The 71,254-nt window shown below is 34.7% G+C and overlaps 7 protein-coding genes and 1 non-coding gene across 11 annotated transcripts; 4 read left to right on the forward strand and 4 right to left on the reverse strand.

Annotated features, from left to right (window-relative positions):
- Positions 1 to 9,587: 9,587 nt before the first annotated feature.
- LOC120088218 (extensin-like) lies at positions 9,588 to 10,289 on the reverse strand. The gene has a single exon (XM_039045359.1). It carries the CDS (start codon positions 10,287 to 10,289, stop codon positions 9,588 to 9,590), a length of 702 nt encoding a protein of 233 aa, XP_038901287.1.
- A 2,795-nt stretch (positions 10,290 to 13,084) lies between these two features.
- LOC120089618 lies at positions 13,085 to 13,188 on the forward strand. Its single transcript, XR_005485291.1, has one exon. It is a non-coding gene; the product is annotated as a small nucleolar RNA R71 (small nucleolar RNA).
- An 8,607-nt stretch (positions 13,189 to 21,795) lies between these two features.
- Positions 21,796 to 23,314, forward strand: LOC120087831 (heavy metal-associated isoprenylated plant protein 3-like). The gene is made up of 5 exons (XM_039044761.1): positions 21,796 to 21,952; positions 22,047 to 22,149; positions 22,228 to 22,439; positions 22,597 to 22,684; positions 22,782 to 23,314. Exons 1-5 carry the CDS (start codon positions 21,944 to 21,946, stop codon positions 23,171 to 23,173), a joined length of 804 nt encoding a protein of 267 aa, XP_038900689.1. The 5' UTR covers positions 21,796 to 21,943; the 3' UTR covers positions 23,174 to 23,314.
- Positions 23,315 to 25,488: 2,174 nt separating this feature from the next.
- LOC120088052 lies at positions 25,489 to 29,152 on the reverse strand. Of its 3 annotated transcripts, XM_039045080.1 has the most exons (4): positions 28,882 to 29,152; positions 28,315 to 28,459; positions 27,028 to 27,146; positions 25,489 to 26,414 (listed from the first exon to the last, which is right to left on the reverse strand). In XM_039045080.1, exon 4 carries the CDS (start codon positions 26,367 to 26,369, stop codon positions 25,983 to 25,985), a length of 387 nt encoding a protein of 128 aa, XP_038901008.1. In that variant the 5' UTR covers positions 26,370 to 26,414; positions 27,028 to 27,146; positions 28,315 to 28,459; positions 28,882 to 29,152; the 3' UTR covers positions 25,489 to 25,982. The 3 variants fall into 3 exon arrangements, with proteins under 3 accessions (XP_038901008.1, XP_038901007.1, XP_038901009.1); XM_039045079.1 differs by lacking the exon at positions 27,028 to 27,146; XM_039045081.1 differs by lacking the exons at positions 27,028 to 27,146; positions 28,315 to 28,459.
- A 177-nt stretch (positions 29,153 to 29,329) lies between these two features.
- On the forward strand, positions 29,330 to 32,908 carry LOC120088051 (ABC transporter F family member 1). The gene is made up of 6 exons (XM_039045078.1): positions 29,330 to 29,511; positions 29,622 to 29,850; positions 30,351 to 30,424; positions 30,513 to 30,723; positions 30,800 to 31,034; positions 31,415 to 32,908. Exons 2-6 carry the CDS (start codon positions 29,629 to 29,631, stop codon positions 32,470 to 32,472), a joined length of 1,800 nt encoding a protein of 599 aa, XP_038901006.1. The 5' UTR covers positions 29,330 to 29,511; positions 29,622 to 29,628; the 3' UTR covers positions 32,473 to 32,908.
- Positions 32,909 to 42,422: 9,514 nt separating this feature from the next.
- LOC120089406 (auxin-responsive protein SAUR50-like) lies at positions 42,423 to 43,102 on the reverse strand. The gene has a single exon (XM_039046860.1). It carries the CDS (start codon positions 43,072 to 43,074, stop codon positions 42,667 to 42,669), a length of 408 nt encoding a protein of 135 aa, XP_038902788.1. The 5' UTR covers positions 43,075 to 43,102; the 3' UTR covers positions 42,423 to 42,666.
- A 17,168-nt stretch (positions 43,103 to 60,270) lies between these two features.
- LOC120088881 (UDP-glycosyltransferase 86A2-like) lies at positions 60,271 to 62,598 on the forward strand. Its single transcript, XM_039046321.1, has 2 exons — positions 60,271 to 60,744; positions 61,502 to 62,598. Exons 1-2 carry the CDS (start codon positions 60,390 to 60,392, stop codon positions 62,440 to 62,442), a joined length of 1,296 nt encoding a protein of 431 aa, XP_038902249.1. The 5' UTR covers positions 60,271 to 60,389; the 3' UTR covers positions 62,443 to 62,598.
- Positions 62,599 to 67,218: 4,620 nt separating this feature from the next.
- On the reverse strand, positions 67,219 to 70,900 carry LOC120089516 (SNF1-related protein kinase regulatory subunit beta-3). Of its 2 annotated transcripts, XM_039047015.1 has the most exons (4): positions 70,757 to 70,900; positions 70,448 to 70,550; positions 67,924 to 68,018; positions 67,219 to 67,840 (listed from the first exon to the last, which is right to left on the reverse strand). In XM_039047015.1, the coding sequence occupies exons 3-4, from the start codon at positions 67,948 to 67,950 to the stop codon at positions 67,514 to 67,516; spliced, it is 354 nt and encodes a 117-aa protein (XP_038902943.1). In that variant the 5' UTR covers positions 67,951 to 68,018; positions 70,448 to 70,550; positions 70,757 to 70,900; the 3' UTR covers positions 67,219 to 67,513. The 2 variants fall into 2 exon arrangements, with proteins under 2 accessions (XP_038902943.1, XP_038902942.1); XM_039047014.1 differs by lacking the exon at positions 70,757 to 70,900 and having other exon boundaries at positions 70,448 to 70,691.
- Between the last annotated feature and the right edge of the window lie 354 nt (positions 70,901 to 71,254).

Here is a 71,254-nt window from a genome sequence, read left to right on the forward strand (position 1 = left end):
TGCAATAACTTCTGATACTTTCTCTGGATGATTATTAAGAAAGCTTCTTGGGAGAAATTCTGCCGAAGTTGTCGGCCGTCGGAATTGAGGGAAGTCTTTTTCTTCTTTCTTAGCAGGCTTAGGCTTCTGTGTCATCTTTTTGCCTTTCTTTTTATGAGTCTTGTTTCTTCTTCTATAGCTTCGATAGGAACGCGACTCTTTTTGGGTGGAGTTTGGTTGTCTTCTCTTTCAATGAGTCACTACTATCCACACTTCGTTGTCATCTTCAACAAGCTCATCTTTCTTTTCGAAATTTGCTGTTTGAATCTCTTGTTGGAACCGAACAACTATAGGCTCGAATTCTCCAAACTGGAGCGGATTTTATCTTTGAGCATGGGACACATATAGTATTGGAACATTTGAAGTCACTGCTACTGTAGCGTGATTTTTCTGAGCTACTTCATCCAAATCTAGCTCAATCTTCTTTTCACAAGCCAACTTCATAATTCGTTCTTTCAACACAAAGCACCTTTCAACTAGGTGACTAATGACCTGATGATACTTGCAGTAGTTAGGATCATCTATTTTTCCTTCTTGTTCCGGCCGCTTGCATTCCGGTAGCTGAATAAGTTGCTTCTCTAGTAGTTGCTCCAACATATTTGCCACATCAGAGTCAGGGAATGGATAAACCTTCTCTTGTCGTTCTTTAAGAGTTGAACGACGCTTCTTGCCCTCATTGTGCCTTCTTTCAAATTTTGTTTATTTTCCTTTGGAAGAAAATTTCAGCGGGGTCACATGAACAACCATAAATTATTTTGTGGCACTACTCATGATCTTTTCAGTGCCCTTGGCATCATTTTTGTATTTTCTCCCTTCAGAGACTAGGAAATATTTAGTTCTCCTATTGGAGATGCTCAGCTCCATATCATGAGCGCGTGTTGCCAGCTCCTCAAACGTACGAGGTTTTATCCCTTGTAGGATGTAGAGAAGCTCCCAGTGCATGCCTTGAATGCACATCTCCACTGCAAATAATTCAGTAAATCTATCTTTGCAATCCAGACTTAAAGCTTTCCATCGGTTGATGTAATCGATGATTGTCTCTCCCTTCCACTATTTGGTGTTTGTCAGCTCCATCAAGCTAACAATACGCCTTGTACTGTAGAAGCGGTTCAGGAACTCCCATTCTAGTTGTTCTCAACTGTCAATCGCTTTTGGCTCCAAATCAGTATAACAATCGAAAGAATTTCCTTTCAAGGTACGGACGAACTGCTTGACTAGCTGGTCTCCTCTAGTTCCTGCATTTTCACAGGTTTCAATGAAGTGTGCAACATGTTGCTTTGAATTGCCCTTTCCATCAACTGCTGGAACTTGGGAGGTTGATACCCAGCTGGCATTCTCAGGTTGTCGATTCTCTTGGTGTATGGCTTGGAGTACATAAAGGAGCTTTGCAATGATCCTTCGTACTGAGCTCTTATGGAGTTTATGATCATGTCCTGAAGCTATTGAATTGACAGAGAGGCAACAGATGTGGATTGTAGTGGCTGACTTTTCTGCAAGACAGTCTTTCCTTTGTCATTGGCTTTTGTAGTTGGGGATTGACTTGATTCAGCAGTATCTCGAGCCTGTATCTGATCTCTTAAAGCAGCGATTTCATGATCTCGCTCCTCTATAGCCTTCATTAAGAGATTTATCTTTACCTCCATCTCTGCCATGATCGACTTAATTGTTACGTCAGTCATCATGACAGACACTACATCAAAATGTAATTCTTTCTCTGATAGATCAGTAACAGAAGGATAGTTTTCAAACAAGGGATTTTCTCTGTTGACGATCCCGCCTTTAGGAAATTCCATCAGCTGGCCCCAGATTTTCTCCGTGATGACAGAGCTTATGTAAGTGTTACTTGCAATGGTAGCTTTGGATGCAACTTTCTTTAGTGCCATTTGTAGATTTGTTGACTCGGATGACAAGAGAAAGATGAAAGGTAGAGAGGTCCCACTGAGCGTGCCCATTTGTTCGCATGAGGTTTCTAGAGAAACTTGTTTCATGGAGTTGAACTTGAGTTGGTGTAGATGTTGAAGTTGATTTGATGCGATGTGGTTCGATCTCTAATACTTGATCCTTTGATTCTCTCTCAGTTGGGTGAATATGCTTAACTTGGAAAAGGAAAGCACCTAACGTTCTTGAAGTATAAGTCTTGGAAGCTTGGAATAGAAGTATTGGAAGAGTATTTGTGTCTTCAAAGGTCTTCTGCCTTATAGAAGTGCAGCTTCAGGAGTCTTGGAAGCTTGAAGTAGAAGTCTTGGAAAAGTATTTGTGTCTTCAAAGGTCTTATACCTTATAGGAGTGCAGCTTCAAGAGTCTTGGAAGCTTGAAGTAGAAGTCTTGGAAGAGTCTTTGTGTCTTCAAAGGTCTTCTGCCTTATAGAAGTGCAGCTTCATGAGTCTTGGAAGCTTGAAGTAGAAGTCTTGGAAGAGTATTTGTGTCTTCAAAGGTTTTCTGCCTTATAGGAGTGCAACTTCAGGAGTCTTAGAAGCTTGAAGTAGGAGTCCTAAAAGAGTATTTGTGTCTTCAAAGGTCTTCTACCTTATTGGAGTGCAGCTTCAGGAGTCTTGGAAGCTTGAAGTAGAAGTGTTGGAAGAGTATTTGTGTCTTCAAAGCTCTTCTGCCTTATAGGAGTGCAGCTTCAGGAGTCTTGGAAGCTTAAAGTAGAAGTCTTGGAAGAGTATTTGTGTCTTCAAAGGTCTTCTGTATTATAGGAGTGCAGCTTCAGGAGTCTTGGAAGCTTGAAGTAGAAGTCTTGGAAAAGTATTTGTGTCTTCAAAGGTCTTCTATCTTATAGGAGTGTAGCTTCAGGAGTCTTGGAAGCTTGAAGTAGAAGTCTTAGAAGAGTATTTATGTCTTCAAAGGTCTTCTGCCTTATAGGAGTGCAGCTTCAGGAATCTTGGAAGCTTGAAGTAGAAGTCTTGGAAGAGTATTTGTGTCTTCAAAGGNTCTTGGAAGCTTGAAGTAGAAGTCTTGGAAGAGTATTTGTGTCTTCAAAGGTCTTCTGCCTTATAAGAGTGCAACTTCAGGAGTCTTGGAAGCTTGAAGTAGAAGTCTTGGAAGAGTATTTGTATCTTCAAAGGTCTTCTGCCTTATAGGAGTGCAGCTTCAGGAGTCTTGGGAGTCCTCTGCTTGTTAGTGAATTCTCTCTGGGTCTTTTGAGCCCTTACAAATGAAGAGAATTTCTCTATTTATAGAGTTTTTAGGTGGGCTTCGTGGGCTTGGTTGGTCCATGGGCCTGACCTTTGGGCCCAATTAGTTGGTTTTGGGCCTGATCTGAAATTTGGGTTCAATTTAACTTTGTTTTGTAGTTTGGACTTTAAGCCCAAATAGTAATATCAAATTGGACCAATTTAATCTCATCTGATTCATCATCGAAACTTGTTTTCAATTCAATTTGGGACATGTGTCAACTTCTAATTGAACCCAAAGTCAATGATTTAGAAATTCGCCGTTAATTTAGCAAACGACGTGGTGACTTGTGATTGGTCCAAAATTTCTCATTCAACACCCTACTCTCCCCTCATTCTCCGCCTAAACTGGGAATGAAAAAATTGAACATCTCTATTCATGATTTAAGAAAAACCTTCTTATGTAATAATGTATATGTGTTTCAAGTTGTAATATTCGAAAATTTAAAACTAAACTTAAATCAAACTTTCATTTGGTATCTTTTTTTCTTTTTAATTCTGTTTATTTTCTCACGATTTCTTAATCACAATTTTCATAATTCCTAAATGCATATTTTAATTCGAGATATAAAACTACTTATTTTAGATATAAAATTATAAGCTTTAATATTTATTTGACATTTTTAAAATTTTAAAGATTTATTAGATATATTTTAAAGCCAAAAGATGAAATAGATATCATTTATAAAATGATGGAGTATATAAGAAATGAAAGAGCCTATGATAAATCGATTATAACTTAACTGATATACGAACGTATTAATAATAGTAAGGTTTGTGATCCGAATCCCATATTTTATTGTAAAATAAGAAATATTGTGGGCGAGTGTAAGGTAAATAAATAATGTTAATATTAATATTTACCCATTGAGAATTCCGAATGGTCAAGCACGCACTTAGCCGGCCACCGACTAACACCATGGAAGCTTCTCAGCAGCCTCTCTCTCTTAGTAATTTATTTAATTTATTTATTTTTAGGAAATTTGTTTGGTATTTTTTTTTTAATAATTAATTGAACCACACATGACCCACTACCCAAGTAAACCTTGACTTCACATTTTAAGTAAACCCCTTCTTCAAAAATTAATATCAATAAACCATATTCATTTATTTATTAATCTTACATCAACTCAACATGATGTTGATGAGTCCACCTTCTTTAAGTTTAGTTATATAATCTGGTTTTTTTTTAAAAAAAAAATATGCATCTAGAACTATAAAATAATAACTTCATCTAAATCAATTGACTTCATTTTCAATTTTCTTAACAAAATAAAAATGGTAAATGATATTCGTTTAATTGCTAACATGATGGGCCCATCATCTTTAATTTATTTTCGATGTGAATGTTCTAATATATAATTTAATTAAATAAATATATAAACCGAACCATGAAATAATAATTTCATCCCAAACTTTGTAGTTGCACCTTTAAATTAATTGTATATAATAAGTCAATTGGCTTCATATTTTAGTCAATGTGAACAATAAAAAAGAAAAGAAGACTTAGTTTTTCAAGTCATTGTAAAGTAAAGAAACAAAAAGGGGCCTCATTTTGTAGTCAAGTTGAATAAATCCTTACATTGGAAGAAAATAGTGCATTACCAGTTAAAGTGTGAAGTTGTCGTTGGAAGAGGTATACAACGGGATGGTAAATGATAGTAGTCAAAAGGTAAACGACAACGTCAACAAGTAGACGATAGTATCAACGATAGCATTTAAAAGGAGGTAGACGATAGCATCAAGTGATAGACGATAGCATTTAGAGGATGTAAACGTGTTCGTTACTATCGTGATTCGCACTAGGAGTGTATTGTATAAACTAAATTGGAAGAATAAGTTCTAAGTGTAAGTGATGCATTTATGCTTTGATGCGTTTAAGTAAATGTAACGTGTTGGGGCGTCAGATATATGCAACAGAACACACACAACTCCTTCTAATGACATTTAAGTTTTTCTAAACTAGACCCAAGTATAAATCTAATTTAGGTTTCTGGTAAGTCCAGGGTCGAACTCAGAGATTTAGTTAACCAAACACAGACCTTGCGTTATATCTACTGTAGGGGTTTTCCTAAATAAATGTGAGAAATGTGTTATTTACACTAAATTGTTGTGCATGTGCAAGAGATGCAAAAGAGTTGAGTAGTTAGTGATGGATCATGTGAGAAAGGATTTTAATGTAAGTGGACGTGTCGGTCTAAGATGAATGTACACAAACCAGGATGTGATGTGGATGAGATGGAGTGATTTGCTTATCTTTTGTTCATGCGTAAGACTTCATTCAACATTTCTCAATGCGAATAACATACAAAACCTATCTCTAGGATGCATACGTCTAAAACAGAATGCAATAGACACTAGTAAGTCTATCTCTAGCTATACTAGGAGTCCTACTTGATGTAGTTTAGTTATTCTTTCGAACAATCTAAGTTAAATATGCTTTTTACCAATTTGTCAAGTTGGCTTAAGCATTGGAATGAAGTTTGACATAAAGTATTAATGCGTTCAACATAAACAAGAAATAAACAATGGCAAGCATGATGGATCAAATATATGAATTTTATAAAGAAACAGAGAGCCTTTACAAAAGAAATATTTAATCAAATGAAATGAAAGCGATAAATGAGATGAAGGAAACTGAGTCAAGCCAAAGAATACAATCTCTTGTATTTCTTTGGCTCAATCTGTACAATCACTTGTATAGGAATTGGATGAAGTGTCTTTCTCAAAAGTGGCTTCCTCCGCTCCCTAATCGGCGGTGGTGGTGGTTCTCAACTCTTCTGATCGTCTGGCACCACAGCACAGCTTCTAAAAACTAAAATTATGACTACGATATACAGAGAGTAAGGATCTTGATAATTTCCGAACTTCTAGACTCTAGAGGGACTTTATCTATTTATAGGCGTTGGTCACGTCCATTTAGTGAATGGGCAGCATTAAAGTCCATACCTGGTCAGCATTAAAGTCCATGCCCTGATTAGCCGCCTGACTTTCGGAAGCTTTTCAGACGCCGCCTGTTACGTGGAAGCTTTTCAGACGTCGCCTGCTATAGGTGCCCATACTTGCAAGTGGTGATGTGACACAATCAGCCTGAAGCAATGAATCTTCTCTGCGTTGAACTCCCTCCGACGCATGGCTCATGCGTTAGAGCTTTTCCTGTGGCACTTGTCTAATGCGTTAGCGTTAATCCTTGCGTTGAAATCCTGCAATACAATGCGCTAGTGTCGCGATATTTAGTAATAAAACTTCTTTTGCATGAGTTTGCTAATGTTTGAATAAATCCATGCGTTTCTTCTAAAAATGAGGAGAATCTATCATTAAAAATCTTAGTTGTTTCAACTTAAGAGCAAAAATAACTTGTATTTCTACAAGTTATCACACCCCCAAATTTGAACAATGCTTGTCCTCAAGCATTCCAAAATAATTCTTTGTTATCTCCTTTGTCTTAAGTGTGCAGAGTTCGCCTCTCATCATATTCAGTCATAAGCTTGAGATAAGAGTTTGGAAAATATAACTCAGATTGACTCTTTTCTAAAAGGACTAATGTTTAGTTTCAGGTGCAACAGGCCTTTTATCACAACTTCTTTCATTTCTCAAAATATTCTCGTTTTTTTTTTCTAAACCAACAATGCGTTAGATGCCTTTTTTTTTTTTTAAAAAAAATGCCAGATAAAAAGAAAAAAAATTATGAACTCACTTACCCATGCATTGTTCCAGGTATCCCACTTTTATTTTGGCTTCCCCCCACGAGTGTCATGCGAGCATCCAACTACGAGTGAGAACCCTTCACAACTAAACTCATATCTAATATTCATGTGTTTCAAAATATAATTTCTTCAGACTAGATAGATGAGTTATATGGGACGCGTTGGTCTAGAAGACTTAACTTCGTTTTAGCTTGCCCCCACGGGTGTCATACGAGTATCCAACTACGGCTAAGTGCCTGTTCCAACTTAACTCATGCCATTTTAAGGTTTTTCTTTTGAAGTAATGACAGAGGAGTTGCATTTAAAACATTTTTCTTATTTTGTTCCCTTTTATTTGTGATGTACTGTTTGATACGTCTTAACTCGGATTTCCCTCATCCCCAAATTTGGAGATGAGCTATACTCATCCCAAATTTGGAGACGAGCTAAATCCTCATTGCTAAAAGAGAAACAAAATTTCAAAAAGGCTTTGAGAGTCTGAAAGGAGTTTAAGACTTAAAGCTTGCACGCGTTAGAAGGTAAACATAACCTTATTAGAGAAGTTCAGGCCTTGTTGATTTTCCTAACGCCTACTCTATACTTATAGATTTCATATAGTTGATATCATTGAGGTCAGGCAAAGCACAAGACTTAGAAAATATTTAAAGAACAAAAATCAAGTATGCCAAGGTCAAACGCAAGGAACAAAATGATAGGAATTTCTCATTCATTTTCATAAATTCACATGAAGTAAACAAACAAGTCAAGCAGATACAAAAGAATAATTAAATCAAAATACAAAAATAATCGAACACCCCAAAACTCTATTGTGCTGGTGCATCATCTCTACGTTCTTCCTCAGGGTCTTCATCCATAAAACGTAGAGGGTTTCTAAGATGGGCAGGCAGTGGAGGCAGAGCAAACATTCCAACCAAGACCTGATTGATGTATTGTGTTATGTAAACAAATTAGTCTTGCATCCGTCTTGTTTGCTGCCTTAGATAATCCCTTAGATCCCAATTCTGTTGCTGAAGACCTTCGATAGATGTGGCCAGTGGTCTGAGCTGATCACTGATAAAAGTTTTCAACTCTTCTAAGTCTGCGTTGTGTTGAGGTGGTGTTGGTTCTTCATTTCTTCCAACTGGGTCTTCAAAATTTGCTGCGTTGTTTGACCCTAATCCAGTTGGTTCAAAAATTATTGGAGGAGACACAAAGTTGGGAATTGGAATTGGTGAGGGCGAAGAAAGGGAATAAGGGATGTCATGATCTATATGAGTTGGTTCTTGATGCGTTGATCAGGACTCCCTTCTGGCGGGGCCAATGGTGAGTCATGGAAAGTAAGATTGAGGGTTGGTTGCGCTTCTTCGGCTAGAAGTTCAAGGTCAGCTTCATGTTCTTCGTGCTCTGAAGCTTCATCGTTGTGTTCAACAATCTGGGCACGTCTTCTTTTGGGGGGCGCGTTTGGATGATCGAGGCTTGGTTGCCACTTCCTTGGCAGGTAAGGCAGGTTGATGCGGCGAACTGTGAAGTAGACGCCTTACTAACTTTATGTCTATCAAGCCATCGATATCTTCATGATCATCCCCTAGAGGGATGCCCCCGCGTTCGTATAGTGCACAGATAGGCCATGGAAAGTAAAGTTGCCCTCATGGCTTAGTCTTGATGGCCTTGATCTGATCCCTTATAATTCTTCCAACGTCCAAAGGGATGCACTGCATGACGCAATAGGTAGCCAGGACGCATTTTTTTGATAATGTCTCATCATGTGTTATAGGCATGATACTCCGTTTGATTAAGTAATACCACAAATTCGCGTCTAGAGTTAAATTCCTGGAAGCTAACATTTTTCCCCGTTTCTCGATGTTTGCCATTTGCTTCCAGGTTTGGCTACCATCCTTAACGCATCTTCTAATTGGCTTGGCGTTGGCTGTTCTAAGATGCGATTAACTTCCGCGTCTGGATTACTGTCAATGTTGAACACTTCGTTTATTTTGTCAGCTAAGAAGCGCATAACACCCCCATCAACAAAAGCTGTGTTCTTCTCCATATCAAACTCACTATTGTAGAACATGCAGACAAGGTTGAGCCAAATACGCGTGTGCCCAACACAGAACTGATTCCAACCCAATGCGTTTATTGTTTCTGTGATGTATATTGACAGTGGGTGGCGCTCAGGAAAGAAACCCTTTTCTACGAGTATGTCATTAAACCCTGTCGCGTGCTCTTTGGCTTCCCTTGCCAGCTCTCTTAGTTCATTCTCCGATTCCCTTTAGAGAGTCGTCTTCCTTCGCCTTTGCCTTGCGGGCTAATAGTCTTTCAACTCCTGCTCTAGTGCATCGTGCCTTGAGCTATTTCCATGCATTGCATCCTCAGGGCCGGATGCAGATTGCTCATCTTCTTCTTCCTCCAATATTAACCTTCTTTTCCTTGTTACTCTTTTTGATTTTAAGGGCCCTTCATTCGCATCGGATGGGAGTGATTGCGATGAGTCAGGGCCAATTCTCCCTTCTTCTTTATCTTTTTCTTCCCCTTCTTCTCTTTATTCTTCTTCTAGTTCCTCTTCAAGCATCATAGCATAGTGCTTCGCTTCGTCTAATTCAAGTGATGTGTTAGGTGGGTCTGAACACATCACCTGCTCTTCCTCTTGGCTTTGATTGAGAGACGCCAAGATCGCACCAAAAACCTCTTACTTGTCCAGTCGAGCCAATTCTACCAACTCTTGAAGATTGCGCTCTGACACAAGACTGTCAGAGGGTGGTATGGGTGGAGTAAATGGAGGGGTGCCCACTGGGGTATGAGGCGTCCCAGGGGAGGATATGATGATGGCAAAATGAGGTGATTGGCTCGACGCGTCGAATTCCACTGGATAAATGTTGGCTAAGGGTTGGATCGAAAGTAGAAGTGGTGGACACATGGCTGGTGATGGTACGTTGTGGAGGTAGGCTGGGAGTGGGTCATGTGTTGCACCCACCATAGTGATGTTCGGAATGACTGGTGGTGGGGCAGGCTTGGTGTAGGGTTTGAAGGCAGCCATAGATGACGGATACATCCTTGGTTTTGCAGGTGTTTTGGCCCTTGGCTTGGGGGTAGTTTTGGGTTTTGGTTGAGGGGTTTTAGGTTTAGGTTGAGGGGTCTTAGCTGGAGGGGTAACGATGGCTTTGGAGGCTTTGAAAGGGAGTTTTATAGGTACTGTGGAAGGTTTCGAAACAGACGGCCGCTGGGAAGAGGTAGCTCCGCCGTGTGTGGGTTTGGTTTGGGCAAGGGTTTTGGTGGTTTTTCTAGGGCTCGGGGGAGGTGAAATCGAAACAGAGGACGAGGAATAGAAGCTTACCGGTGAGTCGTTCCCAAAGCTCACAGTCTGGTTCTGGCTATTTGAGGCGGACGACATTGTGGCTGGAGAAGCTCGAGCGAATCGGAAGCGAGGGAGACGGAGAGGTTAGGTTTTTTTTTCTTTTTTTGTTTCAAAGAACTCGAGAGTGAAAATGAAGAAGAAGAAGGCTTCGAATCGTTGGGTCCTTTCATAGGCTGAGAGAGAATTAATGGCTGACGTCAGACAACGCCTGACGTCTGTAATAAATGTAAAGCTGAAGAGACGTCTCGGATTTCTAAATACTCGAGTGTTTTTTTGTTCTCAAGACGCGTCCCTTCAACTGGGCCATGCGTAAGACTTGCGTCTAACGCGTTCGTTATTCCCAACTCAATTATACACAACTTTTAAAGAAAAACAAACAAGTTAAGTTTCCAACTTTTATAAAATCAAAAACAAAGAACAATCTTAAATCAACCAAACAATTAAATCAACAAACTCAAACGCATCGTAAAATACAGAATGCAAAAAGATAAGGATAGAGGAAGCGTCCCTGGAATATATGGCGATGCAAATGCAGGGATACTTCAACGCGAGCCTCAATTGGCTTCACGTAGTGCAAGAGATGTCTTTTGGCGTTCCAGTCCATCTTCAAAGTAAGGCTTCACTCTCTAACCGTTTACTTTGAATGCATTGGTGGCATCTTCTCGTGTTATTTCCACAGCTCCATATGGAAAGATTGTCTTAATGATAAAGGGTCCTAACCACCTGGATTTTAGTTTTCCTGGAAATAAACGCAGACGTGAATTGAACAATAGAAACTTTTGGCCAACAACAAGTTCTTTCTTACTGATGCGTTGGTCATGCCAACGCTTTGTCTTTTCTTTGTACAGCTTGTTGTTCTCATACGCATTCAATCGCCACTCCTCGAGCTCATTGAGCTGAAGTTTGCATTGAGTGCCTGCGGCATCCAAGTTCATGATTAGTTTCTTAACTGCCCAAAATGCCTTGTGCTCCAACTCTAAAGGTAAGTGACAAGCTTTTCCAAATACAAGAGAGTATGGAGACATACCTATAGGAGTTTCGTAAGCAGTTCTGTAGGCCCAGAGCGCTTCATCCAGCCTCTATGCCCAATCCTTCCGCATTGCATTGACGACTTTCTCCAGGATAGACTTGATTTCTCAATTTGATATTTTTGCTTGACTGTTTGTTTGTGGGTGATAGGCAGTGGCGATATTGTGCCTGACATTATATTTTGCAAGTAATTTGGAAATTATGCGATTAATAAAGTGCATACCTTTGTCACTTATCAAGGATTTTGGCATTCCATAGCGTGTAAAGATGTTCCTGGTAAGAAACTTAGATACAATGGACGCATCATTCCTAGCATAGGCTACTACTTCTATCCATTTAGATACATAAGCTACTGCAAGCAGGATGTATTATTGGCCATAGGACAGCAGAAAAGGTCCCATAAAATTTATGTCCCAAACATCAAATAGCTCAACTTCGAGAATATTATTCAAGGGCATTGCGTCCCTTGAAGAAATATTTCCAGTGCGTTGATAGGGTTCACATTTTTTAACAAACTCCCTCGCATCTTTAAAGAGGGTGGGCCAAAAGTATCCGCTTTGAAGGACCTTCGCTGTGGTTCTTTGCCTACCGAAATGCCCTCCGTAAGGAGAGTCATGACACTCAGCTAAGATGCATTGTGTCTTTTCCTCCAGAACGCATCGAAACATTACGAAGTCAGGGCTTTGTTTATATAGAAACGGTTCATCCCAAAAATAAAACTTGCTGTCATGAATTAACCGCTTCTTTTGCTGAGAGTTGAAGTTCCCAGGGCATTGCTTGGTGGTTAAATAATTGACTATGTCCACGTACCAAGGTTCCCTGCCTTCAACTCTAAACAGGCTTTCATCAGGAAATGTGTCCTTGATTTCATCTTCTTGGGCTTTCATTTCTTGATTCTCTAGCCTGGACAGGTGGTCAGCAACCTGATTTTCTGTTCCATTTCTGTCCTAGATATCAATATCAAACTCCTATAGCAGCAACACCCATCTTATCAACCTTGGTTTCGCGTCTTTTTCGCTCATCAAGAATTTTATGGCTGAGTGGTCAGTGTATATGGTGGCTGATGCACCAACTAAGTAAGATCGAAACTTTTCAACGCCAAACACTACAGCCAACATTTCTTTTTCAGTAGTGGTGTAGTGTTCCTGAGAGTCATTTAATGTTTTGGATGTGTAGAAAATGGGATGTATCAAATTACCCTTTTTCTGCCCTAACATTGTTCCTACTGCCACATCACTCGCATCGCACATGAGAATAAAACGCTGCGTCCAGTCTGGTGCTATCAGTACTGGAGCTGTCGTCAACGTATACTTTAAGGTTTCAAACACGTCAGTGCAATCTTCATTAAAGTCATAGGGTCGGTTCGCCTCTAGTAATGCGCTCAAAGGTCGCGCAATCTGAGAGAATCCTCTAACAAACCGTCTATAGAAGCCGGCATGCCCTAGAAAACTTTGCAAAGTTTTAACACTTGATGGTGGTGGAAGTTTTGCTATGACATATATTTTAGCTTCATCTACTTCCAAGCCAGCCTTAGATACTTTGTGACATAAGATAATTCCATCAGTCACTATGAAGTGACATTTCTCCCAATTCAGCACTAAGTTTGTTTCTTTACATCGAGCGAGGATGGCCTCCAAATTATCTAGGCATGACTGGAATGAGTCTCCAAAGACTGAAAAATCGTCCATGAAGACTTCAACGGTCTTTTCTAGGAAGTCAAAGAAGATAGCTAGAGGTAGTTAGAGGTAGTCCATGGTCTATTCAGTCCTCCATAAAACGTCTCTATTTGGATAGTTAGAGGTATTCCATGGTTTGGGCAATTCTTGACCAAGCCCTTAAAACGCTCTCATGCGGCGCTTAAGGTCTCAGCATCTTCTTGTTCAAAGTTCATAATCTCTCGATGCCTCCTCGCGTTGGTGGTAGGTGGGAAGTATTTTTGCATAAATTTTTCCACCAACTTTTCCCAGGTGGTGATTTCACCAGGCTCTAGTGAGCTCACTCATTATTTTGCGTCATCACGCAAAGAATAGAGAAACAAGGATAGCCTGATCGCCTCTGGGTTGATTCCAAGAATCACAAATGAATTACACGTGTCCAGAAACATTTCATATGGGCGTGAGGATCTTCACCACGACCATCCCCAAATTGTCCAACAAACTGGAGCATTTGGAGCATAACAGATTTCATCTGGAACCTGGTTCCATCTGGCGTTGGGTATTTGATTCTTGGAGAGAAATCATACAGTACAGGGAACGTGTACTCCCTCATGGAACACGTGCTGCTATTCACCATCAGGATTGGATTCTGTGCAGCATGAGTTAGTTGTTGATTTGCCTGTTCTTCCGCCATTGCTCGTTGCCTGTTCTGTTGTCTGAGAAATTGCTGCCTCAACCTTCGACGACGGTTGGATCGGTTCCTACGCTGGAAGGTCCTTTCAATCTCGAGGTCGTATCTGAGTTCAGGAGTACTCTCCCTGCTCATAAATATTCACAAGCTTAGGCTTAACTTGTAATACTCCCTCGATCGAAGTGTTCCTACAACAGATACAAACAAAATTTCTGGTTAGTTTTGTTTCTAAATCCCCGGCAACGGTGCCAAAAACTTGTTCGTTGCTATCGTGATTCGTTCTAGAAGTGTATTGTATAAACTAAATTGGAATAATAAGTTCTAAGTGTAAGAGATGCGTTTATGCTTTGATGCGTTTAAGTAAATGTAACGCGTTGGGGTGTCAGATATATGCAACAGAACGCACACAACTCCTTCTAATGACGTTTAACTTTTCCTAAACCAGACCCAAGTATAATTTAGGCTCCTGGTAAGTCCAGGGTCGAACTCAGGGATTCAGTTAACCAAACGCAGACCTTTGCGTTGTATCTACTATAGGGGTTTTCCTAAATAAATGTGAGAAATATGTTATTTACACTAAATTGTTGTGCCTGTGCAAGAGATGCAAAAGAATTGAGTAGTTAGTGATGGATCATGTGAGAATGGAGTTAATGTAAGTGGACGAGTCGGTTTAAGATGAATGTACACAAACCAAGATGTGATGTGAATGAGATGGAGTGATTTGCTTATCTTTTATTCATGCGTTAGACTTCATTCAACATTTCTCAATGTGAATAACATACAAAACCTATCTCTAGGATGCATACGTCTAACACAGAATGCAATAGACATCAGTAAGTCTATCTCTAGCTATACTAGGCGTCCTACTTGATGTAACTTAGTTATTCTTTCGAACAATCTAAGTTAAAGATGCTTTTTACCAATTTGTCAAGTTGGCTTGAGCGTTGGAATGAAGTTTGGCATAAAGTTAATGCATTCAACATAAACAAGAAATAAACAATGGCAAGTATGATGGATCAAATATATGAATTTTATAAAGAAACAGAGAGTCTTTATAAAAGCAATATTTAATCAAATGAAATGAAAGCGATAAATGAGATGAAGGAAACTGAGTCAAGCCAAAGAATACAATCTCTTGTATTTCTTTGGCTCAATCTCATTGTGTACAATCACTTGTATAGGAATTGGATGAAGTGTCTTTCTCAATAGTGGCTTCCTCCGCTCCCTGATCGGCGGTGGTGGTGGTTCTCAACCCTTCTGATCGTTTGGCATCACACCACAGCTTCTAAGAACTAAAACTATGACTACGATATACAGAGAGTAAGGATCTTGATAATTTCTAAACTTCACGACTCTGGAGGGACTTCATCTATTTATAGGCTTTGGTCACGTCCACTTGGTGAATGGGCAGCATTAAAGTCCATGCCCTAATTAGCCGCCTGACTCTCGGAAGCTTTTCAGATGCCACCTGCTGCATGTAAGCTTTTCAGACGCCCCCTGCTGTAGATGCCCATACTTGCAAGTGGTGATGTGATACAATCAGCCTGGAGCAATGAATCTTCTCTACGTTGAACTCCTTCCGACGCATGGCTCATGCGTTAGAGCTTTTCCTGCGGCACTTTTCTAATGCATTAGCATTAATCCTTGATTTGAAATCCTGCAATACAATGCGTTAATGCCGCGATATTTAGTAATAAAACTTCTTTTGCATGAATTTGCTAATGTTTGAATAAATCCATGCGTTTCTTCTAAAAATGAGGAGAATCTATCATTAAAAACCTTAGTTGTTCCGACTTAAGAGCAAAAATAACTTGTGTATCTACAAGTTATCAAAACAACAACGTCTGAAGGAGGTAGACGATAGCATCAGGAGATAGACAATGTCGTGTAGACGATAACGTCAAGAGGAAGACGATAGCGTCAAGCGATAGACGATGTCGTGTAGACGATAACGTCAAGAGGTAGACTATAGTATTTGGAGGTAGACGATAGTTTCAGGTGATAGACGATGCCGTGTAGACGATAGTGTCAAGAGGTAGATGATAGTATTTAAACAAAGGTAAATGATAGTTTTAGCTTGGTAGATGATAAAGCAGAGGGTACAAGACAGTGGCACGCCAACCTTTTCTTTATATTTTCTTGTATATTGAAATGTACAGGAGTTGTATTTATACAATATGGAATCCCTAATTTGGGAATGCAAGAATAACTCAACAAAAAAATGGTTTGTAACCATCCTATCCTTTTGGTAAAACCTATTCAATTGGTAAATAGGTAAGACTGTAATTTATGAAGTCTTGCACTGCTGACGGGGCTGCTGAGTGGATTTTCCTTTGGTGACTGGCTTGTTGTGTTGGCATCCTTAACATCCCCCCTCAAATGAGTGGGTAGTTCTACTACACCGAATTTGGATCGAAGGTGGAAGAACTGTGAGTGTGTTAAGGTCTTGGTGAGGCAGTCCGCGATTTGGTCGGAGCAAGGGACATAACGAACATCAAGCTGACCACTGAGGACTTGATCACGAACGAAGTGAATGTCGATCTCAATGTGCTTGGTCCGCGCATGAAACACTAGATTGATGGCTAAAGCACCGGCGCTGAGGTTGTCACACCACAGGACTAGAGTCGACTTTTGTTTGACACCGATCTTAAACAGTAGTTGTTGCACCCAGATGATTTTTACAAAGGCACGAGCAAGCACTTTATATTCAAACTCTATGCTGGACCGGGTTACAACAGATTGTTTCTTTGAGGACTAGGAGACAAGATTACCTCCAAGAAAGATGCAATAAGCGGTAACTGATTTTCGATCGTCTATGTTGGCTGCCCAATCGGCATCGGAGAAGGCCGAAACAGACAGGTCAGACCCATGTTGAATGTAGAGGCCAAAATGTCGAATGCCACTCACATATCTTAGTACTCTCTTCACCGCTTGTCAGTGAACGTCCGTAGGTAGCTTTAAGTATTGACTTAGATGATTAATCGCATATGTAATGTTAGGTCTCGTGGTGGTTAAGTATTGTAGGGCGTCAATCGTACTTCGATAGATATAGGGATTGTCAAGAGAAGTGCCATTGGAGATGGAGAGTTGCTTATTTATAACATTCGGAAAGGGTGCCGGTTTGAGATCTCTAAGGTCCAGGCGGTGGAGTAGGTCCTCGACATATTTTTCTTGATTCAGTATAACTCCATTGGCGATAGTGTGTAGTTAGACTCCAAGGAAGTAATGGAGTTGGCCAAGATCCTTTAGAGCAAACTTGGAGTCCAAGGCTGTTATAAGCTTGATGATTATCTGCGGTTCAGTGCTAGTGATGATTACATCATCAACAAATACCAGTAAGAGTATCAAGGCAGAAGTGCTCTGATATATGGAGAGAGATGTATTAGACTTAGCATTTTGAATGCCCCAGCTACATAGTGTTGTCTTCAGTGTATTGTTACAGGCCTTTGGCGCTTGTTTGAAACCGTATATGGCCTTGTGTAAGCGACAAACATGATTCGGTAGTTGAGGATGAATAAAGCCTTGCGGTTGGCACATGTAAACTTCTTCATCGAGGACCCCATTAAAGAAGGCATTATTGAAATCTAACTGTCTCAGTTGCCACCCTTTGGATACAGTAAGGCTAATGACGATTCAGAGGGTGGACGCCTTTACCACCGGACTAAATGTCTTGAAGAAATCGATGCCCGGGTTTTGATGGAAGCCTTTTGCTACGAGTCGTGCCTTGTAGCATAGAATGGAGCCATTAGGACTCCATTTGATTCGGAATACCCACTTATTCCCAACAATGTTCATCGACGATGACGGAGGAACTAAAGTCCAGGTCTAATTTTTCATCAGTGCTTGAAATTCATCACTCATCGCGATGTTCCACTGCTTGGTTTTGAGCGCATCAGTGACTCGTGTAAGTTCAGTTAGGGACTCATCTTTGTGGGTTTGGAAGGACAGTATTTTGGGTTTGAAGATGCCTGCCTTTCTAGGGGTAATCATGGGATGAGTGTTTACGGGTAAGGGAAGGTAAACAATCAGTAGTCGATGGTGAGTCAGGAGGTAAACGATCGGAGGGTAAATAATTGGGTTGTAAACAATCGGTGAGTAAACGATCGGTGGGTAAGCGGGTGGTGGGTAAATAATCACTGGGTAAACGATCGCTGGGTAAACGATCATTGGGTAAACTAGTGGTGGGTAGACGATCGGTGGGCTGGACATTAAACGATTGGTAGGTGAACGATCATTGGGTAAACGATCGTAGGGTAAGCAACTAGTGGGAAGACGATCAGTGGGCTGGATACTAGACGACGGGGGTAGGTAAACAATTAGTGGGTAGACGATCAGAAGAGGGAGGTGAAAAGGCTGGGATGTCTGTAGAGTTATCAGTTGGTGATTGGGTGTGGGTTGTTCTGATAATTGGTGAGGGTGAGGTTGTGAACGTAGAGGTTATAGAGTCACTGTGTGGTGTGTCCTGACTGAAGGGTAGCCAGGAAACCGGGTGGATGGCAACTGCTTGCTTGGCCGGTTTGCAAGCTGAAGGAGACACCTGACAAGGAAAATCAGTTTCATCAAACACACTCTATGTATCTTGAAAAATTAATCAGTAGAGTTGAGTATAAGAAGGCATCCCATGAATGATGTAAGGGAAGATATGTTTGGGCTAGTAGGGTTAGCCCTGTCTCCACGATGTGTCTGTGCTTCCTCTCAGCCCTTCCATTTTGTGCTTACGTATATGGACAAGTATACTTAGAGGCCATGCCGTGTTGATGACAGACTTTATGTATCTTGAAAAATTCTCCACCATTATCCGACTGTAGGGACTTGATCAGTGTATTGAACTGAGTTTGTATCACAGTGAGAAAGTGTCAAAAAGCTACAAGAGTGTCACTTTTTAACCTTAGAGGATAGATCCATGTGTATCTGCTGTGATTATCAACAAAGATAGCATAATATTTGTACCCATCTGTAGACAGGAGAGGAGCTGGACCCCACAAATCAGTATGTATAAGTTCAAAGGTTGCAGATGCTCTTAAGTTAGAGTTAGGGAAGGCTAAAGAATGCGATTTGCCATAGCTACAAAAATCACAAAATTTGAGCTCTTCATTAGATAACATAGGGAGATTACAGCCTTTGATAATAAATTCTAGTGTTTTTTACGAAGGATGGCCAAGTCTTCTATGCCATGTAACCTTAGACACCCTATGCTTCGAAGATATGCTAAGAGCAGATATATCTTTATTCTTGTGCACTAGCTATGATGGTACTCCGTTTCCTACTGACTTCGAGCTGACTTCTGCGCCTTCTAATTGATACAGTCCATCTTTAAGTACTCCCTTCATTACTGTTTGTCCCGTATCCTTGTCCTTAACAAGATAGTAATCCGTGTGAAATTCAATAAACACGTTATTGTCTTTTGTTAGCTTAGATATACTAACCAAATTTTTTGTTATGGTAGGCACACATAATATATCATTCAGTTTCAAGTTACAGGCATCACTAGATAGACATGCAGTTCCAACCTAACAAATTTCGAGAGTATTACCATTAGCTACAGTAACTGCTTCAGTACCTGACTATTCAGTCGGGTTGCCAATATTGTTGAAGTATGAGGTAATATGATTGGAGGCACTACTGTCAGCATACCAATTTGCATCAGTCATGTTCTCTTGTCTTGTCAGAAAGGGATTACTTCCATAGGCAGTGGCTAGGGCTATTGGATGAGGTTGAATATTTTTAGTCTGGCTGTTGGGGAAGGGTTATCCTTTGTTTTGAGGAGATTTGGGAACAAAATCTCTGTTATATTTGTTGAAGCAGTAGAATGCTATGTATCCTACCTTCCCACAAACTTGACACAGAGGTTTGTTGTTGTTTCTTCCCCTGCCTCGACCTCTGTCATGGCTACCACCACCTCGTTGTACTCCCTCAGAACTGGTTGCTGCTATTGGTCTTGTTATTTTGGTTGACATGTTTAGTATTTGTCATATTCACTAACGCATTACTGACTCGATTGAAGCTTACTGTCGTCTTTTTGGTTTGACTAATGTTCCAATCTCTTTTCATACAGGAGAAGTTTTGATTGCATATCAAGTCATGACATGTCCGCTCTCCCTTGGATTGTGGCCATGATGGCATTGTACTCTTCATCAAGTCCTAGTAGTACCTGTGAAACAAGAGCTCTTGGTGGCACTGGACTACCAGCTTGCTCAAGATTGTCAGCATTCATTTCCATAGTTCGAAGGTACTCTTCCATTTTCAAATTACCTTTTCTGGTTGTTTGAAACACATGTCTCAGATAATCCTCTTCAACCCTGGACTGAACACCAAAGAGTTGTTGAATGTTGGTCCACAGATCCCTTGCACATTCACATCCCATCACTTGAATGACAACTTCTGGTGTCATAGAATTATATAGCCAGCCTAGGAGGAGTTGATCTACAGCCATCCACGCTTCGTATTGAGGATTTACCTCAATTGTTGTCGACAAGCTGGAAGCACCACTATCGGAGCTACCTTCTGCGTTGCGCGGAGCAACTCCTACTCCAGTCGATCTGGTCGGTATGCTCTCACCGACTGCAGGTTGCAAAAACATTGGTGGACGAACTTTTTGTCCAGTCAGGTGCCCTTCGAGTCGGTAGCTCTGAAGGATTAGAAGCGCAAAGTTTTTCCATAAAAGAAACTTGTTGCGATCAAGTTTGATGGAGGTTATCTGATTGAGGAGTTGCTGTCAAGTTTTACATTCTCTTTGAATTATTGAAAGTTTTGGAATTTCATTTAAACATGGAAAGAAACTATTGCACTAGTAAAATATAAGAAGAAAAAAAAGTCGTTGAATTACAAATTAAGTGCAAGCTTACCTCTTAGCAATAATCATATCAACTAAAACTATTAATTTTCATATGTGAACCAATTTTACTATTATTAATTGATAAAACTATTGGTATACAAATTTCTTTTAAGATATATTTAAAAAAAACACTTCTTATTATTTTTTAAGACTTATTTTTAGAAATTTATTTAACTAAAAACTATGATATTTAATTTATATGAATATGTTCTAAACAAAAAAATATTTAAAAGTCTACTTTTTAAATATATACAATCATTTTTACTAAAAACTTATTTGTTATTTTTTTTTAACTCGTACATTTTAAATTATTAAAAAATCACAAAAATAATAATAATAGAAAGGTTAAAATATTATTTTGATCTTGTTTGTTTGATTTTAGTCCATATATTTTTAAATGTACAATTTTAGTTTATATGCTTTCAAAAAAATCTTAAATTTAGTTCTTGCTTGTTTAAAGCTGCTTTTTTCAGATAATTTTTATTATTTATTAGTATTTTCATTATAATTTTTTTATAAAAAATATCCACATATTATATTCATACTATGAAAATTATTATTACTATTTAGCCAATTTTTTTTTTTTTAAAAAGTAAAATTTAGAGGCTAAATATAAGGTTTATTAAAATTAGAAGAAATAAAAGTAATGGTATTCTAACCTAAAAATTAAAAACCAAACAAAATTTGGTGTTTAAATATTAGTTTAAATCCTATTTTGGTCCATGAACTTTGAATTATATTTTTATTTTGGTTTCTAGACTTTTAAAAATGTCCATTCTAGTCTAAAAGTTACTTACTTTGGTTCATACTATTTAGATTTTGTTAACTCTTGAACATAATGGTGATATAACTTATATTTTTAATGACTTTGCTATTTGTCGTGTTAAAAAAAAAATCTATAATTTCAATTTTGAATTAGGTGGTAAACAATTTTTTATAAGAAATCCCAAAAGTCATTTTGCATCTAAAATTTTGACACGTTGGTTGTTAATATTTTACTTTATCTTCATCTTATTCAATCTATGCTAGATGCAATTTTATTTTACAATATACGTATCTTTAAAATGTTAACATTATCTTAATAGTAGAAATCAAAATAAATACTTTTTAAAAGTTTGAGAACTAAAACAGATATTTTTTAAAATTTATAAATTAAAATAGAACAAAGTATTTAAACCTTAAATATTCTTCTCATGTTATGAATGGAAATTCAAACACGAGGCTATCTTCTCTTACCTTTTTTTTTTTAAGAAAAAAATAAAAATAAAAATATCCAACTATATCATTTTGTGCGGTTTTTATTTAAAAAGTAAGTGAAAGCCGTGGAAGCATCCACCTCATCCCCCGTCTTAACCGCGTCTTTACCGCTATAAAATACTCTGCATTTCACTCCCATTTCTTTCACAAACCCAAACTCAAACTCAACTCTGCAACACACAATACCTAAAATTCCAACAGAACTCCATTCCTAATCCTTACAATGGGCGAGGTCACACTCTCCTTCTTCTTCCTTTCTTCTAATCCTCACTATTTCTTCTTTTAGTTTCTCACACTCATTTTCCCTGCTTTCTCTCTGTTTACAGAAAAAGAACGCCGAACAAGACTCCACCACCGCCGTCTTCAAGATTGATATCCACTGCGAGGGCTGCGCCAACAAAATCAGAAAGTGCGTCCGAGAAATCCCAGGTAGCTATCCATTCCCATTCTCTCCATTATGATTCCAAAACCCCACATTAACCTACCCCTGTTCTTCAATTTTTGAAGGTGTCCACAGAGTCAGAGCAGACTGGGAAGCCAACAAGCTGACGGTCACCGGAAAATTCGACCCCGCCAACCTCCGAGAGGAACTCGCCGATAAAACAAAGAAGAAAATCGACATTGTCTCATCGGAGAGCAAGAAAGAAAAGGAATCGAAGAAACCAGACGATGACAAACAGGATAAGAAAACAGAGGACAAGAAACCCAAAGACAAAGAGGTGAGTGGGTGAAGAAATAGCTAATGTGCGCTTCACCCAACTGCGCATGTTAGAGAAATACAACTGTCAACAATTAAGTTAATTGGGGTCCGTCAAGTCAACTTGCATTAAAAAAAAAATTATTTTACTGATTAAAAATTTAAATTATTCTGACCAGACTCCGGTAACGACGGCGACGTTGAAGGTGGAACTGCACTGCCAGGGATGCATCGAGAAGATTTACAAAGTTGTATCAAGAACAAAGGGTGAGTTATACTTTTCAATTTTAATCACCGCATCATCAAATTAATCTTCGAGTCGAAAAAAAAAATTAATCAATGGGTTTTGTTTTGCTGGTTACAGGAGTGGAGGATATGGCGATTGAGAGACAAAAAGATTTAGTAATGGTGAAAGGGAAAATGGACGTGAAGGCTCTGATTGAGAATTTGGAAGAGAAGCTGAAGCGGAAAGTTGCAGTGGTAGTACCCAAAAAGGAGAAAGACGACGGAGCAAAGGGCGGAGACGTCGGCGACAAGAACAAGAGCGGCGGAGAGGTCGCTCAAGACGGCGGAGTAACGGACGGAAACCGGCTTGATTACGTGGCAGTTCCGGTTCCGGGTTATGGATACGGGTACGGTTACGGTTACGGGTATGGGAATGGTGGATTTGTTGGACAACATTTGCCAGCGCCTCAACATTTGCTTTCGCCCCAAATGTTTAGTGACGAGAATCCGAATGCCTGTTCCCTTATGTAACAAATATAGTTTTATTTATTATTTTTATTATTTTTTTAGAAAATGTTATTTGCCATTAAATTTTGTAAACTTTGTTCCAATTTCTTAGTCTTGTATGAAATTTTCTAAAGAATAATGTAATTTTATTTATTTGTCTTATTATATTACGGTAAAGTAACGATGTTTGACTAGTAATAGTGGTAATGGTGAAAAGGAAACAAGCATGGAGTAAAAACAAAATAGAGTTGATCACGTTTATCAAATCGTAATGAAAGTTTGTATAATCGTAATGAAATTCTATTGATGGATCAATTGTAATAAGTCTATATCGCAAATGTAATTAAATTGTTTTGCTCGCATTTTATTAAAATTATGAAATTTGTCAGATTTACTATTGTCGTTACCTCTGAGGGTCAAACCGTAACAGTAACAGTAAATGTGCAAAAAAATCATAGTTTTTCTTTAGAACAATAATAATAGTGGTAATTATAATAATATCGATAGTGATAGAGGTAATTTTCAGACATAATTAAATTGAGCACGCCCTGCTTGTCGATCACTTTGCGTCTTTTTATTATAGATTTGAAAGTGGATCCCACATATTAGTACAAATGCATAACATCAGTAAATAATATCAAAGATAATCAAATGAGGCCCACTTTTTACGTTACCGTTGATTTATTACAGTTTGGGGTAAACATGGCCTAAATGGAAAGGGAAAATGAATTTGGTAAGTAGTTGTAATTTAAATTACAATTCAAGCCTAGTTTAGCAAATAAGACACTTTTTTTTAACAATATGTGGATGAGGAGATCGAATTTTTGGTTTCGAGATTGATGATACAAGCATTATACTAGTTGATGTATGCTCATTTCAATTGGAAAAAAAAAAAAAAAAAAAAAAAAAAAAAAAAACCAATCATCATTTTTTACGGATGATGTTTCAATTTTTCGTGAGGTAATTGTTGAATTAAAAAAATAGTTATATTAAATGGTAGGTAGTGTTTTGGCATAGGAATAAAATGGGGGGATAAAGTTGGAAAATAAAAGTGAGAAACATTGGGCCAAAATGCATACTCCCAAATAGAGAATGTGATTGGTGTTAGAGGAGGGAGACTAAGAGAGGTGGCCATTATTCTTGGTGACTTCCAGGCCAGCAAAGATTTAGACCCAATCTTTTATAATTGCAAAAAAAAAAAAAATCGAATCAAGCTATGGATTGGATTTTTGCTGCATTTTTTTACAGCATGTGTTTTGCTTTTAGAAAATAAAGGTTATTTTTCTTAAGAAAAAAAAGAAAGAAAAGTAATGGTTATCCAGATATGAGGTTAAGTAATGGTTGATTTGTATCAATGTTGATCTATTGAAGAATAAATATATGAAAGAAAACCCATGTCAAATGTTGCAAAGAATACTTTTCTAATTTACAAGTGGACGCACTCATATTTATATAACATCAACATTTAAGGGTCGATTGAAAACGAGAGCCTATTTTAAATAACTCACACTTTTGTCCCCCTCTATGTCCATTTTTCTAAAAAGGTACTTATATTATTTAAATGGTTGTGGCTAGAAATACTATCAAGGGAGAAACACGTTATGATATTTTTATGTGTAATATAGAAAAAAAAATCCATTCAAAATGAGGAAACCGAAGCTACTCGACAAGGTTGCATTGTTACCCCTAGTTAGGCAATGAAGAACTTGTCCATTTTAGGTCTTTTAAAAAGCTTATTGTTTAGGTAGGTTTTTGTTGCCTCTGACAATTCTTCTTTCTTCGTAAGTTCAATACATATAGAGTGACAGGTAAATTCAACTTTAACCCTAAGAAAGGTTCGAAGAGCTTGAAGCTTAGACTATACTTTAATGTGGAAGTAAGAAATTGTCATAGTTACATTGGTAAAGTTAAATATTTTGCTAGTATAAGTTGGAAAGTAAAATACATGTGTGGAGCAAGTGGAGGAAAAATACAAGAATGTGCAATGTTAACAAGCTTATGGACTCTCATTAATGCAAGACTTGGCTTTCTACCAATAATTGAAGAGCTTGCTTGCAAATGGAATCTTGCGTTTTTAGTCAAAAAAAGGGCTTTACTCTTTTCTCCCTCCCATTTTGTTTGGATTGGGAAAACATCTTTTCTTCTTTCTTTTTCTGTTTGGACAAATTTATCTTAATAATATCTCAATTCTATAGTTAAACAACCTTGAGTCTTCACAAAATTAAGTGAAAATTTCCCTAGCAATACTCACTCTGGTCAAATCATTGTTCCAAGCCTAAACACTTTTTAGAAGACAAGCTTTTACATTCATAATGAAGTTGTTTTGAAATGGAATCTTCTTTAACCTGAAAAGACTTTATAATCATCTTTTATTCTACAATTCTTCCACGCAACAGTGATATATCAGAGGTCACGAGCAAGAAAGAGACAGCCAGATGGAAGAAATCAACCTCTTGGCCCAGAGCTAATCTCCTATACAACTCTGAAACCAGTAAAAGAGAAAGGAGAAAACAACGTAAAACAAGGAAGACAAGAGGAGAAAAAAAGTGTAGAGTGTAATAATCATATAAGGCCATTTCACTGTGATAACATCATCATTAGCCCAAGTGGGTGGTGGTATCACTATCACTATGCCATCATTTTAGAAGTGGAGGTAAAAAGTTCTCTACTTCATGGACTTCCAAATATCATGAGTGACTGACGTTTAATCTGATTGTAACTAATAAAGATAGTTCCTTCAATTAAGCAAAATCTAGTCTTTCATGATGACTGGTCGAGCTCTAGTCTCACCCCCTTTTTTTCCAGGGAAGGCCGAAAAGATTGCCGGGGATGCTTATTGATAACTGGACCGAGATGCATCATCAACATTGTTGTCGAGTATGAGTTTAACGCCGTTATTTTTCAGTGCGTTCACTATAGCCCAGATCTTTGTTCGGTTTTTGAAGCCTTTCTTCTCAATTTCCTTGTTTACGTCTGCATGAATCCCTCTTCCTTGCCCCTGTTCGAGACCATCAACTTTGAGTCGCATAGCCAACACCTCTCCAACAACTGCTGCAGCCTTAGCGTTACAAGACCGGCCACATTCAAGTGAGCCCTTGATGGAGTGTTCAACTGTGGACGCAGTTGCAACAATCCGTCCATTGTTTCTATCTACCACATTAGCTGTTATGTACTTCAAAGATATGAATAGTCGCAGCACATAGCGTTTTAATACTGTCATTCCCAGCACTGATTTTTTTTCTTAAAACCCCCCTGTTTGAATCACCTATAAAAAATGTTAAAATATCCCATGAGTTTTCAAATAGCAACAATGGTAGGATATAACGTGCATGAATTGGTATGCTAAACAGAAAATATATACATGGTGTATCAGGCTCGATAATCAGCATATACACATTGCCCTTTTCTATTTTCCATTCAAATACAAGAAGATTATATCACTTTAGAACTAAAACATTGTAATAAAATCAAGCATGTGGATTCATATCTTGATCAAAGAATAAGGCTGCAAACGCATTACAATATCTTATTGTGACTCCTCAAACCAATAAACATCTTTCACATAACCTAACATCTTCCATCCCTCAACACCAAAAAGTTAAGAAATATTCCCTTGTTCTTCATTGACCATATCCTTCCTTGATCACCCTCTGCGAATGAACCTTGCAGAGTAAATGAGTAATCTATAGGTTTCCAGTGGCATTGGAATGAAATCTTACTAATGTCAGCATTGCTTATTTTTCAATTATTTAGTTTCAACGTAATCTCAAGTGGATACGCCAAAAAAGTTGATTGTGTAAAAAGTAACCAAAGCTAGAAGATACACTAGGAAGATTGCATCTAAAGAAGAATACATAGTCAATAGAGTGAGTTCATACTTCCTTGCAATATTTTTAGGGATTTTTACAAATTATGGAACAATGTCAGTTTTCTTTTGGTGCATCCTTTGGAGCTCTTGCTCTAAAGAGCTTTGTAATTGTTCCTCCCCTTAGATCACCTACAATTGGAGTAAGTGCCATATTTATTTATTTATTTTACCAGAACTACTAAAGAGTGATTTCTTTTATTCATTGAAATATTCATTTCATATACAAAAGTGTTTCCATTGGTATGATCAATGCGGGCTTTCTAATTTTCATCTCTTAATGAACCAATTCATCATCTATAACTACATGGGCCTAAAACTTTGGAGTAAATGTTTCTCACAACCACTTCGGAACAAAGCATCAAAGCACTAACAATTTGATTGCAAATTCTTGTGTATGTTGAGAAACAAATAACAATGCTGTTAATGCTGTTGTGTATACAATAGCCAGAGAGAAAGAACACCAATACAAATAAAACAACATTGGAAAACCATGTTGTCAAATACTAACTCATGACCAACAACATTAAGAAAGCATCCCTTACAAGTTACAAGTTACAAGTTACAAATTACAATTGAATGTTAGATTCACATTACAAACCAAAACAATGGAAGAAGTAGACAATGAAGGTGCAACAGATGATTAAAAACAAACAAGTTGATGAAATTGATGCACAAAATTGCTAAGTGACAAAATAAATCATTGGCAAATATTGCGATAGGTTAATGGTTTTCCATCCTCAAAATTGGATTAATTAGATATTTCGTCAACCAGGTCTACTACTCAAATTGACATGGAAACAGTATGGTTTATAGAACCATTTCATTTTGTAAAACCAGCAAACGAGGTAGTGAAAAGTTCCATTAAATTGTGTATATATATATGTGGAGTGGCGGGGAAGGGGTAGAAATGACGATAGACATTTCAGCTTCAATTCAACATGCCTCAAATGCAGATTAGCAATTTAGCAATGAAAGATTTTAATAGGAAAATGAAGAAAGATTGAAAGGAAACCCTTCAAGAAAGAAAACCAAATCCAACTCTAACTGGGAAGGATGCAGACTGCATATGTGATGAGATCATTCACTAAGACAATGAACACGTTCAAGTGTATGCATAACATCTGATGTCGTAAATTTAGGCTTCATTGTAGTCATTTCCAATCAAAAAGCAAAATAAAAGCACACCACAGGAGTCAAAAATAAAAAAGAGATAGGAAATTCTATGAACTTTTTATAAGCGCTGCAATATTCTACATTGCATAAGAAAACCGAATATTGTAGCTAAGGGGAGCCTGACCTGTATTGCAGCGCTTATAAAAAGTTCAAATGAGCTGATGGGTCCTTGAATTATAGATCAATGAGCTCCAAGAAGGACAAGGACAGAACCAAGGACCCACAAAGATCATGTAACAACAATCGAATTCCCAATGACCTAAACTTATCTGCAATAAATAATAAGCAGCCCATCAGACGATTCATCAAATAAGGACATTCGACAAAGTAAAAGTCTGCTGAATTAAGAGAAAAAGTCTAGAATTCTGAGGAATCTCAATTCTAAGAGTTATGAAACTAAGGCAGCCTCCCTCCACTTTTCTTTATTTCTCTCCTCTCTCTCTTCCCATCATAAATCGAAAACCCATCTTCCAATTTCGTTTTAAACTCTTTCTGTTTCATTGATTTTGAGTTTTGGGTTTGGTCCATTGTCTATACAGTTTTCACACTTGCTTCCTGTCCACCCATGGCGGTCGAACAGAGCAATATTGAAAAAAGATACAGAATCGCCATTAGTGGTTCATTAAGCTCACTAAAAATGACTAAGCCCATTCAAATAAACTATGCGAACGGCAGACGGAAAATGGCTTACCGGCGACGGCTATGGGAACGGCGGTCGACGGCGCGGACGTGGCGGCCGGTGATTGGGCGAACGACGTGAGGATGGCGGGCGGCGGTGAGGAGAGTTGGGGGGGTGGTTCTGCCAGCGTGAAATTGAAGGAAAATCTGATTTCCTTCTTTTTCTTTTCTTTTCTTTTTGGAAAACCGAAAGTGCAAGCCCATGGGCTTCCCGATTACGAACTGATAAGGCCCATGGGCCTCCTAATGGGTCTAATTGGGCCGAGTCATCAAGATCAAGTGCTCCATAGCAAGCCCAATTTACATTCAATGTTAACTGTCTAATGTGCCCTCGGGAGGGCATTAGAATTAACAAAGTCAGTCGGCTACGCAACCAGAAGAAGTGGTTCGTAAAAGACACGTGGAAAGATCGAGGAGGGCTATAAAACGGAAGGCTCAGCCTCCTGAATCACAGAACCTCGAACCCTTGATCCGCATTGCATTACGCGTCGCAGGTCTCTGATAAAAAGCGCCCAACAAAAGCGCCGTGAGAAACGAAGAGCGATTTCTTCAAGCCCTAGATCTGCTTCCTCTTCTCACTGCTCCTTCTCGCTCGCTCTGTCGGTGTCGTTTTTCCTTGGATCTTCTTTCTCCGTTTCCCCAGGTATGTCCATGTATTGAGGATTCTTCTTTACGTCTCTGATTTCATTTTGATTGTGTTGTTGGGGTTTTGTTTTTTGGTGGTTGATTCCTTTTCTTTTTCAAACTTCTTAGGTTAAGGATGGTTTCCGACGCGAGCAAGAAGAAAGCGGCTCAGAAGAAGGCGGCTGCAGCGGCTAAGCGAGGAGGAAAAGCAGCGGCGGCGGCCGCTTCTTCCAAGGCGGCAGCGGCTGAATCGCAGAATGGAGTTGATAAGTTGGTGAATGGTGTTGACGCTCTTCAGTTATCTGATCGGACTTGTACTGGTGTGCTTTGTTCACATCCTCTCTCCAGGGACATCCGAGTAAGCCCTAATTTTATTCTAGAATCAAATTCATGTACATCTGTTGATTTTTTTTTCAGAGAAAAGAACCGTGGACTATATTATTTGAATAATACCGGGGAGAATATTTTAATTTTACCTTTTTTTAATATGTTTATTCTCTACATGATGCTTTTCTTGCGATACTTATATAGCTTTCGCCGGTGTCCTATTCGTTTCAATTTCTTGGGCAATAAGTTATTCTTCGTTGTTTAGTTTTTTCCTCCATTGAATTTAATTGTAACAGTTGCTTATGAATCAATCATCTGTTGGATGATGCATAATGTTTCTCAAGTTCTCTTTTATTTTCGATTGAAGAGGTTTTGGATTGTACATAAGATCTCTAGGACTCATTAGCATATGAATATTGATTTTTAGTCGTTCGATGATTTTTCTTAGTGACATTTGGAATTAATGGTGTGCCAATAGGGAAGTGAGCGATGAAGCTGGTAATTGTTTCCTTATATGTGTGCTTTTTGCAGATAGAATCTTTATCAGTTACCTTTCATGGGCATGACCTTATTGTTGATTCTGAGCTGGAGCTCAATTATGGCAGGTTAGTTTGTGATTATCACTGGCATGTATAATTTTATTTCCATACAGATTCTTGTGGTTAAGTTTGACATTTACAATTTATTTTTCAGACGTTATGGTTTGCTTGGATTAAATGGATGTGGTAAATCTACACTTCTTGCGGCAATAGGTTGTCGAGAGCTTCCTATTCCAGAACACATGGATATATATCACCTTTCACGAGAGATTGAAGCTTCTGACATGTCTTCACTTGAGGCTGTTATAAGTTGTGATGAGGAGAGGTTGAAGTTGGAGAAGGAGGCAGAATCCTTGGCTTCACAAGTATGTAAATAAAACAGAGTTTCTATGCTCTAAAAATTTACTTATGCTCATTATTTGTTGTTCTATTTCAATTTAGGATGATGGAGGTGGGGAGCAGCTTGATCGTATCTATGAACGTCTAGAAGCATTAGACGCAGCAACTGCAGAAAAACGTGCTGCTGAAATCCTTTATGGTCTTGGGTTTAACAAGCAGATGCAAGCGAAGAAAACACGGGACTTTTCTGGTGGTTGGAGGATGAGGATTGCCTTAGCTCGTGCCCTATTCATGAATCCCACTGTCCTTCTACTGGATGAACCAACTAATCATCTAGGTATATTTGATTGGTTCAGTGTTCTTTTTTGTGTAAATGCTTGGATGTTACCCTGGTTGGCTGATCATTCTGGTTCATGCTTTAGCAATCCCATGCTTGCTGCTATGTTTAGCTTCCTTCGGTGTGGACATGGTCTGGCTGTATAGGGTGCTTGCACAAATTAAGTTTTAAGTTGTTTTGTGTGTTTTTTTTTTTTTTTTTTTTTTTTTGGGGGGGGGGGGGGGGGGGGTGTTTGGGGTTTTGGCGCGTGCTACTTCATACAGTTGAACCTTTATACATGCTATTTGAATTCATTAGCATATCCTGTCTAGTTTATCAATTGTTTTATTGTAGGAATTCAATAATCTGACTGGTATCTTTGTTAATTTTCTGAATTACAGATCTAGAGGCTTGTGTCTGGCTAGAAGAAAATTTGAAGAAGTTTGACCGGATCCTGGTTGTGGTTTCACATTCCCAGGACTTTCTTAATGGTGTTTGCACAAACATTATCCATATGCAGAACAGGAAGTTAAAGATCTATACGGGTAACTATGATCAGTATGTTCAAACCCGTTCTGAACTGGAAGAGAATCAGATGAAAATGTATAAGTGGGAGCAGGATCAGATTGCTTCCATGAAAGAGTATATTGCCAGATTTGGGCATGGGTCAGCAAAATTAGCTCGGCAGGCGCAGAGTAAGGAGAAGACATTGGCAAAAATGGAGAGGGGTGGGCTTACTGAGAAGGTGGTGAGAGACAAGGTTCTTGTGTTTCGCTTTGTTGATGTTGGAAAGCTTCCTCCTCCGGTTCTCCAGTTTGTGGAAGTAACGTTTGGCTATACCCCTGAAAACCTCATCTATAAGAATCTTGACTTTGGAGTTGATTTGGACTCTCGGATAGCTTTGGTTGGACCCAATGGTGCTGGAAAGAGTACCCTGTTGAAGCTGATGACAGGGGACCTGGTTCCTCTAGATGGCATGGTCCGACGGCATAATCATCTTAGAATTGCTCAGTTTCATCAACATTTAGCTGAGAAATTAGACTTGGAACTGTCTGCTCTCCAGTTTATGATAAGAGAGTACCCAGGAAATGAAGAAGAGAAGATGAGAGGAGCTATTGGGAAGTTTGGGCTCTCCGGTAAAGCTCAAGTGATGCCGATGAAGAATTTGTCTGATGGGCAGAGGAGCCGTGTTATATTTGCCTGGTTAGCATGGAGACAACCGCACTTATTATTGCTTGATGAGCCCACAAATCATTTGGATATCGAGACTATTGATTCATTGGCGGAGGCACTGAATGAGTGGGATGGTGGTTTGGTTCTTGTAAGCCATGACTTTAGGCTTATAAACCAAGTGGCCCAGGAGATATGGGTGTGCGAGAATCAAGCTGTAACCAAGTGGGAGGGTGACATTATGGACTTCAAGGCACACTTGAAGATGAAGGCTGGGTTAGCTGATTAAAGCTGTAAAATCGTGAGTTTACTAAAATCTCTATATACCGTAGACCGTGGCTTGATCGTGTTGTGTCATATGTGCATCAGCTCGGCCAGCTTGTGCGTAATGTGGCCACACAACTAGCCGAAGGTCTTGAACACTGATGGGGCTTGGTTATTGTTTCGAGCCAGCAATTTTAATGGGCGTAGTAGGTAATGTTTTTTGTTTAATCATTCATGTACCCCTATATCTTTTAGTTGGTTATTTAACCAACTAGATAGAGCCATATATGATGTCTAATATTTATGTTTTAGACAGACACCAAGCGACTACGAACAGAAAAATCTTATATTTTTGGTTTTGTTTCTTATTTGTGCCCAATTTGATTTGATTCACCGAGCTTACCCAAGTAATGTAGCAAAAAAGCGAGCTTATAATCAATAATATGTTGAGATTTTTGCCATATGTGGTGTCTTTGAGCTTTTGAAAATGATGAGAATAGATATTGCATGATCGCCTCCGAGTAGATTTTGAATGAAGTGGTTTTGTGTTGGCATGAAGTTCATCTTCAAAAAGTCCATGGGAACGTCAAAGTCTGGTATAAATGCTAATTTAATTTGGTGTGTTTAAACATTTGTTGTGCATACACTCTCTGTCTGTGCACAAGTCGGTGGAGGCTGATGCCCATGCTTTACCACGCCTCAAACTCCACGAAGGCAGTTCCTCCCTGCCTTTCCCAAGTATCCTCATTTCTTCGAAATAGACTTGATTTAAAAAAAATTAAAAATGAAAACTCAAATGCCTACCGTTTACCGAATTGAATTGGGTCTAGAACTTCATTTACTTCATTTAATTTTGGCTTTGATTTTTAAAAAGACTCCTAACGTGTAGACGACAAAACACGAGAGGGCTATTAAGCAGAAATGAAAATAGAAAAACCCAATGCCCCTGTCTTTTAAACACGTATGCTGAAATAAACCACTTTATATCTTAAATAAATATCCATATCCCAAAGTGAGCTCGCATATTCATACTGATTATCAACTACCAACACCACACCTGTCTGGTTGATGGTTATGGAGTTAATACTTAGTGTGGCTAGCCATTTGTTTGCATCTTTTCCGTGTGGCCCTATTATATGATGTCATGTAGAAAGCTTATTTCTTTTCTTTCTTTTCTCTAATGTTTATTTTTCTCCTTTGGATACGTCGTGCTGCAAAAAAATGGGCTGAAGTTTTGCGAGCAGCCAAGTATTACTTTCGTAAATATATCAACGTGAATTGGTGGAGAACAATCTTCAATTTGGTCAAAGTAAAACTACAAACCAACTTGTTCGGAACCGTTATTAATGCTTCCAGTGGCAGGCTCAAAATGTTGCAATTCTACCACGACGCCAAAGTAATCATGAAGTAATCTTCTTTACATGCTTGGGTTGACGCCTTAAGTGAGACTTCCTGTGCGGTCAAGGTAGGATCGAACGATCCTCTGATCTCTTGTTATGAATGTTGTCGTCAAGGTTGGCCAATGAACTTCCGTATAACCCATGTTACATAACCAAATCATTCCCAATATCACATCAAATCTGCCTAGCTCCAATAGAAGAAAATCCCCTGTGATTGTTAGCTCTCGTTGCCCATCACAACTCCATAGTTCGTTGTCTTCGTCAGAGGAATATTTAATTCGTGGACGAGCTTCTGGTGTATGAAATTGTGTGTGGCCCCACAGTCGACCACGACTATGACCTCTCGTCCTGCTAGTATTCTTTTGAGCTTCATTGTTCCCTTCCCTAATATGCCCAAGATTGATTGTAGGGCGATTTTGATGTTCCCTGTTACTTCCAGTGCCTTCATTTCGATTGTTTCAGCCGCTTCTTCCCTTATTCCCTCCTCTGCTTCCTCTTCCTTTTGGAATATTAGCAGGTTCAGCGCTTGTGACTCCTTTGTTTTGCACCAATGTCTTGGAGAGTACTTCTCATCGTAATGAAAACATGAGCCCTTTTCTCTCTTCTCCTTGGCCTTTGCATCTGTGAGCCTTCGAAACGTCATCTCTCGCCTTTCTGTTTCTCCCTTTTCTGGTATTGTGGCGCTCTTGTAATTATTTTTGTCTGTTGGGCTTTTGGTTGTCTTTGGCTTAACAAGGGTGGAAATCTCTTTTTGGGTCGTCGCTTGGGTCGGGCCCAAAAGCCCTTTTGCTGTCTATAGGCCAACGTTTCATTTGCTAATAGCCTAGGCCTTCTTCATACAAGCATCTAGCCCAATCGGGCTATTACCTCTGCTCTAATCTCGGGTTTTAGTCCGTTGAGGAAGGCCTCCTCCAACTCCAACACCTCCTCAGCTATCTCAGGTATTGGGGCTGCAAACGTCTCGAACTGCTTCTGATATTCTTCAAGTTCGTTCCTGTCTGATTCGAAGCAATTGGGAGAGGAGAGTTTCTTCTTGACTAGGCTGGAAACGTTCGAACATCTGGTGTTTCAGTTCACTCCAAGATTGAATAGGTCTTCGATTATGGGCCCACCAGAATCAATTTACCATTTCCGATGAGAAGGTAATGATAGGAACCTTGATTTTCTCTTCGTTTGTTAGCTCATGAATCTCAAAGAAATGTTTAGCTATGTAGATCCATGAATCTGGATGTTCTCCTGAAAATGTGGGCATCTTGAGCCTTTTGTATTTACTTCGGTCAACCGTTCCTCCTACTGCTTGATAATGGGAGCTCTCTCCTCCATCTCCTCCTTTAGTGATCGTTGTCTTTTGAGAGTTTGTTGTAAGGGCAGAACCCTCTTTTTTTCGTGTTTCAGCCAGGTATTATACTGTCACCATAATCTTCTCCAAGTTTATCTCCATTTCATTTATCCCCTCTCGTAACTCAGTTATACTCTTCGAGTGTCCTTCAACCTTCTCATCCATCTTGTTCTTCTTTTCTGCTCTTGTCTTTCCCGGGGATGGTCGACTCTGATATCAATTTGTTAGAACACTTCAGACCAAAAGGTTGGATCCTCCCTTAGCAAAATTTGCTCAACATTTCAAAATATGTCTTTCTCTACCCAGAAGACTGAACCTATCGTATAGGTCGACGTCCAATCGTTTAGCAAACGCTAAGCGATCATCTAGCAAAAGCTAAGCGATCGTTTAGTTCATCATTTAGTTCCGTGTCTATCACCTACAAATACTACACGATCATTTACCTTAGTCAAGCTGCGCTTAGTAAATCTTATTTACTTGACAACTTCTGTGAGATTCTTTTTCCAAGAGAGAAAATCTCAAAATCAAATTTTCAACATTACTAAAATTAGGAAAACAATTTTCGTTACCATGAAATCACCTATAACCTCCCACTCAATTGGTTATTATAGAAAAAGATTTAATTATCCAATAATTAATATTATTATTGTAACAACCCCGCCTCCTAGGACTACTAAAAAGGGGATTGTTACTGCATGCATGCATAAATATTCGCATTGAGGAAAATAAAGTAAAAATAAAATAGAATAACATGATTTTGAATTGCTTTAAGTATATAAGAAACTGTTCTACCATTATCTTAAGATCTTAAATCGTTCGACCAGGTAACCTTTAACATGAAATAAATTATAAAAAAAATAATAAAATCAAAACATGAGAAAACATAAAGGTGCAAATGCAGAAGCGATTCTAGTTCCTTTGGCACTGTCACAGATTCCTCTTGTCAGTCGCCCGAGTATCTTTGCTTTTACTTGAAAAAAAAATAAAGATAATGGTTGAGTATAAAATACTCAGTAAATGATCCCATTATTGAGATCAGGCTATGCATCCACGAGCAAAGAATGATGGCCCGTGGCTCATACAGCTACATCGGATTTTTATGATGAAAGGGAACCAAAAGACGTATTGTCTTGTCTTGATACGCATGTTTAGCGGCCCGTAGGCACACCGTCAAACATGAAAATAACATGAACGTGAACCCGTCGACTCACGCATGTCTAGCGGCACGTAGGTACGCCGTCAAACATGGAAATAACATAAACGTAAATCTGTCGGCTCACGCATGTCTAGCGGCCCGTAGGCACACCGTCAAACATGAAAAATAACATGAACGTAAACCTGTCAGCTCACACATGTCTAGTGGCCCATAGGCATATCGTCAAATATGAAACATGAAAAAGAAAATATGAACGCAAACATATCGGCTCACGCATGTCTAGCGGCCCGTAGGCACACCGTCAAACATGAAAAATAACATGAAATTAGACCCATCGGTCCTCTAAAATAAAACATGCGGCGACGGTAAACTGCCCTATTGATCTATTCATGCATTACATACATAATTTCAATATTGATTAGAAATTCGAACATGCTCATAATAGATAAAATCATGCTTCAAGAGTCCATTAGTTAACTTATTAATTCTAGTCTAGGTCGCCTGGCACAAAGGCACCGATAATAGTACCACTTCCCTCAACTTGGTAAAAACACAAAACAAAATCTCAACCTAAAGTTGTGGCTTGGTCCAAGACAAATTCCAAAACTTGATTTAATTAGCCATCATGAATTAAATCCAAAATCAATAACTTAATTTTTCCACTATTACTCTCAATCCAAAAGAATAACCATCCAACTTACCAAAACTCAAGGTTTCGCAAGAATGGGCAGCGGCGGTTGATGAACTCAATGGTGACTGACCGAAACGACGACGGAACCCAGTCCAACGCCGACTGAAACGAGTGGTTGCACCGATCGGAAGCTAGGATGGTTGTGCGCATCAACTTGTGGTTGGGCGTGGCGGCAGAAGCGGGTCTGCACGGGGGTTGAATGGCTTAGGCATGGCGGCAGAAGCGGGTCTGCACGGGGCTGAACGGCTTGGGCGGCGTTGTCCTGCGAGCGCTAAATGGAGGAGACGGCTGTCAACGACGGCTCGCGGTCAACTCCGAAATCTATCTTTTTCTTTTTCTTTTTCTATCTTTCCCACATATATATAAATAACTTAAACCTTTTCTCTTTTCCTTTTAAGAAAACAAATTCCCTACTCTTCTTTCAAAATATATATACTTTTATATATATTTTTTTTTCTTTTAAACTCAACAAATTTAATTATCTCAAAATCAAATCTCCAAATGCAAGTCAAAATAAAATTTAATTAATTCCAAATAATTAAATTATATTTTAGCTTAGCCAAATACATAAATCTCATATTCTAGTTTATCCAAGTAGTCCAACATAAAAATAAAGCTTAATTACAAAATAAATTGGGGTGTTACATTTATAAATATAAATGATAACCAACTTATCATACTATATTTATAACCTATAGTTTTAATATTTCATCTCATTAAACATATAAACCATTGTTCTTTTTCTATTTCATGACACTTAATGTAAATCTCATTTACATTAATTCTCCACTAGATGTATCTCATACATCATATCGATCATATTATATATAATCAAATTACCTTTTGTCAATTTGAACATTTCAAATCAACACCAAGAATTGATCCTCAACTGAGTCTATTGAGCTACCAAGGGGACCTTATGGACCTGTAGCTCGAAGCTCCAACAGTACGTGAATAACTGACTAAACTCTTTAGTTACGGGATCCACCATCTGTTAACTGCCAGGCTATTGGATTTTATGTTTTAAAACTCGTAGTTTGTAAATTGATAAACATATTCTATTTTTTTCCGATAAAATTGTTACTGAAATCGTAATATTGAATAGAATAAACTAAGGTTCTAAGGCTATTTAATGTAGACTTGAACTTTATGTGATGGCATAAAACATGGATCAAGTTCGAGTATATAGCCTAAAATGGTCTATAGTATAGGGATAAAGGTTGGGCGCCTTGTTCTGGGGACATTATGGATGCGGCCTACTTTGTAGTTAGTACAAACGATGTGATCCTGAATCTTTCATATAGAGATATGTGAGTGGGGGCATCCTATGCAATGAGTTTGTATAAGACTAGACCACGACTTAGTCACTTTTGCTTTATAATACCGTTTACTGTATAAAACTGACTAATTCAAATTTGATGACCTAGGTAACTCAATCTCAATCCTGAGCTAACTATGAACTCCTGTTTATTTGGGATTATTTTTAGATCTGCATAGGTGAGAGCAGCAACAACGCTGGCTCAATAAGCCTCCCATTTCAGCGGTAAGACCGAGTAAATAGTTGAGGACATAGGGTGCAAGACGAACTTCACTGCTACCCGTCTCTAGTGGTAGTAGATAGGTCCTTAAGTGATGACTTCAGAATTAGAACAAGGGGCCCCACCCTCTCACTAGGCTGAGAAGGACTCGATTTGTTGGTTGGACAACAAAACAATTGTTCTTTGGAGGTTCAGTGGGACTGAAGGAACAAGAAGTGTTCTCGGGGGTAAAACGGTATTTTGACCCACCCAAGACCACGAACAACCTATGAAAGATTGACTTACTGGTTATGGTTATATCAGATGGACAAAAATATATCTACAGTGAGGAGAGTGTAACTACGGGACTTTAGTGGAATGACCCGTTAGTTAACAAATGTTGATTAATTAGGTTAAAGAGTTTTACCGGTTAATCTCAGATTGTTGGAGCCCATGATTTGTAGGTCTATTAGGTCCCCCTACTAGCTCATATGGATTAAACTTAGAACAGTATGTTGGATTAATTTGATTTGTTTGAATTAGGAAAAATGATTAAAATCGACAAGTATATGCGATATCGCTATCAGCTTTTTATGGAGTTCTATTTTCAAATGTGATTTGAATTTTGAAAATATGAATGCGGATTCATGTTCGGGAGGTCAAAATTAGTCAAGAGGGTCAAAACTGTAAAAAGTCAAAGGGTTGACTTTTTTGCTAGGAAAAGTCAAAGTTTGACTTTGACCAAATGGAAAAGAACCATTTTGTCCTTGACTAGAGTTAGTTGAATTATCCAACATTTTTGTTGGATAATCCCACTAATTTAAGTGGACTATGTGTAAATATTATAGAATGACACACAGTCCACTTTGGTTTAGTACTTTGTGAGATGTTGATTTTTGGTGAGTTTTTACATGCATTAGATGCATGTAATTGTTTTATAAAAGGAAGTTTTATAAAACAAATTTCTTCTTCTTTTTCTTTTTAACAAGCTGAATTTTCTATAATTTTGGTTTCCAAATTCTCACAAAATTTCTCTTTTTCTCACATTAACTTTGAACCTCCCTTGCTTTTCTTTTCATTGCTTCATTCACCGGGTCCCACAACTCGATTCTGAGTCCAGAGAATAGCAAGGAAACTCTAGTGGTGGTCCGGTAGAGTTCGGGTCGAGATTCAGCGAGAAAAAGCTTTTTTCAGGAGCTACAAAGGTTGTACACTATCCCTTTTAATTTATTATTTTTTTTACATTTGCATGCTAATTTCCTTTAAATTAGAAGCAATTAGAGTGTAATTAGATCCTTATTCCACTATGTATATCTCGTGTTCCATCACAGGAATTCCACTAAAGACCGACAGCTGAACTCTCCTTACCACAGATATATTATGTGTCCATCTTAACCAATCAGCAGTGCGACAACCCTTTATAGATCGCTCGTAAGTACAACTAGACCAATAACCGTTATACCCCTATAATTAGTTCTAACTCCTTAAGTATCACCGATCCCTCTAATGAACATAAGTCATAGTCCTACTATGACTAAGTCCTCTCTTCCAAAGAGAAGCTGTGGCCACTATGTTCAAGCCCCGAAATCAGCCCTTAAAGGAGCAACCTCTTTACCTATCCTTGCTTCGCAAAATGAGTGAATTTCATCTTATGAATTGAGTTCCCAGCTCCTAGATCAAACAAGTCTCCAAAAAGGTACGCATGTTGAGTTGGCAATCTAACGACTCTCACCCATACTAATCAAAGGACCGCCCTCAAAGGCAGAAGTTTCCAAAACACTCAGGATTGAGGTTGTGTCACCTATGGTCGTTTAGGTGAGATGTAAGTCTCTAGTATCAATAGCGTTATATACAGAGTCTAGTCATCTCGTGGTCCGATCTTATACAAACTCTTTGTACAAGACACCCCCGCTCGCACGTCTCCACATGAATGGTAAAGATCTACCATCTGTAGTAGTTTACAACACTTGCAAACTTCTACAAAGTGGGTCGTATCAGTAGTGTCACCAGGATCAGGTATCTTACCTTAATCCTTATACTACAGACCTATTTAGGTTATCACTTAAGTCATGATCCACTTGTATATCACATATACATGCGTATATTCACATAAGATAACCAATGAGCTTTGTTTATTGGATATGAGTAAATGCCAGAATGAAATAACAATTATTTTATTCATCAAACAATGTGTATTATTATAAATAACAAGAATCCGGGAGAATTAGGACATCGATCCCAATACAACAACACTCCCTTTTAAAACAGTTATCCCCACCCTAAATGGTCCCCACATCTAACCAACTCTCTAACAAATTTCTCACTAATCCCCTATTTCTTCTATAATTACTTTCTTACCCCTTCGTTTGTATGTATTTATAATTGGTGGTCTTACAATTGATACCAATGTTAGAACTCTTTAGACCAGAGGGTTGGATCCTCCCTTAGCAAAACTTGCTCAACATTCCAAAAGATGCCTCCCCTTACCCAACAACACTTCCTTTTAAAATGGTTATCCCCAACCCAAATGGTCCCCACATCTAACTGACTCTCTAACAAAGTTCTCACTAATCCCATATTTCTTCTGTAATTACTTTTTTACCCCTTGTTTGTATGTATTTATAATTGGTGGACTTACAGTTCAGATCTCATCTGTATTCGTCGCGGGTCCTTTATGGACGTGATTCGACTCACTTCTCTCATTTTGGTCTTAGTTTTTGAGCTTGTAAGAGATCTTTGTACTGGTGTGATGTGAAGCTTACCATACTTCGATGTTAAGTTAGTACATGGAGTATACAGTTTAGCTAAGTAGAGAAGAAGTAAGGTCAGAGCCCTTTCTTTGGGGATTATTAACTCTTCCTTTAACAATCGTATGTGATTATGTGTAACTTTAGCAATATCAAAGTTGTTTTCAACACTTGAAGTTGCAAGGTGTCAGACTAAGCATAGTTCAATTGTTTTTCAATTTGGTTTAAATTTTGAGACTAGCTTTTTCCTTTTGAAATGCATGTCCCTCGATATCACCTTGGGCTTTGCGTTTTACCGTCGGCAGCCCTCAACACAACTGGTCTAGATGTAATGCGACATGAGCAAGGTTAAAGTAACCACAAACCTATTAAACTCGTTTATGTGAGCCTTGAGATCCTTGGAACTTAGCCCACGTGAGTCCATATACATGAACCCATGTTGTTGGCAGGACCCACAATCAGCAGCCTAGGCCCCTACGACTAACATAGACCTTGTTTAGGATTTCTTAGCTGTGGTTGTGGTTGTGGCCTTTTACACAATGATTTTTTTTTTAATAAAACAGCAATATTTAGATTCAATTGACAAATCAAGATCTTCAAGCTTTATGATTTGTACTCATTTCACGTCATATTATTATATTTTCATTATCTGCAATTAAAGCAAAAGAAACAAATATCTTATTCTCTATAATTGTTTGTGTACCCATTAATTTGAGAAATCCTTTTTATTTAATACAATAAAGGACAGTTCGGGAGATTTAAACATCAACTTTAAGTAAAGTAGTATATATCAACTATCGCTGAACTGTTTTAACTGAACTAAGTAAGTAACTTATAAAACAAGAATTAGTAAAATTAGCAATCAACATATATATAATTTTTTTAGTACAACAAAGTGAGGACTTGAGATTTAAACCAACGACATTAAGAGAAATATAGCACCAATTACTCTGACTTTGACTTATAGTAAGTGTATAATTTTTATGATAATATCAAAATTCAGAAAACACAACATATTTATTTGATCTAAACTTGTTTCCACACAATTTAAAGAGAGTTAAAAGAAAGAGTAGAAACACAAGAAAACAACAAAAAGTAGAAAACATGATACACCATTTTTAAAACACTTACACTTGAGAGTAAAATCACACCAAATTGAGCACAACACAACTGAGAATAATGAACATGTTATCAAATGGCTATTAACTTTAATTATTAGCCATTCTCAAAATACCAAATTTTCCATTTGGTAAAAAGTTTTACAAAGCCATGAAGATTTGAAGCCACGAAAAAAACAACCTCTTGATATCTTCTTGGGTCATTTCAATAGCTTCAAAAACCCCGTGGTTATGGTAATTTCTCCAAATCACTATCCCCAAATGCACCCATTCTCCTCCTCCTCCTCCACCCATTCCTCTGCCAAGATTCGCTCGAGCTCGCTCGGTCGACAAGGCACCGTCAATGCCCCCTCGTGATCAAATCCATACTCCTCTGCTGCTGCCTCTAGAAGTCTCAAAAATGTTGGGTTTGTCAAACAACTCAATGGAACAACAAACCGTTTCGGCTCCTCAGCATCAACTGCAACGACCGCAAAATGTCCTTCTTTGACATCTTCTGGTACCGGAGTCGATTCGTCATCCCCAACTTCGTAATCACATTCATCTTGACCAGAATCGGACCTCCGACCTAAAGAGAGGCTTCTTTGAAGCTTCCCAACAGCGGTCTTGAGCTTTACAATGCCATTTTTCTTCTTGGCTATGGTCACAAGCTTGGCCATTTGGAAAAATAATGATAAATGTATGGAACAATTCTACAAAAGTTTGGTTTTTGTCAAGTGGGTGTTCAATGAATTTATATTATGGTGTTTGTGGGATGGTCAAATAATTAAAAAAAAAATCGATGAAAACAGTGAAATTGAATGGAAGTTGATGGGATATTTATTATTTAATTTCTCTTTCTCAAAAAAAAAAAAAAGAAAAAAAAGTACAGAAAGGAAAATTATGATTGGACAGACACAAGTTTAGGAGTTTTGAGTTTGAAGACCATAGCATGTGAGTACGTCACTCTCAGCAATTCCATGAAACGTCATGTCTGTCCCTAAATAATTTTAAGATCCATTTTCCCTCTCATAATTTTCTTTAATTTCTCATTTTTCATAATAATAATCTATTTCAATTCAAACATATAGATGGTTGTTTCTGGTAAATTGGATAGATAATGTAAATCAACGATAACATTATTTTTCACATAGGAGAATACTTGATTACATTCTAGACAACACCTAACTAAAATTTGACTCATGTCAATTTTTTTAAAAAAACATGATTAAAAATTTGTTTTTTTATGTATAAAAAGAGAGAATTTGCTTTTTCACATGAAAGTTTTTTTCTTACTTCATTGAAAAATTAAGGCTGAAAAAAAAGTACAAAATGTTTTGTAATGTTTTGTACTATTAGGCATTTTCAATATAAAATTTTAAGAGATGACCCATTTGATCATAATGTTGATATTGCTTGTGCTTGTGTTGTGGTGTGTTTTTAAATTGTCTCCCAGTCCAATAAGGTTCAATTATATCTGATTTGGTCTTTAACTAATTTAACAGTTTTTTTTTTAATTATTGATTAGAAGTATGAACATTTATATTCAAAGTACAAAGGAAAAACTATGGCTGATCAACCAATCCCTATCCTCTAATTTCTATCATTATGTTATCCTCTCTCATATAAATATCCAATTTAAGTAATTAATTAAATTAGACATATATGAATAAGAAAAGGACTTAATTTAGATATATATGATCAAATATTATTCAAAAATAAAATTGCAAGGTACAGAATTATGGAGTACAATATAAAAATATTCCTTTTGCAAAAAAATGAAAGGAGTACAATATGAAAATATCTAATATAGTTATTGTGCCATAAAAAAAATCTTAAAATAAATCCACCAGTCATTTTCTAATAAATTCAACGCGTACTTTGTCATTTCGCAGTCTATATATAAAATGGAGAGAATTTTTTGTATCTTGCATAAATTTGAATAATGAGGAAATTTTAATTATATAGTAGATACAAATAAAATTTGAAAATATTAGCTACTATTGATCTTTTTTTTTTTTTTTTTTGGTACACATGTTGAAATATGTGAAGTTAAGGGGGGCGGCCTTGTTAATTTGACAAGTGTGATGGATCAAACTCAAAATTTATCATTTTTTTCCCCTTCCAAATGTCTCTTTCACTAGTGAAAGTGTTCCAACAAAAAGGCAGAGGGTAAAGGCAGAAAAGCCAATAAAAATCAACCCTCTAAGCTTTTGATTGAAAACTACTTCACATGCATGCAGCTGCATGGGTGATCTAACATAGGTGTCACATTATATATATATATGTGTTAAATTGTAAATTTGGTCCCTATAATTTAGACACAATTAGAATTTAGTCCTTATAATTTAATAAACCACTCATATATAACCCACACTGTAAGGACCATTTAAGAGACTTTTATAAAACCATAAGAACTATTTACAATGTTTTATCACACCATACATGCTAAATTCTATCTTTTTAAACTATAGATTAAACTTTAGTTTTCTCCAAATTATAGGGACTAAATTTACAATTTATAACCTGTATATTTTTCTTCCAATAGAAACCTTGTTGATGACTCCTTTTTTGGGACAATTCAAAAAAATGGTAAATTCAATTGTCACGTAAAGTGAAACAAAACTCATATATGATAGTAACAATGGAATCAAGCCAAATTGTCTTGAGATTTTGAACCTATTGTATTATCTAAATTATACAAAATGTCTCCTAACATATCCATATAGTTATATAAGCAATGGGAATGTACACGTGTATATATATATGCTAGGTAAGACTTTGGGTTTTTTTTGGGGGTAAATGTTTATAATTATAGGTAAATTTGGATCAAAGAGTAAAATCAACATTGAGTATGGAGACGTTAAATCAAGAAACCAACAATATACTTACCAAAAGCAACACATAGGAGCCGAATGGGTTCAACGAAATGAGCCATGTCAATACATCCCATGAGGCATGTAGGCCACTCGTTTGCCCCAATCTAGCACGTGGAAGGACAACTGATGCAGTAGGAAATATATTTAGACCAAATCCATGGTCAAGGAAGGAAAATCCATCGTTAAAGAGAGAACTCTCTCAACGAATACAAGTTTTATATTTTCAAATGGATGATAAAAACTTTTATTACAAATCCTAAATGACTATTAATAGTCTTACATGAAAATAAGATAATGAATTAAAATGGTGATTCGGAGGGTTTTAGATCAACTTTTCTTTTGAATACATCATAACAGCTTTCGAGAGAAGTAAGTTACTAGTCTACTCTCTAATTTAGATATCGGAACGTGTATGTTGCAAGCATTATACCTATATGCAAAACTTCCTCTTTTGCAAGTTATGATCTTTCATAAATTACAAATTTACTTTTTTCTAGATTTTGGTTTCAATTTTACTTTCACCTATGTTAAATAGACAGCCACAAAATAAAAGATGAGCAAAACTATGTTAACATATTTTGTATTACCATTTTACTCCTAACATTTCAAAAGTTTCAATTACAATGAAATGAGGTTGATTAAGGATAAAATTGAAACAATCCGAACATCAGCTAGTCATAAAGCAAGGAAGAGAGTATTTTGTATATAAATTATGGGTAGGTGAAAAATTTATTGTACAGCAATATATTTTGATTCTAACAAGCAATGTTGAATCGAAATCACCTGAGAGAGCTGGCGATGATTTGAATTGAAGATCATATTATATATATATATATATATATATTAAATTGCTTTTCTTCGCAGGTTCCTATAACTGTTGAACAACAAAGAAAATAAGCATTTGGAGTTTGTTGGAATTTCTTTTCTGAATAATATATATGGTACCATATGCTTTTTAACCTAAAATATTTTGTAATCGAGTTAGGGGACAATGGGAAGGACCTGTCAACCTTTTATTTATTGTACTTTAATTTCCAAAATAATCACTGTTTTTTTTTTCAATTTTTTTATAAATGGAAAATGAAGAAGATCTCAACAGAAATTTGATTGATTGTTTTGATCACGTAAATCATCCCCTAAACTAATTTAGTTACTCTAATAATGAATTACATTTGGTAATGTTTAGTCTGGCTTTATATATTTCTTATAAGATTTCAATCATCATAAACAATTTTTTCCCTTTCTTTTTAACTGTTTTTCAAAAGGTTGGTGGAATTGTACCATTTTTTTTTTAGTTTATGGATGGCCAGGCAAGACCCAAGACACATACGTCTCAAAAGAAAAAAAAAGTCAGATTCTCGCGTTATGTGACAAATCAGTTAAGCTAGAAGATTTATGCTAATTAGAAAATAATCGAGTTAAGCTCGACGACCTTAGCGTTCTACAACCACGATGTTACATATAAACTATAGCATCTATAAGAAAAATGCTCTATAAATAATCGCATTCGACAACTGAATTGTAGTTGGCTCGACATTAGACCAGTGTGAGTACTCTCACGCAGGTCAACTTGGAGGACGAGATCAAACCAAAGAATCAGGCCAACAGAGAGCCCAAAAAGGATTTATCATGGCACGCGTGTAGGTTTTTCATGACAACAATGTAACAAAAAACAACAAATGAAAAGAACAAAAAAAATAGAAAGAAGAAAGAAAAATTGCATTGACGACCAAGTACTTCAATTGAGTTTTGCGTTCATCGACGTAGAAACATTACTAAGTATTCACAGGTGCATAAGAAACTAACACACAAAACTTAAAATTCCCCCTTAATAATCCCACTAAGCCATTAGGTCACTTCCTTCTAAATAAAAACCACTACCCTAAATAAAAGCTAATATCATTAATCTAAAAAAACAATTAATTTAGATCTCGTTTTGTAACAATTTGGTTTTTGGTTTTTGGTTTTTGTTTCTGAAAATTAAGCTTATATAGACAATATTTTTGCCTCCAATTTCTTTATTTGTTATCTACTTTGTACCAATGCTTTAAAAAACCAAACCAAAATTTTAAAACTAAAAAACTAGCTTTTAAAAATTTGCTTTTGTTTTTGGAATTTGGCTAAGAATTCAATGTGTGGAAAATGACATTCAAATAAATATTTCGATCTGTTGACTTGAGATTTACATAGGAAATTTATACAAATGATGATAATCAAATTTCCTAATCTATAGCATAAATATATGCATAATTCATAATTCAAGGCACAAATATGCAACAATTGTACTCAAGAAAGATGCAAGTTGTTGTAAAAATTGAAAAGAAAATAAGCTTTTAAAAACCAAAAACAAAAAACGAAATGATTACCAAAGGTCTTCAAAAAGTTGTTTTTGTTTTTAGAATTTAGATAAGAATTCAACTCTGGTAATTAAAGAAGGTGCTAACCATTGTAAGAAAATATGAAAAAATAGGTTTAAATTACAAAAATAAAAAATAAAAAATAAAAGAGTTATCAAATGAGATTTTAACTATTTGCAAATTAAGTTTGCACTCATTTTTATGCTAAGTTGATATATTTACTTTTATTAATAATATAAGAAAAAGGGAGGGTCCTACAATTATGAATATATTTCTCATTCTTACAACAAAATATAAAAACAATTGAGAAAAAAACGCAATAGAAAAAAGAATAGAAAAAGAAAAAAAGAAAATGAGAATATAATAGTGGAGCCTCGCCATTCTAACTCCATTATTTATTTCTTTCCTATCTCCCCCCCTCCCCCCCTATTTTACTTGCTTAAAAAAGAAAATATTCCTTTTGCTTAGAAATGAAAAATGAAAAAATATTAGTTAAAAGGAAAAAAGAAAAAGAAAGATAATGGTTGATAAAACTAAATGAAAAAGTAGAGAATGAATGATATGTTTGGAATACATATTCAAATATTTAATTTAAAAAATAAGTTATTTTGAGAAAAATTAGAGTGTTTGACAAACACTCAAAATAGTTTTTCAGATATATTTTAATCTATTTTTATAAAAAATATTTAAATAATAATAAGTTCTTTTTATAATTTTTTTTTTTCAATCCAAACGGACCCAAAATCCAGACCGTTGGTAGAGATTTGGATGGAGGGCGTGTGAAGAGACACATATAAGTATAAATACATAAACCTAAAGTACAGACAAGGCGTTGTACAAATCCTAATGCTAGGTTGTACAACCGAACCGATCCATCTCTTTAACCTCAACCTCCTCCCAACCGGCCCGGCCCACCGGCCCACCGGCCCATTTAATTCTTTTTCAGATTATTGTCCCACACCACACATGTCCCAACACTAATTATTAATTTAATTTCAACTCCAACCCAAAAAAAAACAAAAAAACCATTAATTATTAATTCCCACCTCCCTCCTTTCTTTCTGTCCAATACAAACTTTCTAAAAAATCCAGCTATTCCATTAGTTTAGTTGCTTCTGGGTATCTTCTCAAATTTCTATTATATATNTATATATATATATATATATATATATATATGTTTCCCTTTTATTTTATTTTTAACTAATTTTCAAGTTAAAATACCAATTTAAACCTCTTATTTTGATTTAGTTCTTTGTGAAAAATAATGGTTTCAACTCTTATGATTCAAGCTTATAATTTGATTTACGATTCAATTCTTAGGAGCATTTAGAGCGTTAAAGTTGATTATCATACAGTCTACGAGATATAATAGTTTTATATTTGGAGTGTAGAATATTTTAGTTTGAGTAAAAAAATAATAAACACGATGGCAAAGAGGGAGAGATGTTAGGTAGAAAATAGTAATATTATAACAAAGTGAGATTTCAAATAGTATTAGTGTAGTTAATTGCGATTATAAATAATTGTAATTATATTTGGAATCTTGAATATTAAGTGGATTATAATAGCTCATTCCACGCCAACTTCAAGTTCGGTCCAAATAGTCCCTTAATTTTAGCTCTTATGATTTAGTTCTTTGTGAATTTAGTTTTAATTTTTCAATATGAACATAACTTAATAGATAAGACATCATTAACCATTTCATATATTAATGATTCAATCTTTCACCCGATAACTATTGAACTGAATGAAAAATAGAAATAAAAATGATTTTGGCCAAACTACGAAAATCTTCTTTGTGGTTATAAGTTATTTATCGGGTAGGATATGAAAACATTTTCTCTTACGTGATAATAAGAGTGCACTTTTTATGTAGTTGAGTAGAATTTGAGTAGTTTTGTGGACCATGATTTAAAGATGATTTGAGAAGTTTAATTGAGCTTACCAATCAAACTAAAACAAACCATTAAACTATATAGACTTAATAGTTGAAAGAAGACTAGCTAGTGAATAATTAATGGGTATTTTAACTCAAATTAATTAAAAGTAGATTATATGTGTAGTTGTTTAATCTTAAAAATAAGTTATTTTTCTCATTATTCTTAGTCTTATTTTAACAAAAGAAAGAATAATTATTTCTTTTATGGGACTGTTTTCAAATATACGAAAATGAACCAAAATATTTATACATATAACAAAATTTCACAATCTACTATATGTGTCTATTAAATTTATCGCGGTCTATCGTAGATAGACGATATTTTTAGCCGTTTTTTTATTTAAGATAATTTTCTCTTCTTATAGTGGATACGTCGGCCATTTCAAGAAAACAAAAATAAAAATATCGGTAAATATTAATAATAACGATATTATGTTGGATTGTTTTGGATGTGGATCTATTGAAAGTAAATTCTATATTGAATTATTAAAGGAGGCAGACATGTTTTAGTTTGTGGGGGCAGGGGCAGGAGATCAGGGCAGGGGCTTGGGCTCAATTGTCTGATTCACTTCCACGTGTGACGAAACTAGAGAAAAAACCGAGTGTCCACATCATCGGCAGTTGGGTGCAGCCTCGTGACCTCGACCAATCAAATTTAGATGTCAAATTCAGCTACTTGTAGCTCGACACGTGTCATCATTATTCTTAATTTGGACTGGTCAACAAAATACCCCCGGACATGGCTTTTCTCTTATCTAATTATTGCTTTTTCTTTTCCCTCTTTAATTTAATAACGACTATTTTTCCAATTCATTCGAATATTTTAATACTACATAACTGCCTCTTTCTTTAATTAAGTTTTTTCTGCCAATAATTCTAATTTTTGACAAAATTCTGTTACGTCTAGTGAATCTATTATCTGTATTAAATAATTCAAGGCAATACATGTTTTTTTTTTCTTTTGTTAATATTGTAAAATGTTTGCATATGCCATTCATTATTTAAATCAACATTAAAATTTCATATATTTATCAATATATTTGTAGATACATTGATAATTGATATCTTCGATATCTTTTATAATGCTTGTAAGTTGTAAAACATAAACAAGTCATCTATTTAGTCTAATATGAATAGAAAATATTAGTAATAATATCCATAATTTAGATTGTGACTAAAAACATGCAACTTAATTATTCATCTAAGTAATTTTTTTTACTAGTAGGAATATATGTCATGTCGATATTTTATCCTTAATATCAATATCTATTTAATCCTTAATTTAAATGATTCACCACCATTTGTTTTTCCCCTTAAATTAGAACATAATTTAGTATTTTAAAAAGGTCAACTATTTTTACCCTTTTTTAAGTTCAGATTAGGAGGTGTGTGTAGGAACTTACGTTTTATAGCATAGATTTCATATATTAACTAATTGAACTATAATCAAGATCCCGTAGTATGTTGATAATTTAAAGATGATATATGATATAGTACATATGTTCCTGCAGTTTTTTTTTTTTTTTTTTTTTAATTTCTTCTTTCCACCCTTTAAAATTGGAATACTGAATGTACAAAGTTAGCATGTAAATAATTTTTTCCTATCGCTAAGAGATTTTCTTTTACTCTAAAACATGCCGATCATCTTATAAAAAATTTGTACAATAAGGCGGCTTGACAAATCCCTACTAAAACTATATATATGCATTATTTTTAATTGACATATATGCATAATTCACCATTAAAAAAATGAAATGGGTATAAATTATTGTAAATATTTTTTTATATATGGACAGATACATTAAACTTTCAAGAAAAAACCAAAGTCGGCAATTACTAAATCTTGATCCATCGTGTTCGATATATCTAGGAATAATTTTGAAATAATTAAAATCATTTCTGTCAAATAAATATAAATATTAGAAGTGTTTATGTCTTATATTGAAAAAGTTGAATGAAGTCATGCACTCCAAATAATCTATACTTTTGATTTCAAATCATCTAAGTTAGAAATACTTTAAGCTTAGGTTATCCTAACTCTAATTAAATTAACTTTTGAAAGTGAAATTAAATGGTGTGAGTAATATAAAAGTTTTGAGAGAGTGCTTTTGTAATTGAGGTTGAAAGAGAGAGTTGTATGATTCTATTAATTTTTCATATAGTAGAATTTTTCTGGTCTATAGTTTTTTCTTCCCTCTGGAACATTTCCATGTTAATTCGTGTGTTTCAGTTTTATTGCTTTTTTTTTAAAAAAAAAAAATCTATGCTATTTTTTTTCGCTTATTATTCTTGTGATATTAGTGAGAAGTTTTCTTCTCTAACATTATAAAATATATATATATATATATATAAAACAAAACGAAATATTGAATTGATTTTAACTTAGCAAAATGTTCACTACTTTAAAGTTACTTTCAAAATATACTCTTAAAAATATGATTATAATGCATGATATTATTCAAAAGAGGAAAAGAAGATGGAAAAGTGAAACAGTAGAGGGAAAGGACAATGATGTCTAAGAAGACATGGTGAGTGGGACAATAGGTTAGAGACATTGGACAAGGCAAAGTGACAAGGTCATGTGCAAAAGAGCAACTGAAATATTTACAATTTTAATTATTTTAATATAATATTTTATTAATGTTTTGTAACCTATGAGATGAGCTGAATAAGATTGATAGTACTCAACTAGTGTTTTTGTTCCCATCCTTTCTTCCAAATCCAACAGTGGAATATGTCCCAACAAAATTATGTCTTTCCATTGTGTGTATTTATTTTGCTACTTTTATTCTCAATTCCCATGGCCCTTCGCTATTAATAAGGATGTAATTAATACTTTTTATATCATAATTCTATATATGCAATATTAGCTCACTTAAGATCCTCTCTTGATTTTGTTTAAGTCCGCTATTAGGTAGAGATTTGAACTTTTAGGCTTTAAAAAGAAGAATATATCAAACACTAATTAAGTTGAAGACTTTTTTAAAGTTAGGATTTAGAACTTAAAATTGAATGTCACACCACATCCATCAATATCAATAGTATTAGGCATGAAATTGAAAATAAAATAATGTAAATTTATTGTTTTTTTTATATGGTTTGTAGGTTAAATATATTGACATATAATTCTAAAAAAATAAAAATAAAACATTAAAAAAATTTACACTTTTAATCCTTAAAGTTTAAATTAGATTGCATCTGAGTCTCTAAATTTTTAAACTAACAATTTTACCTTTGAACGTTTTGAGTTAAGTAGTATTTTGGTCCCTCATTTAATTTTTCATTAATTTATCAAAGGGTAGTTAGATATAAACTTTTTTTTTATTATTGAAAAGACATTTTTATTGTTTTTAAAATAAGAAAATATATTTTATATCTACTTTTATACTATCATCAATGAGAGTTGATCTAAATGGTAAAAGGAAGACGATGGAAAGAGGAGAGAAAGAAAGAAAAAGGAAGAGAGAGAGATAAGAGAAAAAATTAAAATTTAATTAAGATTTTTTAATAAAAGTAAGTCAGTGTTACGCCAACTTTCTATTAGTAATTAAAAAAAAAAAAATGTGGATGTATCCATGATTGCTACCAAAAGCAAATTGAAGGAGTAAAATTGTCGGTCTTAAAACTCGGCTCGATATGCAACTTAAACTATTTCCTAGAAAATAGAAACATACACATATATACATACATACAAATGAAATAGTAAAATATTTACACCAAGGGGTCGTTGTTTCACAAGCAACCAAGAATCCCACGGAGTGAGATATCTAGATTACTACGTGATCTGTTTTGTGGTAAAGTAATATGTCTTGATATCTCAAGATTTTTGGATATTCTACGATACCCTTATAGAGGACCTCTAGAGAGTTTTGGATGCTCTCCTAAAAAAATGTGTTTTTCAAATTTTCATATTGAGGGCATCTCCTTTTCCATGTTTATCCTTTTTTCCTTTAAATATATCACTCTATATATATTCACTCTTTTGTTACATCATAGTTGCTTTTATTTTTTCAGAAAGATATTTAAATTTAAACTAATGTTTATTTTTATAAAACGTCTTCAACTAATATATATTATTTTTTAAGAAAAATAACATATTAAAATTAATATAAAAAATATTAATTTCAAAAGTAATTCAAGTTAATTAAAAAATATATTATATAAGTTCAAACTATATTAAATTAATTATAAATTAATGAATAACCATAAGAACATTCTCGAAACATTATATAAATTTAAGACGTTTCCGAGTAGAAGTACTCTGAAACAAACACAGTTATCAAAGTATTCTCATATATATACAAAATATTCCCATAAAACAAATATAGTTATTCGATTATTTTTAAATATCTATAAAAATATTTCTACAAAATAAACCTAATTAACTAAATATTCATACGAAACAAATATTCTAATTATCTAGATTCTCACCAAACAAAGACAGATAACTACTTTTAATTACAAGTACTACCTAAATTGAAGCAGACCGCTTTTAAAGTTTAAGGTAAAATGCTCCCCTCTTTTTTGGTTCTCGATTTAAAAGAATCTATTTTAAATTATAAATTTAGTTATCAAAATTTTATATTTGTATCTATTTAATTCTTAAACTTTTAAAATTACAAATATAAATTATATAATTACCAAAATTTAAGATCTCATTAGATATAAAATTTATATTTATATTTAATAGAAAAATTAATTTTTTAAAGATTCAAATTCGTTAAAGACCTATTATGGATAAAAATTTAAAGTTTATGAACTACTATTAGACACAAAATTGAAAGCTTAGATGCCTAATAGATACTTTTAAAAGTTCTGAGACCAAATAGATACGAATATCAAAGTTCGTAAATTAAATTTGTAATTTAACTAAAACCATATATATATATTGGATTACATTTTAATTCTTTTTTCCAAAATGATAAAAGAACTTTAATTATTTATTGGAGAAAAAAGTATGGGGCAACTTAGCTAAACTTGCTTGATTGATTATATTTATTTAAGTCACTACAACCAATTGAGATTCAGAATCTGTGTGTTGATTTTAAGGTTGTAATTGGTTTATTTATCGTAACTACGAAGACAGGGGATGCTATAAGGGGTTCTGTTTCTTTCACTTTTTTTCCCCTTTTTTATTTTGAAATACTTTGATGATTACTTTATATGAAATAAAACTAAAAACATATATTTTTCTTTTATTTTAATTGATTTATCGGAAGCCCAAGTATCATAAACTTTTTTGTTTTCATGGCAGAGGACTCTTAATAATACTCCTACACTAAAAAGGATGAACAATTCAGATCAAAATGCGATGGAGGCCTTGTTTATAATGTTTTATGAGAAAATATTCAAAAAACGAAATGAAGATGGAGTTTGTCTAAACAAAAAACTAAAATTAAACCAGAAAAAATGAAGAAAAACAATAGAAAAACTAAAAGTCAGACGGAAGAAGATGTGCCAAGTGAGCATAGTCCAACCGATTTAGTATTTATATTATCAACTTCGAAGTTAGAGATTCAATTCTCTCATAAGTATTATTAAAAAAGAGAAATAGGAGAAAGAAAAAAACAAAGAAGATGTGAATGTGAGAACAAAAGGTGAGAAAAAGATTGAAGAGCATAATAAGAATTTTTCATGCGACAAATTATAATTGGATAATTTGGTAGAATACATGCAAATATGATGCATCTAAATATTTTTCGAAAATGAAAGACAAAATAATAGAGACAAATATTATTATTATTATTAATTAATCATAATTCGGAGGGAGGTAAAAGGAAAAAAAAAAAAAAAACCTTGGTCCCTAGGTTTTGATTCTAGTTTCTATTTGGTTCCTAGATTTTAAAATATTATACATTTAGCCTTAAGTTTTAAATTTTGTTTCAATTTAATCCCTAAGTTTCAAAATGTTACAATTTTATACTTGAGATTTACATTTTGTTTCAATTTGGTCCGTGGATTTCAAGATTTTACATTTTTAACCTTAGTTTTTCATTAAATACTTACTTTTAATCATTGGCATTAATTTTGATTAATTAATTAAAAATAATTAGAAGTGAAATTTTAAATTAAATTTAAAAAGTGATAAAAATGGTGAAACTTATTTAATTATAATTATTTTAATGATTTTTAATTTATTAACATAAATTAACTCCAAAAGACGGAAAGTGAATATTTAGAAAAATATTGAGGTTAAAAGTGTAAATCTCAAGATAGGGACCAAATTGAAGCAAACTTAAAATGTAAAGAGTAAAATTGTAGTGTTTTGAAACCTACGGACTAGATTAAAATCAAACTCAAAACTTAAAAGACTAAATGTATAACATTTTGAAATCTAGGGACTAAATAGCAACTAGATCCAAAATCTAGAGACCAAAAGGGTATTCCCCCTTCCCAAAAAAACCAAAAAGTGTAAACTAAACAAAGAGGATCGTGTGAGTTATGTTTGGGAAAAAAATATATTCTTGTTGTCCCTATATTTTGATTTAGTTTCTATTTGACCTCTAAGTTTCAAAATGTCACATTTTTAGTTCTTAAGTTTTAAATTTAATTTCAATTAGACCCTTCGTTCCTAAATATTACAATTTTATTATTGAGATTTGTGTTTTGTTTCAATTTGGTTCACATAGGTTTTAAGATTTACACTTTAACTTTGATTTTTATATAAATATTCACTTTCAATTCTTAATTAAAAATATTTAGGAAATTTAATGCATAAAATTGATTTAATAAAAAAAAATTGAGGTTAAAAGTTTAAATCTTGAAACATAAGGACTAAATTGAGACAAAACTAAAATAAAATCAAAATCAAAACCAAAACAAGAAAAATTTAAAACATAAAAATCAAACAACAACCCGATAGAGCATGCTTTTAGGGTTGCTTTTGGGAAAGATAAAAGTGATTATAGAAAAATCTTACGTGTTTTTGCGTTTCGTAAAGCAAATATTTGAATTAAATATGTTAAAAATACTTTTAAAAATACGTCAATTTCATGTATATTTTAAAAGTAATATTCTATTAGTTTTAGATTATCCTAAATTAGGTAGACTTTTTAATGAATATTTAGTTTTCAATTTTGTACTTTAAAAGGAAAATTTATTTTATTTTATCTATCTATTTCTCACCTTATCAAATTTAGCTTCTAATTTTCATGTATTGAATACATCAATTCTTTTTTCTTAAAAAAGTATACCATATTAATTTTTTTAAAACAAATTATTTCTCTTAATATTTAAAAGTTAATTTATAACAAGCAAAATACATCATTCTACATAATTATTAAAATTTTAAATTAGAAAAAAAAAGTTACTTATAAGTATATTTTAGTTATTATACCTGAAATAATATGTTTTGTATTTATTTACCAAACACTATAACCTCTTTTTTCAAGTTGAAGTTAAAATTTACCAAACACTAATTTACTTCATTTAACCGTAGATTTTTCTACAAGCACAGTTGCGATCAATTATTTCAAAAATACAATAATCCCAAACTAAGCTAGAAGAACCTCACAAGAATATTTTTCCTTAAAATTGTGAATGTGATTCAAGGTTGAAAATTTTAAAGTCTTAGTTTTATGAAAATATTGATATTGATGGAAATTTTGAAAACTTTATGAAAATTAATAAAAAAAAAATGGAAATTATTATAATTAATTTATGATACTTTGGCTATAGCTAAATTAGATTATAACTGACCATATTTAATCATCATTTCTATGAAGACAACATTTAGATGTATTATTTGTAAAATATATGTAAGTGTAAATGTTAATGCTGGAGCAGAAATTTAAAAAAAAAAAAATAGAAAAACAATTACAATCAAATATTGGTAATTAATTATAAAAATAAAGTACATGAAATATTTTCATACAAAATAATTGTAAATTGCTCATTATAAAATGAGGAGGATATAAAAATTAAAAATCATAACATTAAATTTATTCAACATAACATAATAAAGATATAAAAATCATACATTAAATATAAAGGGATACAAAGAGTATGTCATTAAACATAACACGACATAATAGAAAAGAAAAGAAAAAAAAATCTCTATAAGTAGATAGTATTTGAGAGAAAATTAGAAAAATATTAGTGAATTTCCATCAATTCAAGTTTAAAGTAAAGTGATGTGAAAAATCAATAAAAAAAAATAAATACTTATTATTTTTCTCAATTTTGATTTCTTGAGAATGAAACTTGGGAGGGTAAAGAATAAAAAACTTTTATAGTCAAATGTTAAAAAGAAAAATAATCTAAAAAATTCAAAAGATTGGAGGAAAATTGAAATTCCACTTATCAAAATTTCTGAAAATTTCCACTAATATTTGATTCCTTAATTTTTTAAGGAGAGAAGAATATGAAAAAGAGACTTTAGTCCTATGTTTTTATTTTCATTTTTTTAATATATGTCATCAAAATAAAGAAAAATAAAAATTAATGAAATGTATCTCAGACATCATCTATTTTTGTACATTTCATTCTTCTAGTCATAATTTTTCATATGAAAAATTCTTTTTACTTCTTTTTTAAAATATTTTAATTCATATTTTTTTACGTATATAATAAGAGTGAGATGGAGTGCTTTCCATCAAATTATTTAATTATAATTTATCACATTATTTTTTTAAAATGGTGCACATTAATATTATCGAATAAAATTATAGTAGTGCAACCTTATCAGAACTACATAATATGAAATATGAAATGAAGACACTAAACACCGCTTGGTTAGTCAGGCTTATCCCTCAACATTAATTTATTAATTTTCCATCTCTTTTAACGAAGAAATGAAGCTTTATCCTCCCACAAAATTCTTTGGTTTTTTCTCCATGAAATTCTGTCATACTTCCCATTCTTTTTACTTCTTACTTCTTACCCAAATCGTCAGACTCCAGTTTAGTAGTAATTGGTAAATATCCAAGGTGATTTAAAGATATTTCATACTATTTAATGAATAAATTAAGGGACCATTTATTTTTTGAGAATATTTATAACTAGAATCAATAAATGTACTAAGTTATAGAGATTCAAAATTACAGATGTTTGACATCTTTAGATAACCTTATTTATTATATAGGCATATTTTTGAAGATATTTGAAAATATTTAGATAATTATATTTGTTTTGTAGCATTTTTAATCAGAAATGTCTTAAATTTATCTAATGTTTTAAAAATGCCCTTATGACTATATATATGAATTTATAGTTAATTTAATATAGTTCGAACTTATATAACATATTTTTTTTATTTAATTTAAACTCTTTTTTAAATTAATATAATTTTTATTAAAATAATATATATTAATTTAAGATTTTTTATAAAACAAATATTAATTTGATTCTGAATATCTTCCTAACAAGAAATAAAACTACAATATAACAAAAGAGAAGTGAAATAATCGTTAAATAAAAATAAACAGGGGTGCCCTAAACACAGGAATTAAAAAAATATCAACCCTCAATATACCCATTTTAGGATTTTCGAGAATCTCTAGATGTTTGGACATCTTATATTATCACCAAATAAATATGATAATCGAGATGCACATTCCATGAGAATCTTAAATTGTCGCTAAACAAACATTTCAAAAAGTTAAATTGCTATTTTGGTCTCTATAGTTTTATTTTTAATAAATCTTAAATCTAATCTCTCAAAATTATTGTTTGCCAAAATTAAATAAATAATAATAGTAATAGTTTTCATGTCAAGAATATGTGAAACCCATTTTTAAAATTTTGTAGTAACAATGTTAATAGATAATAAAAAAAATTAAAAATCAACAATAAACTAAGATTAAAGACTAAATTAAGATTTATTGAAATTATAGAAACTAAAATTAGATAATTAAAAGTATGAAGATTAAAGTTGAACAAACATGGAATAAATTGATATTTTAACCTCAATTAAATCGAGTCTTCTTCTTGAGAGTGGGGCACCACACGACTATAATTAAACCAGGGGTGGAAACGGTTCAATTCGATTCGGCTTGTTGGTCAAATATAACCAAACCAAATTTACTAATATGTGAAATCGAACCAAATTGATTTATTAGTTTAATCCGAAATAAACATAACCGCATATATTTGCGATTCGGTTCGATTTTAAATTCGATTATGATATTTTTAAAAAAAATCTATTTTATATTTTTTAAATTAAAAATGGTTCGATTGTTTGGTTTTAAATTCATTTTTATTTCTTTAAATTAAAAACAGTTGGATTTTAAATTCAGTTTCTCCTTTTTTTTTTAAGAATATATATATATATTATATATATATATATATATATATATAAAAGTTAAAAACAATTTGGTTTCAAATTAGATTTTCGAAATTGAAATCGAATCAAACCAAATTAATTCGATTTCAAAATTTCTTCAAATCGAACGGACCATTATTTTGATTTCAATGAATATTTAATTATTTAAAACAGTTCGATTTTTACCATTCAGATGACCCCTAAATTAAACTGCTACCCTTCACCAAACAATGTCAATTCTTTAATCTGTCCGTAAATAAGGCAAATCCAATCATTTTTTCAGGACGTCAAAAATGAGTCAATTTTTATGGATCAACTAAATTATCTATAAATATGTTGTTCATTTGTGTTTCCCTTAAACCAAAAAAAATGGCCCCAGAATTAAAGAACCAAAGAAACCAAAAAGCCCCACGCAATTTTCATTCCCTACCCTCTCCAGGCCACGTCATCCCCTCTGTCCACTTGGCCATCGACCTCGCCGCACGTGGCTTCACCGTCACCTTCATCAACACCCACGCCATCCACCACCACACCTCCAACGCCCATTCGGCGGCCGGAGATGATTTGTTTCCGGCGTACGGAAGTCGGGGCTGGACATACGATACAGAACCATTTCGGACGGCTTGCCGGTTGGATTCGACCGGTCTCTGAACCCGACCAGTTTATGGGGTCGTTGTTGCATGTGTTTTCGGCCCACGCGGAGGAGGAGTTGGAGAAGATTGTGAGAACGGCGTCGGATGGCGGAGGCCCGGCGGTGAGTTGTCTGATAGCGGATACGTTCTTTGTATGGCCGTCGAAAGTGGCCAAGAAGTTTGATTTGCTTTATGTTTCGTTCTGGACCGAACCGGCTTTGGTTTTTACGCTGTATTATCACTTGAACCTTCTACGCAAGAACCGCCATTTTGCTTGCCAAGGTAATTTCTTTTCCACTTTTTAATTTATAAATTCCGTTCAATAAATCTTGCCAAGAACTTTCTTGACTTCTTGAGTGACTCGCTATACATAAATTTTGCAATTAAAAAAGGCTTTAGAATGTATCAATTATATTATTTTATTATAAATTCTATTCTAATAGATTCAAATAATCTACCATAATTTATTAGAATTATATTTAGTTTTTTCTTGAATTTCAAAATTATTTCTATTTTATCCAGGGAATTTGAATTAATAATTTAAAAGAGTAATTGGACATGAAAAATCATTTTCATTTAAATTCTTTGGATAAAAAATTGTTTAAAATACATTTTAAAATTTATTTTCAACAATCGTCAAACACGTCGATTGAAATTCTTTAAAAATAAACCAAACATACTGTTAGTTAAACTACGATTTATCTATTTTTCTAAAATTAGGTGCATGCTCTCTACATATCATGCAGCCCTCCTTTATAAAATAGTAAAAGAATAATAATAATAATCTAATGTTTTTATTAAAAAAAATTGGTCAAATGACAAATTTTAATTAAATAACTACACCGGCAGAAGAATGATTGGTGCAACTATTTCTTATCTTGCGGCCCTTAAGGGAAAAAAAATAATAATAACAACACAGCTTTGAAAAAAACAAAATAAAATAATTCTCAACCGATGCCCAAATATTTTTCGTTTGAAAAAATATTTTTATCTTATATTTTGAGTTAATGAGTGGGTGGGTTTGTTTAATTTTGAACAGATATTCGAGAGGACGCCATAGATTACATACCTGGGGTACCTACAATCAATCCACAAGATACGATGTCGTATTTACAAGAAACCGATACGACGTCGGTTTGTCACCAAATCATATTCGCAGCATTTCAGGACGTTAGAGGTGCAGATTTCGTGTTATGCAACACCGTACAAGACATCGAAAACGATACCGTTTCGGCTCTCCAAGCCCAAATCCCATTCTACACCATCGGACCCATTTTCCCACCTGGATTCACCAAAAGCTCGGTCGCAACCAGCCTATGGGCCGAGTCCGACTGCACCCACTGGCTCAACTCCAAACCCCACGGCTCAGTCCTCTACGTTTCATTCGGAAGCTACGCCCACGTCACCAAAACCGACCTCACCGAAATAGCCCATGGGCTTTCATTAAGTGGGGTCCATTTCATTTGGGTGCTCCGACCCGATATCGTCAGCTCAAACGATACCGACCCATTACCCATTGGATTCAGGAAGGAGGTTGCTGACCGTTCGATGATCGTGCCATGGTGTCATCAAAATCAAGTGCTGGCCCACCCTGCAATCGGAGGGTTCTTAACTCACTGTGGATGGAACTCGATTTTGGAAAGTATTTGGTGTAATGTACCGTTGTTGTGTTTCCCTTTGCTTACGGATCAGTTCACGAATCGGAAATTAGTGGTGGAGGATTGGACGGTTGGGATTAATTTGAAAGATGGACGGCAGATGATAAAGAAGGAAAAAGTTGCGGAGAAGATTAACCGTCTGATGGATGGAAAATCAGGGAGTCAGTTTAAAGCTGCGGTTAGAGAAGTGAAGAGGAAATTGGAAGATGCTGTGAAACCCAATGGATCGTCGGATAAAGCTATGAACCAATTTATCAACGATCTCAAAGTCGCTATCTCAAATAAATTTGAACGGGTGAAAACAATAAGCATTGGGTTCTAGATTTACCAAAAGTACTCTCAAACTTTGCTAAATGTTTCAAAAATATTCTACCTCATTTATAATTTGTAACTTTGTCACGGATGTTTCAAAATAAACTTTTTTTTTTCATAGAATTAGAAAATCGTTAGAATTCTGAATAAAAATTGAGACTTGAAAAGAGAGTAGAAATATCTTGTATACATCATTTCAAATCTCAATTTTAGTCCAACATTTTAACATTTCTAATTCAAATAGTTGTTTTTGTACTATTTATGAGAGGTTAAAGGTAATAGTATAATTTTAAAAAAGAATATGTTATACGAACCAAAATGTTGAAGGGTAATTTAGAGATTTAGTGCTATTGACATGGTCAACATTTTTTTAAATTATTATTTTTACAATTTGTGGGATAATAAAATCGAATCTCTAACCTTTGAGATTGATCCTACAAATTGAGTTATACTCTTCCTGCCAATTTAATTAGTTTCAATCCATAATAGTTTCAATTTAATGTTGTATGTTTTAATACTTTTCAATTTATTCACACATAATTTTAGGTCAAAAATTGATTGATGATAACCCATGTAGCATAATATTTACGAAATTCAAAAGGAAAAAAAAAAATTCAAAGTTTATGGTTATGTTATAATTTTAAACTTTAAAAATTAAAATTTAGTTTTTAAACTTTCAATTTTTTTTTAGCATTTCAAATTTATACCAATTTTATAAATTTTGAATTTATCAAAAACTTATTGAAGACAAAAAAATTAAACATTGCGAGACTCCTATTACCCACTTTTAAAAATTCAAAATAAAATCGGTATAAATTTCAAACTTAACTGCATATGCTTTCTTTTCTCCTCTAAATTTTCATGAATTTACTAAATACTTTTTACCAACTACCTGACGAGCTAAATCAAAACTTTTTAAATATTAAGGAGTAAATTGAAAAAATATATATATTTCAGTAGTAGGGAACTATAACATGTATTTAGTCAAAATTTATTAAGATAATCTTCCCCTTAAATTTAAACACGTACAATACTATTACAATTTTTACCGAGAAGATCGATCTTATATATCAATAAATAATATGTTATATGCTTTTGCTTGCAGCAAGCTAGACATTGTAGCAATCCATATAAAAAAAAAAATGAGATCTTTAATTAACCCCCCAAAAAAGGGGAAAAGAGATAATTTTAGAGCAAATAATATCATACATATAATCAAGGTTCATGAGTTAAGGTTCCACAATTTTTGGAGAACAAATTATAATAAGAAAAATTGAATAAACAAAAGTTATGATATATGGGGAACATATATAAAAATAAATTAGATGAAGAAGAAGAAGAGATCATAGAAAGCATATACAACAAAAATTGTAACAAAAAACATGGTTTTTATTATTTTCAAGGGATGGTGTTGATGGAATGATCAGTGGTTGGAGAACAACCACCAGAAGTATGATAATTAACAAAGCGGCTAGGCGCGGAAGAGCGGCGGAAGCCTTTAGGGAGGCAGCTTTTGACTTCATTGCCACCGAAAACCAGCCTCTTTCGGTTAAGCTGAGGCTTCACGGTCTCGTAATCTTCGACGTCGGGTGTGCTGAGAGGTCTAACGATGGTGCTCGGGGCGCTCGGGGGGACGCAACGTGCGCCCATGGATAGAGTGGGAGAAGATAGAAGAAGGAAGAGGAAATAAATGAGAAAATATGGGAAAAGAGAAGCCATAAGGTTGAGGAATATTGTAAGAATAAGGTTGTGCGTTTGTAATTGGAGTGTAAGAGGTTTTTAAAAAGGAAGGGTTGAAAGAAAGAGCTTTAAATGAGCTCGTGAGTAGGCAGATATAAGGCAATGGTATTGCACAAACACTTCATTGCTGGCATTATAACACTTTTAACTTTAGCATTCACTGGTTTCAAGAGTGGTGGTCTTGCCCGTGAATTTCTATCATATCCACTCCTTTTTTAGTTACACCCATTTTCTTATGATTTCCAGATCATCCCCCCACTCTCATGTTTTTCGTAATTAAACCTTCATAAATATTGAAGTTTAATGTTTGAGATTAATAGAAATTATGAGAAATTAATTTTTGGACTTTTATTTTACGGATCACTTTAATTTTACACTAATGATGAAGGATGACCATTTGGAATATTGAATTGGTTATTATAGTAAACATTGTAACTAAAAGACAAATATAAAAGAAGTACAAAAAAGTAAACAATGTAATCAAGAGATTTGAAATAATAATATCATACTTAATTGTGTGTTATAATAGTTGAAAATACTAACTATTATAATTGGAACCCCGAACATTGAGTGAGTTGTAATAGTCCACTCTACCTACTTGAAGTTTGGGGCTAAACACCCCATGGACCAAGGAATTAGGAGGTAGGGAATGTAGAGTTGTGAACTTCACTCTTTATTTGACCCAAGGGGTTCATGGATTCTATTACTAAAAAAACAAATTTATGTCTTATTAATTCTTTATACCGATGCCCTAAGAGTTCACAACTTCACAAACTTTACAACTTCATTCCTTCTCCAAACAACCTCTAAGAGTTTGTGAATTATCCATACACTGCTTCTTGCAATTTTAGTGAATGTAAAATTATGATCCTCTCACACTCTAGAGCTCTTCTTCTCTCACTTCCCCATGCTTGCTCTCACACTAATGTTTCTCCTCGTGCTCACCACTCCAAACTCACATTAATAGTGCGCAAGGGGATAATATAGATAATTAATACATTGTTATTTGAGGAATCATTATTTTGGTTGGATGATATAATTTTAAAATTACTTTTATAGCTAAACATTAGCTTTTGAGTGAATCCCATCAGCTTACTAATAGTATTAAGCATTCTAAATTTAGGTAATTTGAAAGACAATTAATTAATTATCGGAAGTGTGGATATAAAACTCCGGAATAGAAAAATTGTGGAATTTGGGACGACATATCGAAATCAAGTGAGGTGTGGTCCTTAATGTAAGGCGGCAGAAAATTGAAAACGAGGCAAGGAGGATATTAAATTTTGGGTTCTAAGTCACGGGGCTTCGCCTCCAAAAGTAAACTCTTTCGAAATGACATTAAGTTTTCAAGGTTCAATATAAATTAAATAAGAAACTGAGGGAAGCACACCAACATTAACTTATATACTAATTAAATTTGACGAAGACATTAAATGTTTGAGTCGAATTTCACGTCAAAATGAGCTTTCATTTTCTTAAATTTTATACCACGAAAATAATAATAATGTTGATTGAAAAGGAAGTAAGCCCAAGAAGAGAACAACACTTTAATATGGGCGTCCAATTCACGGGCATCTCCCCTTCAAAGGAGACACAAATTTTAAGGTCTTTTTTTCTTTCCTTTTCACCTCTCTTTTGCAATCATATCAATATAAAAATCCAAAAAAATATTTACATTTTATAGGAAAAAATTTCAAAAGTACTTATACTTTTGAAACTTTTTGCAATAAAATATAAATATTTTTAAATATTTATTTATATTTAAAACCCCATTGTTTAAATAGTAATATTTCAATATTTTTAATTACTTCAAACTTTATTGTTTAGGGGCATCTGCATCTTTCTTCTAATTCCAGGCTTTATTCCTTCTTTTACAGAGAAGTAGATGTCTGCATCTAACATTTACTGCTTCTAGTACTATCTTTTTTCACTGTGTATTTAATATTTTTTGTCAGGGACTTAATGTTTAAAGGTGAAATATTTAAATTTTTTAAATACTAATTTTATAAAAGTGAATCTTAAATGGTGAAATATTTTCAACCTTTATATGTTAGATGAAATGATACGTTTTTTTTAGAATGGATAATTATGGTTTGAACTAATGCTATCGTAATGAAGTTGGAGAAGATTTTAATGATTCTATTTATTATATTAAACGCAACCAAGAAAATTAAGACTTAATGCTAAATTTTCTTAGCTAAATTCGTAATTCTATGTGTAACCGTCATAGAGTTTAGAATTAGACTATTCTATTCTTATAAAATATCAAAATTTTAGAATTTGTCGTGGGTTGTCCAAGGCAAGACCCAAAACCCAATGACGAACACAAGCCCACAAAGTGTTGAGAGGAGGTATAGGGGATTGCACGTCTCACAAAGAAAATGTAAATGTCTTGAGGTCTAGGACAACCAGCCAGATCAATAAAGGAGATATAGGGGATTGCACGTCCCACAAAGAAAATGTAAATGTCTTGAGGTCTAGGACGACCAGCCAGACCAATGAATATATACCACTCAAGAAATAATTGAGTCAGACTTAGACTGACACCCGCCAAATGAAAAATCCAAGTTGTTTCTTTGTACTTATAATGTGGAGTCTTCAGATATCATGTTGTTTGGAGTCACCATGCTCTTAACCTTTCCTAGACATGATCTTTCCAATATTGGATATTGTTAAAATGGATATGATTACAATATTTCTAAAAGATGTTCTTCAACATTACATTGGCACCTGCAAAAGCTTTCATCGAGTCTAATTTGCTTTGGTACGGTGGATTATGGGTATGTTACTCTACTTCTAAATAAAATCTTTTGTACGTACTAATATATATATATATATATATATACAAGTAAATAAAATCTTTTGGTAAATTTATAAACATCTAACTGGCCGACCTGCTGATATCTTCGACAAGATTTAGCAAATTGTCCAATCAATGATACATTGGTTTCCCATCTTTCCATCATTAAAACCCCAAATCTTCAAACATTGTCTTAATTGTTTTCAAATAAGGTACACGTCTAATCAAATAACACATCTGAACTCCTACTACCAAAAAAGATAGCCGACTGAAATTTCATGTCAACAAGTATTTGAATCTTTAACAGCTAGATCTAGAAGATGCATATGCTTGAATGTTTTCAATCAATGCATTAAACAGTTCAAAAAATACAGGTACAGAATCTCGTTGTCAACCTTCATTTACTAGGTGAAGTTAAATGCTTCCACCCCTAACTTCATTGACTTATCAAATGTCATAAAACATTTTCTACAGCTAAACCCATGTAGCAATGTCCCATGGACTAATTCTAGTGAAAGTTTTTTCTTATGTATATGCATAACTAAGCCCTGCTACTTCCTCTTCTATGAACTGGTTTGTAAAGCACAACCGTGACATATTTTGAATGAAAACGATGTGTGAATCCAAGAGCCACAACGGAACGTGGAGTCTCCCGGTTTTCGATAAAAAGATGGTTGAGAATCACATTCTGTGGCAATGGAAGGGTTTCACCAGCATCTCTACTCGCTGGCTGGCTGAGTAGGGTGTGCTGCAAATGAGGCGGGACAAGTGGTGGATCACGTGCCTCGTCTTCGCTCCCAACATATACATTATTATAGGTTGAATCGGGGGACTTTGGGACTTCAAAACCCACTACAGTGTTCTGATCCTGTAGAAAGGATACATCTTTAAATCCCCATTTCATGTTATTAATTGATGAAAACACCTAGATTTAGAACTTTAGCAGCTTACACTATCTTCAGAGCAAAGGTTGTTCATGTTGAAGTGAAAGCTTCCAAGCTAACAGCAAAAACTCATGAATTGCAGAAGATTATAAAACTGGAAATCTGAAACGAACACAGGTTTTCTTCAGTAAGTATTTACGTAAAAAAATTTGTATACGTAGTATATATGACTTTGAGGTTCTAGTCTACCTACCTTTTTTTTTTTTTATATCAAATAGTCTAACTACCTTCATATCAATCAGGTATACACTTTGATGGATATAAACTAGAAATGAAAGTAAACCAACATGAGATCTCATTCTCCTAATCCAGGTACTCAGAAGCCTAAAGAAGATGAGGTCTAGTTAGTGTAGCATGCTCAACAGTATTTCTCTCCCAGCTATGTGTCCATTCGGATCCTAACCAGAGCCTTGGAACTTATTGAGAGACCAAGGAAACTATTGAACAATCCCATTACTGTTTCTTTTGCAAGTTCATTAGTTATGTTGATCAAACTTTAAACTTCAGATCCAAGAATGTACAGGTACAGTGGAAAAAACCCTTAAATATTCTGAGTTTTCTGACTAGCAAATGTTGTAGAGTCAAACCATATTCTCTAATTTCAAGCTGAATATTCGATGGAATGGAAATTGTTTTTAAAAATGTGTTATGTTAGTCTTTGAAGCATAAATTGGGGTAACTAAATGGAACAATACATGTATAGCGAACAGAATGAGTTGCTCGCAATATTTGTGGGGATATTTGGGAATAATGGGACAATGTTAATCTTGATGCCTTCGGAGCTTTTCTTACATTGTTATTTAATTACTCTCCTCCTTTTATCATTCAGTAAGGATGTTCATTGTTTATCCTCCAATCTGCATTGAGAATTTACCTTTAGTCATTTCTTCTCTCTTTCGTGCAGACCTCATCCTTCACTCCCTCTTCGTTCTCGCTTTAGAAGGTGTAAGAAGGTTAAAATTTTCACCCAGCAAGGCTCTCACATGAGGACTGACACTATTGACCTCATGCAAAGATTATCTTTTCTTCTTTTGAGATCCTAAAACTGCAATGTTTGTAGAAGTGCTTTGAAGGATATGGTACATGTTCTTTGGGGATGGCAATATAAGTCTAAGTGCAATTGAAGACAATTTTTTTAGGCTTTTGGAGGTGTTGTTTCACTTTTTACCCCATCCTCCATGGCAAGCTACTCACTTTCCATCTTAAGGAACATTTGGCTTGAGAAAATAGAGATGCAGAGAGTTCTTGGGAGAAGGTTAGGGCATTGGCTCGGTTCCATGTCTCCTTTAAGATTTCTCTAACAAAGGATTCTAGAGCTTTTCTATTGTTTCTCGTTCTTACTAATTTTGTAATGTTTCGTAGTTAGACATCCATCAATGCACTAACAAGAAGACCATAAATTTATAGACATCCAGAACAATGTGGCTATATACTATAGTTAGAATAGAGCAACCATACATACAAAATAAACATTGGAGAACCAAGTTGTCTAATACGTTGTCCATAACATCCAATGATAGAGTTAGATAGTCAGACATTACAAGAAGCATACCAAACGATTTAATGATAAAAGACAGGAAATAAATCAAAAGACTACAACAAGTACACAATGGAGAAATAAACGATTACACAAATCAAGGGAAAACATCAGGAAAGACTTACTCAAGTTAAAAAAAAAAAAAAAAAATCTTGCTAAGGTAAAGTCTTCCCACTTCTAATAGGGTAGATAAAAGTCATTGCTCAAATTCACAAGGAAATAGTATAGCTTTAAAAATCATTTCATCGTCTAGAAACAATCATGGCAGAACCAAACATTGGAGTAGAGCAAAGTTGCATTTATTGAACGAGGATAGGCGATATGAGAATTGGAAGAAGGCACACCAAATTGAATGATTAAGAAGATATATATCATACGAAACCAAAGTTTCATTGAAAAAAAATGAAAGAATACAAGGGCGAACAAAAAACAAGCCCAAAAAACAGGAAGGGCAAGTGCCACTTTCTTTTAATAGCATAAAAAACATTGCTCTTTCCAATAATTCCAGAAACCTTCTTAAGTTCTATGAGCACGTACTCCCAATGATTTCTCAACCACCTCCACCCCCAAGCTCAAAATCAGAATTATATTTGGCTCATCAATATTTAACTCCCTCAATGCTGCAATTGGCTGTGTCATGCTTTCAATTCATCAGCATGCAGAGAATGCAGATTACCAAGAAAACGAAAGAGAAACAGATTGAGACGCTTGAGGGGAAAAAAACTTATATATGTCACGATATGCTCGTAGTAGAAGGAAACAGATTGGTCACACGATGGGATCAAATATTAAAGGGAAAACAAAAACATCACAAAGGTAATATTATAGATAACATCTAATTGAGAATCTTTAGGCTGAGCTACAGGCATTCTCAACTCCAAAAGAGAAGAAGAAACGAAAGAAATAAGCCCAAAAAAAAAAAAAAAAAAGAACTTCATAGCATTATGTAAAACTGAAAAGAAAATGGAAGATTGTAGCTGAAGAGGAGATTGACCTGGATGATTGATTAGAGAATTTGACCCTTCAACAAAGGTGGAGAGAGAGCAGAGCGACACCCAGAAACGACAATGGAACAATAATTGAATTCCCAAAGTTATCTGCAACAAATTAGAAGCAACCCATCAAACGATTGAGTCAGATAAGGAGATTGAGCAATGTAAAGTGTGGAAAATTAGGAGAGAAAAATCTAAAATTTGAAGGTGGGTGAATTAGAAGAAGCAAAAAAGAGTTGAAATAGGGAAAACCCTGGAGAAGAGTAAAGGGTTTTGAAAGAAAATAGGGAAAAAAGTTAAAAGATACTTACAGGGAAAGGAGAGGTAATGAAGAAAGGAAGAGGAAAAGTTGAAGAGGGGTGAAATTGAAAGCTCAAACACTGAAAAGGCTAAGGGGGACCAACACAGAGACTGCCTCCTCAAACGAATCCGCGAAAGGGAATCCTCTCCAACTGCTTATTTAGAGGGCGCACATGCTCCTCATAATTTATATAAATTAAATAAATAAATTACTCATTACGAATTTAGGTGGAAAATATCCATACACACCCATTTAATGAAAATATCCATACACACCCATTTAATGAAAATATCCACACACACACACCCATTATGTTATCAATTTAAATCATAAATTAATAATTGTATCGATTTAAACTCTGAATTTTTATAAGTGTACTAAAATATACTATACCACGTTTCATTTTGGATCAATTTATGATTCTTAGACAAAATTTCCTTAAAAAATCGTTTGTTCATTTACTCTATTTGAAAACCAATATTTGAAGAATTTTACACACCTTTGAGAA

Source organism: Benincasa hispida, chromosome 10 (assembly GCF_009727055.1).
Source record: "Benincasa hispida cultivar B227 chromosome 10, ASM972705v1, whole genome shotgun sequence".
In the NCBI taxonomy this organism is placed as follows: Eukaryota; Viridiplantae; Streptophyta; class Magnoliopsida; order Cucurbitales; family Cucurbitaceae; genus Benincasa; species Benincasa hispida.

Coding starts and splice junctions, on each gene's coding strand:
- LOC120088218 (XM_039045359.1), bottom strand. CDS start 10,289: ATGTCGTCCGCCTCAAATAGCCAGAACCAGACTGTGAGCTTTGGGAAC.
- LOC120087831 (XM_039044761.1), top strand. Junction 22,150..22,227: donor GTGCGTCCGAGAAATCCCAG/GTAGCTATCCAT, acceptor CAATTTTTGAAG/GTGTCCACAGAGTCAGAGCA. Junction 22,685..22,781: donor AGTTGTATCAAGAACAAAGG/GTGAGTTATACT, acceptor TGCTGGTTACAG/GAGTGGAGGATATGGCGATT.
- LOC120088052 (XM_039045081.1), bottom strand. CDS start 26,369: ATGACAGTATTAAAACGCTATGTGCTGCGACTATTCATATCTTTGAAG.
- LOC120088051 (XM_039045078.1), top strand. CDS start 29,629: ATGGTTTCCGACGCGAGCAAGAAGAAAGCGGCTCAGAAGAAGGCGGCT. Junction 29,851..30,350: donor CTCTCTCCAGGGACATCCGA/GTAAGCCCTAAT, acceptor TGCTTTTTGCAG/ATAGAATCTTTATCAGTTAC. Junction 30,425..30,512: donor CTGGAGCTCAATTATGGCAG/GTTAGTTTGTGA, acceptor TTTATTTTTCAG/ACGTTATGGTTTGCTTGGAT.
- LOC120089406 (XM_039046860.1), bottom strand. CDS start 43,074: ATGGCCAAGCTTGTGACCATAGCCAAGAAGAAAAATGGCATTGTAAAG.
- LOC120088881 (XM_039046321.1), top strand. CDS start 60,390: ATGATTTGTTTCCGGCGTACGGAAGTCGGGGCTGGACATACGATACAG. Junction 60,745..61,501: donor CCGCCATTTTGCTTGCCAAG/GTAATTTCTTTT, acceptor AATTTTGAACAG/ATATTCGAGAGGACGCCATA.
- LOC120089516 (XM_039047015.1), bottom strand. CDS start 67,950: ATGAACAACCTTTGCTCTGAAGATAGT. Junction 67,841..67,923: donor ACCTTTGCTCTGAAGATAGT/GTAAGCTGCTAA, acceptor TCCTTTCTACAG/GATCAGAACACTGTAGTGGG.